Genomic DNA, 72,089 nt, shown 5'->3' on the forward strand with positions numbered 1-72,089 from the left:
TACACAGCCAGTGTTTCAGCTTTTATTTCATTCATTTTGAGCACAATAAAATAATTAGCTGGTGTACAACATAAATGAGCAATAATTATATCACAATGACTCAGGCATCAGTTCAACACATTAGTGTTTATTAATGAGACGGCACCACAGAAATTAATATGCCTTTTCTTTTATCAATGGACTGTACCACTGCTTTGGCGAGGGGTGCCTCCCACTACAGAAACACTAAGCTACACCGTAACAAATGCGTGATGCCAGTGGGTCATTGTTTTTTTTTTTTTCCTCCCAGAAGATGGGCGGAGCTCTGGGCTTGTTTCCGGCGGCCTGGTAAAGTTTTGTTTCCGGTTCATCAGGGTGAGCGAGTGCAGATGCAAATAGCGGATTGGGAACCGAGAGGTGAGCCTGCGGTACGATCAGTACGAATGATAATGATAACTGGTGATGGAGGCGCATTAGTGCGCAGGCGCGCGTGTATTTCCGGTTATGCATTTGTCTCCTTACAAAGCCGCTGATTGTGCGGTCAGTGCAGTGATTGCTGTCAGTAGCGCCTCTTATCTTATCATGGATGTTGCAGTAGATACTGGGAAGCGTTTCTATTGGTTCCTAATGCTCTGGCTTTTTGCCTTGAGCCTATGACTTGTAGGGTTTATAGCTCCTTCCCCTCCTCAGTGACCTGTATCCTGATCAAGATATCATTTTATTTCTCTCATGCTTCTGGGCATTTATTAACATAACAAAAAGGCCCTTATATTTTGGGGTTGTTCCCTCAGTAATACAGTAATAGGTAGGGCTGCCGCCTTTTCTGCAGAAAAATACCGGCCTTTTTATATATGTATCATATTTTTCCCTATTAATAACATTGGGATCAAACATTTTTTTTACCGCCCAGGTTGGTGAAATACCGGCCAGGTGGCACTGGCAACCCAAGTAGTAGGTGTAATTGGCTTCTAATTAAATTGACCCCAGGCTGGCAAACCTCAGTGGTAGAGAAATCATTTATTATTATTCTACAGCACCATTGTGTTAAATCGGATTGTACATTATGTTACATCAGACTGTAAGAAACTCTAATAAGTGATATATAGATATGCAATCATTTAAATGCGCACGCTAGTCCCTGTCCGTTAATGGTGTTTTGCAAGCCCCCTCCCCTCAAGCACAAACCCATTGTCATATACCCCAAGAAAGCCCAGAGAGTGCCCTCCAAATATACAATTCACATACTAATAGCAAAGCAAAGACATTGCTGTACCCAGAGCACTTTCACAGATAATCTCTGGTCGCAAGAGTGTATGAGCTTCAGCAGTGCTATTGCAGAATATATATTTATGCTTCTGTGCAGCCAAGGGAGCAGCTGTTCAAGCTGAAATTGGGTTATAGGGCAACATATTGACATGTTGCTCTTTACAAAACCTAAAGACGTTTACTATATAAAATGCTGCCTCAGACCTGCACACACAAACACCTCACCCCTGAAAAAGGGTGTAACTGAGAGTCCCAAAAACTTAGCAATTGGGCAGTATTCTTGTTCCATGCCTAGGGTACATGCACATGGGGAGATTTAGTCGCCTGGCAACTAATTGCCTCTTCTTCGAGCGACTTTGGAAATCGAAGCGCCGCGAGTGCCATTGCGCTGGCGATTTTTCATTATAACTGTCGGCAAGGTAGGGGAAGGCAGATCGGGGAGATTGTCTCACAGAAGAAGAGGCCATTAGTCGCCAGGCGTCTAAATCTCCCCGTGTGCCCTTACCCTTAAGGTGCAAATATATTGAGTGTACATGAATAAGCACTTACTTTAGAGATTAACTGCTCAGAAACTATTTATTTGCCACACATGTTTCGAGCCTATGAGGCCCTGTGTCAAGTGTGAAACATTTCAGCAAAATCCCAAATTTAAGGTGTGGTACAGGAAGTGACCTGTACAAAGAAACATAGGTACATCACCACCCATAGTGAAATTAGCATAAACCTTAATCCGAAATGTCCAATTCATTAGTGTCCAATTCAATACCTAATGGCAGGGATCCCCAACCTTTTGAACCCGTGAGCAACATTCAAACGTAAAAGGAGTTGGGGAGCAACACAAGCATGAAACATTTTCTTGGGGTGCAAAATAAGTGCTGTGATTGGCCATTTGGTAGCCCCTGTGTGAATTGTCAACCTACATTGAGGCTCTGTTTGGCAGTGCAGCTGGTTTCTATACAACCAAAACTTGCCTCCAAGCCTGGAATTCAAAAATAAGCACCTGCTTTGAGGCCATTGGGAGCAACATCCAAGGGGTTGGAGAGCAACATGTTACTCACGAGCTACTGGTTGGGGATCACTGCCTAATGGTATAGTTTAAATTGAATTCCCAATGGACTAACAAAGTGTCCATATATTTTTTGTAACACTGTGGAGAATAAAAAATGCAACAATGTTAAAATAATGCATGTCACGAATGTGCACTAACTTGTACTGCCTATTTGCCTAATATGAAGGCCTGCATGCAGCATTCTATATAGCATATGCCCCCAGCATTCTATATAGCATATGCCCCCAGCATTCTATATAGCATATGCCCCCAGCATTCTATAAAGCATATACCCACACCCCTGGCTCCATCTCTGGGCCCCCCACCTTGGCCGCAACACCCTCCCCCTTCACCTTATTTTATCTTACTGTGCCCGCTATCTGGAGGGCCAGAGCCACCGGGTTTTTTCCCAGTGTCTCATCGGCCCAGTTCGACCCCGTACAATTGGACTTCTTGTTGCTAAGAAATTGTTTATTTGTAGCTACTGAATGAGCAGATACAAACTGTAAATGTAAGAAAAAATAATTTCCCGTTATTGCATTGCCACCAGGTTGCGAGTACAGGTATGGGACCTGTTATCCAAAATGCTTGGTACTTGGGGTTTTTTCGGATAAGGGATCTTTCCATAATTTGGATCTCCTTGACTTAAGTCTGCTAAAAAATAAACATTAAGTAAACCTGATAGACTGGTTTGCCTCCAATAAGGATTAATTATATCTTAGTTTGGATCAAGTACAAACTCTTGTTTGATTATTACAGAGAAAAAGGAAACCATTTTTAAAAATCAGATTTATTACAATGGAGTCAATGGGAGATGGCATTTCCATAATTTGGAGCATTCTGAATAACGGATCCCAAACCTGTAGTATGAGGCTGCTGCGAGTTTTAGTTAGAATTTAGTTAAAGGTAGTTGCAGGTTTGGCATCCTTAAAAAGTACAGAATGGTTTATGTTCTGCTCTATAGGGAAAATGCACCTTGTGCTTACATCTGTGTAGTCACTCTTTGGATATCATACTGTTTATGTAGAAAACTACTGCGAAAAGCTTTATATTATGAACACTGGTTTAGGCTTTTGGGACCTGTGGCCATCAATATTGCCCACTGCAAATGTATTGGTCTCTGTGGAGCTGTATTTATTGCATTTATCTGTAGAGTTGACAGTCAAATGAAGGGTAAAAAGAAGCTGATTAAATTATCCAGCTGATTTTTAATATTAGTTAGTATTTGAAATAAAGATAATGCAGAAAGATCTGCAGGTTCATTTCAGTATGTCAGCACTGGGGGGAGTTTCAAGCCTTTCTTCTCTGCATTAGAACAGCATAATCTGCCAAACACCAGTTACTGTCTCCAGACCAATTTGCTGAACAAGGCTCTCTAGCCATGCACAAGAGTGCTTATAAATATGGTCTCTCCTTGTCCTGCTCTTTCCCAGATGTTTATTGTAAAATCCCAATCAATTCTGCAAGCTTCTCCTTGTACCATCTTAAAATTACAATGCAATGTGTGTGAGCCCTATATGTGTTTACTGCTATACTGTCCAACTTTGCTGTATTTTGGATCATTGAAGGGTGCTATAGCTAGATGTTTTATAAATCTGATGTGTGGAAAGCACCATGCAGGTGTCATTTGATTTTCTGTGAATCTGTTAATATTTTTCAGATTCTTTTTTGTTTGTGCATTCCTATGTGAATCACAGGGATTTATACAGAATGTGATTGTGTTCTTTCTGGTATTGCCCTGCACCACTACTCTGCCCTTTAGGATCCTTATAGGGCATTTGGGTTATATCTGTGAGTCTGGGTGGTGCCGCTGACACTCCTAACAAAATCCAAGATGGTGAGCTCCTGTGCACAACTTTGAAGGTGTGGGTCTTTATTTTTTTAAAGAGATGTGCAATCTTTAGGATGGGGCAGTAAGTTCAGTATTGCATTTCTAGTCATATTCATTAGGGTTTAGTTGTCATTAAAGGGGGTTGTTCACCTTTAAGATAACTTTTAGTATGATATAGGGAGTGATATTCTAAAACAATTTGCAATTGGTATTCATTTTTTATTATTGAAGGTTTTTGAGTTATTTAGCTTTTTATTCAGCAACTCTTCAATTTGCATCTTAAGCAGTCTTGTAACGAAGGTCCTAATTACCCTAGCAACCTTGTATTTGTTTGAATAAGAGACTGTAATTTGTATAGGAGAGGTCCTGAATAGAAGGATCAGTAATAAAAAGTAACAATAACAATACATTTGTAGATTTACAGAGCATTTGTTTTTTTAGAAGGGATTCAGCAATGCCCATTTGAAAGCTACAAAGAGTCAGAAGAAAAAGGCAAATAACTATAACGTTATAAAAAATAAATAATGAAAACCAATTGAAAAGTTGCTTAGAATTGGCCGTCCTATAACACAATAGAAGTTACCTAAAAGGTGAACCACCCCTTTAAGGCTGCTAAAAAGATTAACAAAACCTAATAGTTTTGTTTTTTCCACCCAGATGGATATTTTACTAAAGGGGTTGTTCACCTTTGAATTAACTTTTAGTATGATGTAGAGAGGGATATTCTGAGACAATTGTTTTTTTATTGTTTGTGGTTTTTGAGTTATTTAGCTTTTTTATTCAGCAGCTCTTCAGTTTGCAATTTCAGCAATAACTACATTTGTAACCTTACGGAGCGTTTGTTTTTTAGATGGGGTCAGTGATAGTGATGAGTGAAATTTTTCTCCCAAGTTTTGCCGCAAAATGATGCCTATAGATTCGAATCAGTGAAAACATTTATCGGCATAGACTTCAATGCATTTAGGGGAATTTTCGCCATTTCACTAATTTTTGGTGAAGCAAATGGGTCAGATTTGCCCACTACTAGTCAGTGACTCCCATTTGAAAGTTGGAAACAGTCAAACGAAGAAGGCAAATAATAAAAAAAACTATAAAAAATAAATAATGAAGACCAATTGAAATGTTTCTTAGAATTAGCCATTCTAAAGCATGCTAAAAGTTAACTTAAAGGTTAACCACCCCTTTAAAATTACACACGCAAAAAAATCCGAAAGTTAAATTAGTGCATTTTTCTTTAGTGTAGAATAAAAGACCTTTGACTATATCATGATAGTGCCTGTTGTGTTTTTTTCTGTCTCACTGACTTGAAAATGATTAACTTGGTAACTTGTTTGGTTCACTAGTCTCTGGGGTGTTATTCTCCAAGCAGCCAACTAATTTCATTACAGAGAACAGTCGAAGTAATTCTTATTTGCTTTCAGGCTTGTAGCAGGAATTAAGAGAAAAAAATGATGGGCATAATCTAATACATTTATTTTTATTCCAGGGATGCTGAGCAGAAATGGAACCCCAGGTTGGGTTCTGGATCTGTGGCTGGTACCTTAGTTTTCTTCTCTTGTCCCTCGTCCGGCAGACAACTTCAGGGGACTGTAAAGGTCAACGCATTGGGCTCCGCAGTGCCCCAGGATATGTGAGCGATGGTCCTGGGAACTATTCAGTCAATGGAAACTGCGAGTGGTTAATAGAAGGTACAGTATGTCGAAGGAGGCGACAGAAATCATTCATTTGATTGGTGGGATGGTACTTTTAGAAAGATTGTAAATGTAAGGTGTCTGGATCTGGTTGGCAGGGTGGGATTGAAGGGTTTGATCCTGTGGGAGAAAAGAACATGTAGTATACTAGGCAGGGGACATGTACTGTGGGAGAAAAGAACATGTAGTATACTAGGCAGGGGACATGTACTGTGGGAGAAAAGAACATGTAGTATACTAGGCAGGGGACATGTACTGTGGGAGAAAAGAACATGTAGTATACTAGGCAGGGGACATGTACTCTGCCACAGGCATTATTATATACAGAGGAACGATGGGGTTTTGTAGAAACTGTAGCATGCGTAGCTTCTGCACTTTTGCCTCAAACCTCAGCTCTCCTTTCCGTTTCGCTGTAAAGCAAAACTCTGCCCAACATCCACCATGGTTAGCACCTATACCCAGTGCCATGTAATTATTTGCTACCCATACTGGAATCCAGCAAATCCAATGTACTTTATGAGGGTGCCTTACTACTTACTAGTAAGGTTCACACTAGATCTGCCATGTTTGCAGATTTTTGCACTAATCTTAACATAGCCATAGACAGGGGAGCTCCACCAATGAGGCGAGTTGAGCCACTCGCCTCAGACGGCAGCGCTCCCCTGGTTACCAGGGGCGGCAAAAATGCTGCTCCTGGTAAATAATAGCCGAATTTCCGGTTTTCAACCCGGAAATTCGGCTCTTCTAGTTCAGAGAGCGAAATTTCGCTCTCTGCACTAGCGACATGCATCACCCCCGGCCCCCTCAGGCGGTGAAAAGGTGAGCGCCGTGAAGAGGGGTGTGGCGCGTAAAGGAAGGCCACCTCAGGCGGTGAAAAGGCAAGGATCACCGCTGGCCATAGACGTAGAGATCCGCTTGTTTGGCGATGTCGCTAAACCAGGCCCACATTGAGGTTGGCGATATTGGGCTTATGCGATCGTGGGCCCTAGGGATCATAATACATCCGATGCGGGCGGTCGGATCGCGGGACTGCATACACGCACAGATGTAGCCGTGATATGACGGAAAGCCTGTCGGATGGCCCCACACGGGCCAATAAGCTGCTGACTCTGACTGTCTGCAGCTTTTATCGGCCCGTGTATGAGGGCCTTTAGTTTTCACCCAGCAGTGACCATAAGTAATGCCAGTGGAGCATGCAGCATTTAACACATGCTTACTATTCCTACCATGCTGGGAAATATGATTGCAGATAGAACACTTAGCCTTTATTAAATAAGCCTTAATAGTTCATGGAAGAAAGAATATATAATAGTTATCCTCACAAATCAAATTTTTTCATACCTGCAGCCCCCAACGACAACTATCGCATTTTGCTAAATTTCCTCTTTATGGAGACAGAGTGCGCATATGATTACCTCTTTGTTTATGATGGTGACTCGTACAGTGATCGACTGCTGGCCAGTCTAAGTGGAAGTAGCCTGCCGAGCACTCTAGAGGCTACCTCTGGGAAGGTAAGTGGTTACTGTTTTTGTCCAGTTTTCAGGTTTTGTTTAATTTATTGTATACTGGTCAACAATACAAACCCTGAGACCAGATGGTCTGCAGATCACAAACTCTGATGGCTTCCTGTAAGTGGATTACTACCAGAGGACAAAGGGGTAATGCAGTAAAAATGGCGAAGTTTGTACCAGTATCGGAACCAGTTTTAAAATAAATAACTAATTGGTGTAAGATTTGTGACTTTTATTACACTGGTGGTAAGGACTGTTGTATCGGAGAGAGAGTCGGAGATTAGATAAAATTTCCTTTATTTATAATAGTAGTGAAGCAGGGGCGTAACTGCAGAGGAAGCAGACCCTTCAGCTGTAGGTGGGGCCAGAAGGTATAGGGGCCCCATGAGAAATATTGGTAAAACAGGTCAACCTCTCGACATTTTGGGGGCCTGAAAAATAATTAGCTGTTTGGCCCAGTAATATCTAGTTATGCCACTGTACTGAAGTGTCTATTGGCATTAGCCAGGCTTGGAATGATATGATCTGTTTGGTTAATTGTGTCCTTCATGCCTGCCTTATGCAAGAGCCCTTGAGTTCTGTGATTCCCTTCATTTGCATTGGGTTTGTAGAAATTCCCTTGTCAGCTCTAATTGGGAACACTGACCAACCCTGAGAAAGAAAAAGAGCATGATCGTAGTGTGATAAAAGTGTGAAATTATGTTGTTTATATGAACTGAAGCTGCCATATTCCAGGGAACTTGATGCTGTCCCACAGGCTTAGATTAAAGCTGGCCATAGACGCAAATATCTGATCGTACGATTTTTGGACCGTGTGTGAGAGTCCTGACATTTTTCCGTCCGGTGGAGATCGGCCGTTTGGTCGATCGGACAGGTTAAAAGATTTCTGTCGGCTGCGGGTAATATCTCTGCATGTATTGCCGATCGTACGATTTTCAGAGGGAGACTGTCACTAGCTTTGGTCGGACATAACTTTCGTACGATTGCTGTCAGGTGCAGAACATCGGCTGATCTGTTCTTTTGTACTTTATTTGATCGGAATGGTTAGTGGCAGGTCGGGAGATGGGGAAGTCCGATCGTACGTTGATTCATATGATCGGATCTTTGCGTCTGTGGCCAGCTTAAGGTTAGTAGATAGATATATATATAGTTAATCAGACTGACTGACTCTTTCCTTTTTCCCCAGATGCTCCTTCATCTCTTCAGTGATGCAAACTATAACCTACTGGGGTTTAATGCCACTTACAGCTTTTCCCTATGCCCACAAGGATGCTCTGGGCATGGATTATGCCAGGAAAACTCACAGTGCCTTTGTGACCTGGGCTGGAGCGGAGAAGGCTGTCAGGTGCCCAGCTGCAGATCATATGCCCAGCATGGAATTTGCAACCAGGTATCACTATAATACCCTTTCTGTTCATATCTTCATTAGTCACAAGTCTGTCCTTTGGCAGCAAAGCAGAACACGTGCCATTTATCCCCATATTCATGCATCCTTTAATTTCCCACACTATGTGGCTGACTATTTTGCAAATTAGTTGACAACTTTTGAACTTTTTTTTTTTGTGTTCTGTGATTTTTCATATGTTTTGTGGTTATACGTGAATCTTTTTCTGTACAAAAGAGAGAAAATATATTTTTTCCTGGGAGAGATGTCCCCATAGACGACCATTACTGGAAAATGTATTCTTTGCGTGAAAAATGTTCAACAACTTTTTTGCATACCTTATAATGGTTTACTTAAAAAAATTAATAAATAAACCTGACTTGACTCTTATAAATTAACAAAATGTTCACATTTCTGCATTAGTCCAACAAAAAGCTACAATTTTTTTTCTTCAGGAGAATCAGCGAGCTGTGTGTTCATCTGGTTACATGGGGGAAAGGTGTGACCTGTCACTGACAGATAATCAGGGTGCGGGGAACTGGTACAATGTGAGTAGCCTGGACCCCATTTTCACCCCACGAGCTGCAGCTGCTGGTGCCTTTCTGCCACCAACTAACTCTCTCTACATTTTTGGAGGTAAGTTTCTTGCAATTACAAGCCTGTAGGTGGCCATAACGTGGGCTTGTTTGCCAAGGGTGGATCTTTATATAATCTGTCACCAACACACTGGGTCAAATTGGGATGCTCTAATCATTTGTACTTTATACTAACTGGATCATACTAGTGTCGGGATAGGACTGCATCATTGCACTTTTGCATTCCTCACCTGATGGAGTTTCTGTATCTGCTTGATTAAAAGGGTTGTTCAGCTTTGAGTTAACTTTTAGAAAGATGTAGAGAGTGATATTCTGAGACAATTTGCAATTGGTTTTCAGTTTTTATTATTTATTTTTAAATTTAGCTTTTTATTCAGCAGCTCTCCAGTTTGCAGTTTCAGCAATATGGTGGCTAGGGTCCAAATTATCCTAGCAGCCATGCATTGATTTGAATAAGAAACTGGAATATGAATAGGAGAGGCCTGAATAGAAAGATGAGCAATAACAAATGTTGCTTAGAATTGGCTAGCCGCTATTCTATAACATACTAAAAGTTAATTTAAAGGTAAATCACCCCTTTAATATCTGGTTGACTTTTGGCCAGGTTTTGCGCGGATAGGCCATTAGGAAGACCCCATACTCAGTTTGGAGTCAGCAGTTTCTATTGGTCTGTGTATGGCACCTTTTATAAAACTGGCGAGTTCTTCTGTCTGAATAGTAACTAGTTGTGTTACAGTCCGTATTCAGTTTAATTCATTGATGTAATTGTGTAAAATTTGGTGTCAATAAAAATAATAAAATAGAAGAACATGGAAGAGAGTCATAATTCTATATCATATATATATTTTTTTAGGTTCAGATTTAAATTCTCCATTGGGAGATCTCCTTATTTATAATTTCACTTCTAATACCTGGGAGAGAAAAATGTATCCTGGTCGCCCGGTAAGTTCAGTGCTTTCACCTCTCCGATACTTTGCATGCAGTTTCCTCACAGTACAGTTCCTGCTTTAATATGTAGACGTATTGACCCATTTGTAATGTGATTGTTATTATGCACACTGTTTGCTATGTGAGAAGTGTATTTCCAAATCTACAGATGTCTTTTTTTTTAATTACGCGATAATATGAAAGGGCACAGGTATTGCTTCTTTGCTTTGGCAGCCTAATCACTTTTATTGGAAAACAGATTGATACAGAGCCTTTGAGTACAACAACAAAAAATATTATTGTGGTGTCTGATATGTAGATGGAACTTCTTAAAGTGTCACTGCTATCTATTTCAAGCTTATAGAATACTCTCATACTATGAGGATGACATTGCTATAGAATTCACACATCATCATGTATAAAGTTACCTTGATGGCTCTGGGCATATTTTTACATGTAGGGTGTCAAGCACAGGGCATGTGGACTTAGCACAAAAGGACAATTCAGTACTTCGGTATATGTATTTCATTTCATTTCATAATTGGTTTAGCCGGTTGCTGTTAAGATTGGAATAGTATTTATTTAAAGGTTTTTACTTTCTCAGTTCTTTTCCTAGATTAGGGCATTTGCTTTTCTGGACAAATGATTGTTCCTTTCCTTCACTTTAGTCAAAGGGCTGCTGTATGTGTGCTGTGATACATTCATTCTATAACAAACAAAAAAAACATCTTTTGCACTGGCCCAGCCCAAACTGATAAAAACCTTATAAGTTCACCCAGGTATGGGTCATGACTGAAGATGATATCTGGCCTTCTATCCTTTTGCACTATAGCTGCTCTATGGGTCAGACAGGAGTAAGTGCATGTTTCCCATGCACTGTTCTGTTTACCATCTAACACTGTCTTCCCCCATGCAGGCTGCACGCCATTCACATATCGTGGTGGAGTGGAATGGGACACTTATTTTATTTGGAGGGGAACTGGCAGGTGGAAACTTGACTGGTGATACGTGGGTGTTCTTACCACTGGAAGAGCGCTGGATGGAGCTAACACATTACAGCACGCTGCATCCACCTCCAGTGGCAAACCATGCTGCAGCCACTGTAGATAACTGGCTTTATGTGTTTGGAGGTAAGTATCGCAAATACTGGGAATGTAACGATCCAAGGTATTCCAACTGGAAAAGATATCCTTAATACAGTAAATGACAATAGCTGCTTAATTAAGCCTCTCATGACATGACTTACTGAAACTTATTTATTATAAATATATGTCCATAAATAAGTCCTTTTATCGGCACTCGCCACACCTTTCATCATAGGCCGGGTGCTCACCAGTTCATCTCATATCACCATTAGAGGAAGCACTCACGGCAAGTCAGTGTATTAGGACATGATAATAGAAAGAGCTTTATTCGTCCATATTATTGTCTACGTGTTTCGATCTGCAGAAACACCTTGGTGTTCTCTGGCCTATATAATTGCATTCAGTATGTGGCATTGTACCTTTGTATGGGCATGGTACTACTGGGCCATTTAATTTCCTTATATAATACAGCCCACAACCAAGTAGTATAAAAAACAACCAGGCTTGTATGTGGAGATGGTCAGACAGCACTGATGTAGGGATTTTCATGTATGTACAAAGGGCATCAATTTCCCATGCTGTACAAGGTGCCATTTTGCATGGATTAGGTAGCTAAAAAGACAAGGAAAGTCGAAATCACTGGGGGTTAGTCCCCCTTTCCCAGTGATTATAATGACTTATGCAATAGCAGAAAGAGGATTACTCCATAGTGCTCCCTGAAAAGTGCCCCGGACAATGTAGTTTTCTGCTAACAAGCACACCAGACTGTTGTATCACGTTAATGATTACCATTACAATTAAAAACCATAGACTATATTGAATTTTAAGCATTATGTATCCAGTGAAACTTTTTAAACTTTATTCTCTGAAGGAGTGTGCAACTGTTCTCAGTATATCTAACCAATTCTCAGTGTGTTCAACCAAGTCCTCTAGTAGTTATACTCAACACCTACAGTAGTCTGCGCTACTAAAATGACATGGGGTTAAACAGTATTTTAAAGCTGTAGTCAAAAGACCTACTGCTAGACCTGAACTTCTTCCCACTGACTCGAATGCGGTCACCTTGCATGGGTAACGTGGCCAAATGACCTGTGTAGTGCTTGAGAAATCTGCATTACATGTGCAACGAAAAACATGGAACTCTATGTTTAAACTGTTTCGTTTGCTTTTCTTGTCTGTAGGTCGAACCTCACAGGATGTATTTTCATCACAGATGTTCCGTTTAAACCTCATGTCTTGGGAATGGGAAGTGGTCCTTCCAGGAGGTGGGAAGCCTCCAGCTGCTGCTGGTCACTCCATGGTGTTTCATGCTGCTTCTCGCACTCTGCTTATTTTTGGGGGGCATCGGCCATCTACAGCAAGGTAACAACCCACAGAGGCTAATGTAACTTTTATTATATTTGCTGCTGGTTTCACTCGGATGTTTTAGCTGACTCATTTATGAACAGTGGGAAAAGCTGCACCTGGCTATAGTAACCAATGATTAGAGCTTAGTTTGATTCATACACTTTTTTTTTTATCTACTTGTCTTTTATTAGCCAAAACCTTGCGGAAGGTTTTCACACACACATAAACTGTGCACAGATAGGCCACTCACTGAGCCTTCAAACAGCCACTGGATCTGCTACTTCTATTGTTACACAACCTGGCTGTCCCATTAAATTAAAAAATAAAAAGTAAAAATAAAGAGCTTTGGTTGGATTCTGAAGAATTTGCTGTGTTTTTATCGCTTCAGGTTTAGTGTGCGTGTTAATACCACAGATCTTTTCCATGTGGATCTAAATTACTGGACCACACTCAGACCACGAGATGGGAATCGGGGGCCTCGAGAGAGAGCTTTTCACAGTGCTACAGTTATTGGAAACTATATGGTGATCTATGGTAAGTCAAACTCAGGGGAGCACTTGCTGATGTCTTAAGATTATAAATTTTATGAAACACAACAGATTTTTTTTACTTGTTGTGCTTTACATGTAGTTTTTTATTGTATTCCAGGTGGAAACCTACACATTCATCACCATGAAGAAAAGTGTTACGATGAGGAAATATTTTTTTACCATCTCGGCTGCCACCAGTGGGTTCCCAGCAAGATTATGAGTCAGATCGTATCCCACTATCAGGGTAAGTGTCCCATTTCCCCGAGAGACCAGGCACCTTGTGCTGAATAGATTTGAAATAAAATAATATTTGCACAGCTATTTGTTTGTTTCCTTATTTACAGGCAAACAAGCTATGGGTGGTGGGAGATATTCCCATGTTGCTGCTTTGATGAAAGGCAGGGTCTTGCTGATAGCTGGAGGGTACAGTGGCTTTCCCCGTGATGATCTTCTTGCCTTCAAGGTGCCAGTATCTGTATACCAGACTGCTGTTCAGGATGTGAGTACAGTGAGGTTGTAAAGCTGGTGTTTGTGTTATATTGTGTACATGGGAGTGATTGAGGCATGTAATAAATGTGTCTATCTGTTATTCTTCCTTAGTATCATCTGGACTACTGTCACATGTATACGGATGAGATCACATGTTTAAAGGATCCAGAATGCACTTGGTGCCAGACAAGTTGCCAGACTCCCCAGCCCTATAAAAATGTATATATCTCTTTAATGCTTCCTCTTTGTACATATTTGTCCTACATTATTTTCAAGTATAACTCTGGCTCTCCTGTTTTCACAGTGTTCTGATAAAAGCTGCTTGGGACTGGCTCGGCTCCTTTCAGACTGTCAATCATGCCTGGCGTTTAGCACCAACATGACTTCCTCTTCTCATATTAAACGCTCATTTGGGTGGTGTGTTCAAAATGAAACCTGCATGCCAATTTCAGGTGAGTCTGCAAGAAAAATCCATGTGTATAATTTGTGAGTAGGGTATAATGTTCCTCTGTTCATGGTCATTTGGGAGATTAGCTGTGCTAATCCTGAGAATAGCTGTATTTCCTTCAAACATATTACTAAAAGCTGAGAGATGAGGAAACAAGACATTTTTGAAAGCTGAATTGTATCTATATTAAAGCATGTTTTAGTGGCATGGCATAAATGTTGGCAGAAATTCTACAAAGCAATATTAAGTATAGAATTAATCGCAGAGTAAAGACCTGTTCTCTTTATCGGGAATCTTACTTGGTATAGTCCATTTAAAAGTGTGTCTCTCTTTGCCTGTAGAACGTTCATCCTGCAGTGTTGGACAAATATCTGGAATGCATGGCTGGTGGGGACCTGCCACTACATTTGTCACCACTCTGGATGGCTGCCGCACTCACAATTTTTTGCCAGGCCTTCACCTTATCACTTACCATCATCCTCGTAATGAATCTCAGCCTGATGGGGTAAGAAGCAGCAGATGTGTGTGTGTGTGTGTATAACATATCCTTTTTGTTTGTTTGTTTATTTTTATGCTTTTGGCCTTCTTTTTTTATTTTTCACAGTTTGTATTAATGCTAGAACCAAGAAGATGTCAAACAAAAACAGGAGTAATGAGAAATTTCAACCTTACTTTGGTCAAAATATACATAGATGTCCATGGGCCCCAGGACAATTTAATTTCAGTTTGGGAATGAGACGTTTTGCATAAACATATATTGAAACTGCTTAACCGTCAGTGTCATATTGTGTCCCCTATACTACTTGGACCCCTCCACAAGCAGTTGCAGGGTTGTCTTCCTGTGTAGTCTTCCTGTGTAGTTACACCCCAGATTAAACCATTTAGCCCAACATTGCTGGCAACTGCATACTTAAAAAACTTTGCATCAACAAGTAAAGCCATGTCTCCACAGTGAGGTTTTCCTCTTTGTATGTTCAGACATTGCCACACATTTATACTGGAGACCAAAAAAAAATCACAATTCATATCTAACTCAATGATATATATATATATATATCAGGGTTGTCCAACTTGGAGGTTCATGGGTGGGATGTGGTCCTCCTATGGATTTTTATTACCCCAGACAAAAAATATGTATAATAATGAATAACTGGCTAGATAGCACTGCAACATTTAAATCTATTGAAAAACAGGAAGAAAATCGTCAAGCCACAAATTTTGTATACTGTTTATCATCCTTTGTGGATCCCTATAATAGATTGTATATCTGTTTACTTTGCCCCTGTAGGTGTCTCTTGTACGTAATACGAAAATATCTATGACTCCCAGCACTGAGATGGATGTATCTCTGGTATATAAAGGCTTCCTCTACCCAATGCTGAGTCCAGGCTCTTCACCTGAACGTGTCTCTATCTGGGTTCGAATCCAGAGATTCTTTGTCATTGCCCGTTTGGGTCGTGCTCCTGGCAGCCTTTCTAGCCTGGTAAGCTTAGTTAGTGATCTCCCTGTTTCTTACAAATGTATTCTCGGGATATAGGATAATTGTTTTGATGTTTTTATTAAGCACATAGCACAGTGACATCTTGATTGCTGTCCTAATTTCTCTGAAAATGCTCCTGGATGTTACCACTTCCTATAGTGATCTACTCTACAGTAAAGTGGTGCCTGTATATAAACTTTCTTGCTGTGTTCTCTCTTCAGTAACCATAAATGTATTGCTTCTCATCAGGAGGAAGTTGGACGTTGGTCTGCGCACCAAGAAAAAGAGGAGCGTCGCCTTCAGAGAAACAGTGGGGAGCAACTGTTCCCAAATGCTGAGCGAGGAAGCCGTTATGCAGTGCAGATCGAGGGCTATCTGAACAATACTGGGAATGGTCATGCAAGTGAGCTGAGTATGATGTGGGACCGCACAGGTGTTCCTGGTGGCAGTGTAAGTCCTTGCTTATAGAGTATGGGAAAAGCTACAGAGATTTGTCATTGTTTTTGTTTCTATATGTTGTGTTTCAATTTCTGCTGTATTTTGTTTCTGACAAGTAAATGCTTCCTGGTTGGTTGGTATAGATGTTTTGACTCCGCAAACTTTTCACCATTTATTCAACTGCCTATAATATCACCCAACACTTTTTACATTGTTTTGTGTTTTACCATCTTTTCCTGCATTATTTTCCATTATGTTTATATTTTTTCACTTATGTACTGTTTCTGCTCCTTACCTAGGAGATCTCTTTTCTTTTCTTGGAGCCCCACCGATCTGACAATTGCTCTGGCTACCCTTCCTGTTTGGCTTGTCTGGCGGATCAAGGATGTGGCTGGTGTCCCCAGAGTTTTAAGTGTTACCAGCGCCTTGCAGGAGAAGGGGCAGAGACATGCAAGGACAACCCTTTAATCTTATCACCTAGCAGTTGTCAGCTGTGTGAAGAATACCGGGAATGTGAGCCCTGTGCTAAGGTACGTGCTGATTGTAGCAATGGATGGTGGGGCTAGCAATGCTGAAAGGGCTTAATTTATATTTGCTTTGAACTTGTAGGATCCATATTGTGAGTGGCAAACACACAGTAGCAAGAAAGGGGATTCCCTGTGCAGTCGGAGAGGGCGAGTGCGTAACTCTATCAGAACCACTGAAGCTTGCCCTAAGGCCTGCAACCAGTAAGTATGCATGCATGTTTGATTCCAGAAAACACAGGTCATACATGCTGCTCCATCATTCTATCTCCTTCCCTATACTATCCTGACCTTATGTGCTTATGCCTTTTATATCCTTGATCATTGTTTTTCTCTCTTCCACTCAGGACCTACATTTGCCCTTTCTTATACCCCCTTTTTGCTTGTGTTCTTTCAGTATCGTTCATTTTCCTTTCCACCCTAGAACTCTGTGTGCCTGCATCCAATCCTCCATCTGCCTGATTATGATATTCACTTGCATATCATAGAAATAAATTGTCCTTCTATGATGATATATATTCTGTTTGTGGCACATTTATTTCTTACCAATGTGTTGCTTGTGTTTATTCTAGGGATTTTCTTACTGCTTTGTGAGGGTATTCATTATATTTACTGTATGTGTTTTTGTTTTGCTTTTATTCAGACGTCGGAGCTGTTCCGAGTGTCTATCCAACTCCAGTCACTGTGCTTGGTGTCAGTCCACAGGAAAGTGCTTCTATTTTGCAGCCTATCTAGCAAAGTATGCTTATGGGGAATGCCGAGACTGGTATGACAGGTAGGTCTGTGGTCCATACTGAAGCTGGGATTGCATTGGAGCCGAAAGTTATTCTATCTTTATTAAGGATTTTCTCTCACTCTTCTGTTTCCAGCATAATCTTATTGGCTTCCATTGCCCATTCTTCCTCCCATCTTTAAGTTTTTGCTTATTTTACATCTCTCTTTGTTTTTTTCTTCTATCTTAAAGGGATATTGTGATGGGAAAATTAGTTTTTTTTCAAAAAGCATCAGTTAATAGTCCTGCTCCAGCAGAATTCTGCATTGTAATCATAGACATATTGTCAGTTTCTCAGCTGCCCCCAGTCATGTGACTTGTGCTCTGATAAACTTCAGTCACTCTTTACTGCTGTACTGCAAGTTGGAGTGATATCACCCTCCCTTTCCCCCCAGGAGTCTAACAATAGATCAAGGAGAAGATAACCAGATAACAGCTCCCCAACACAAGATAACAGCTGCCCGGTAGATCTAAGAACAACACTCAATAGTAAAATCCAGGCCCCACTGCAATATATTCAGTTACATTGAGCAGGAGAAACAAGCCTGTCAGGAAGCAGTTCCATCCTAAAGTGCTGGCTCTTTCTGAAAGCACATGACCAGGCAAAATGACCTGAGATGACTGCCTACACACCAATATTCCAACTAAAAAATACACTTGCTGGTTCAGGAATTAAATTTTAAATTGTAGAGTGAATTATTTGCAATGTAAACAATGTAATTTAGAAAACAAAACTACATCATAACAATCATGACAGAATCCCTTTAACTTCTCTACTCTGCTCCTCTTACACCCTATTCTGTGTCTTTCTCCCTAATTTAGTGTACACTCAGCTCCTCAATGCACCGATTGCTCTGGATTTACCACATGCCGTGAGTGTCTGAAGAGCTTTGAATGTGGTTGGTGTGGGAACTCGGATAACCCCACCGTGGGAAGGTGAGAAACATAATGCACAATTGCACATCTTTCATTCTGTTTCACACACAAGCACAGGCTCCTACCTTGTATATGATGCTGTCTTTTGTGCCTGTCTGATATTTTTCACCTTGAGTAGATGTAGCCAAGAACCGTTTTGGGTCATGCTTATGTGACAGGCTGGGTTTGCTAATCAATGGACAATTTAGGACTACTTCCCTTAAATCCTGCAGATTAACGGATGGGCTTTATTCAGGGACAGGGCTGGTATAAATCAGCTGACCTTGGACATCATGACACTTCAGAAACTAGTTTAAAGACATTAACTGCTTTCTATGACAGTATGGCCTTACACAACAAGACACATTAAAATGCCTGCATGTTGTACATACCTTGATCCAACCCTGAGAGGTTACATGTGTCTTTGACACTAGCTTGTGCTCTATTGGTGCAACATAGTGAAAAATTGACCATATATGGGGAATCTTCTTTTAATACTTGATTACTTTTATAAAGTCACCCTGTTTGTTGCTTGCCTAATTTAATCTAACCTTACTAGTCATAGCTCTGTAAAGCAGTCTATGTATACCAGCATGCAATACTGGCCAGTGTTGGATATATGTCCTCTCAATCTCACCCTAAGGTGCTACTCTGGAGATTTCTCTGGCCTGCGTGGATATTCCAATTGCTCTCAAGCCCTTTCACTGACCGGACTTACTGCACCAGCAGAGCCAGCGCAGTGGTCCTATTCCTCTTGCCCAGATGTTGATGAGTGTAGGCTGGAGATGGCCACCTGCCATCAGCATGCCACTTGCAGAAACACTCCTGAATCCTATGAATGTCACTGTAATCGCGGATACAGTGGTGATGGCGTAACACATTGTAACCAAACGTAAGTGCAGACAGCATCATTACTATGACTGCTTATTTAGCCTAAGTGTATATGGAATAGACCAGTGATCTGATAACTGGTGCATTTGTCTTAGTGGTGTTTTGAGCTGTAACAAAATGTCTTGTGCGTCTCCCTAGGTGTTATAATGAATGCTCTCATGGAACCTGCAGTGGGCCTCCTTCTTACACTTGTGTGTGTGACCTTGGCTGGACATCGGATTATGCAGCTGTGAATGATAGTGGAGTGGAATGCAGCGTAGACTGTGGATGCCACTTTCACAGCACCTGCAAATATGGCAGAGGCAAATGTGATTCCTGCCAGGGTAAGATGAACAGTGCTTATGGACAGTCTGTGAAGTAGGGGAAGGAAAGATAATACAGGATTCAGTTTTACATTCTTCTATGCTCTGTCTTATGTGGACCTTTGATTTGTGCTTTCTTCCATGCAACAGACTGGACTCAAGGTGAATATTGTCAGGAGTGCCAGCCTGGCAGTTTTGGAAGTGCCATCCAAAAGCCTGGGTGCCAAGAGTGTATGTGCAATAAGCATGGGACGGCTGACCTGGGCTTCTGTGACCGAGAAACAGGATTATGTTACTGTAGTGACAACACCCAAGGGGATCGCTGTGAGAAGTGTGCACCTGGATATTATGGGGACCCAAGGTATAGTTCAAAAGTCTTACAGTGAAGCATGATGTGACTGATGCATAATCTGGATACATGGGACAACTAATTGTAGTATAACTGTGCACAGCCATCGTTAAGGAGGGAATACTTTTTGGGGAATCATGGTTGTAGGAGGCCTAGACAGATGTACTAACCTGCACCGAAAGGAACTCTTGCACAGAATGGGTTTACTATAAGAAAGGTAGAATGTGATCACATTTGCTGTATAAACAAACATAGTTGGCAGGGGCTGCGGCCTTCGCAGGCATTTGTTTAATAACCTGGGTCTTCTGTGGGGGTGTGCCTTGTTAATTGCATGTAATGGGCCCCATGATTTATAATGGCAGCTCTGACCGTACATGAAATGTCTTAGTGCAGGGAGATGGCAGTTAGACATACAATAATTAAATTGTAATATGGTTCAGTACTACATTAAAATATTTATTAGCTGATGCTGCTTTGCAGAAAAAATTATTTTGTAAACTGCTATTGGTTTATAGTTTACGACAATGTCAAGCTTATTTGCAAGAAATTGTAGTTATACTTCATTGCTGTCCTGGTTTAAAAATTAATCTTCTGAGCATCCATCTTTCCTTAGGAGTGGCGGAATATGTTATCTAGAGTGCCAGGGCCGACAGTTCATACCTAGTGTTTCATCCTCTGCTTTGGGCTCTCCTTCTGGTTCATACTGTCTGTGGGTGCTGAGTGTATCTGAAAATGCCAAGCCTTGTCACCCAGATGTTAACTGTCCTAGACTGACCTTAACTCTGCAGCCTGATATAAGAGTTAACTGCACGGTGAGTGGAATATTTCAGCATCCCTCCCCCCGTTAAATCAATATTATATAAATTATTAAATATTGTTTCTCTTGCATTGTTGCTGGATCTCTGACCTGTTGCTTTGGATCACAGCACAGCTATGTGTACATGTTTGATGGCATTCCTGGATTCCTAGACACTGGCCTCTTGCAGTCAGACCGCAGTTTGCTTGGGGCTTTCTGTGGCCAGGGCCGTGGAGCAGCACCGATAACTGTAGAGGCCACTACAGGTAAATCGCTTTTAAGAATATATATGCCGCTTTTTTCTAGAATGAAGCATACATTATAATTTCAGTGTTTTTCAAACCTGTAGTCTAAGCTTTTCACAGCTGACTGACCCACGTCTTTTTTTTTTTTTTAGGTGTCCTAGTAGTGTATTATGAAGCCAACAACACTGAACCAGCAGGTTTTAATGCCACATATAAAGTACATCTGTGTTATCCACCTTGTGGCCCCAATCAGGTGTGCCAGGGGCATAGATGTGTGTGCCGGAACCCTCTGTCTGGCCCAAGTTGCCAACGTGTAGTGTGTCCCAAAAACTGCTCTGCAGAGGATGGACAGGGAGTCTGCAATCAGGTGAGAAAGGTTTCACGATTGACTATGGAGTTGATTATGTCAGTGCTTACATCTTGGCTATTCTACAACTGCAAAATGGTCAGCTTGTTCCATGAAGTGATGGTTTTTGGGAATTGAAGGCCCTCTGCTTTCCATGGTGGACAGTGCGCAGATTCTCTGGAAAGCAGAGGGATGTCAACTCCCAGAGTACATTGCTTCAACGTGGAACAAAATAGGGGTGTGTGAATTACTTTGTCAGCCTAAGGGAAGATGAGGATTTGCTCTCTGTAAGACTCAGACAGGTACCTTTTTGTTTTTGTTAATCTTTTTGACATTTTTTTTAGGGAAGTGTGAAGGAAGATTGGGGGTGGCAATAAAGGGTAGAATAGTAGCGGGTTAAACATAAACGAATTAACAAAACAACAACAGAGGGGTTTAAAGGGTTTATGCACTCTTTAATTATTGTGTTGACGAATCATTTATCCAAAGCAATGGTGCATGTCTCATTCCTTAGTGAATATAAAAGACTTTTTAATTGTTTATTAACAGGACTGACAAGAATTCAAAGAGCCGGTTATTAGAATTCAAAAACCACAGTGGTTTGAAAGTTTTGACACAGTATTTTCTACCTGGTGCTTCCCTTTTTCTTTACTGCATCCTGTTTGTAAACATGGTTTAGATTCTTGGTAAATACTCAAGGGCATAAGTACTGTTATATTTGGGATTCTTAATCTGTGGGTCCCCGTGATCATCCAGAGTACGCTGAAATTGCCTCCTTCAGTAGGAAACAGTTATTACGATAAGCTGCATTCCTGATCGTGCACCAATATTTGCTGATTTTTTGGTTCATTTTGGGTTTCCTGGGTAAAAGGTTAAGAAACACTGTATAACTTTATATAACATGTCATTTGAATAGATCAGTTTCACACCTTTATACTGAAATGAATCTTATTTCCCTGCAGACCCTGGGGTTTTGCCTTTGTTATCCTGGTTATGCTGGAGAGGACTGCTCATTGCCGCTGGCAGGGAAAATTGTATGGGAGAATCTAATAGACCCTCAGTTAACTGCGGTAAGAGAAGTTTTCTTTTGAATCTGGAGAGCTGTGACCATCAAGACATTCTGTAACCTCTGACCTTTCCTCCTCCCTCCAGGATACAGCAAGCCGCTTTCTTCACAGACTGGGCCACACCATGGTAGAGGGCCCAGACAACACAATGTGGATGTTTGGCGGCCTGTCACTAAGAGATGGAGTGCTGGGTAGTGTTTATAGGTGGGCGCAGCTTTAACACCACATTTCATTCCTCACTTTCCTCAAGGTTTTATATACCCCATTAAATTCAGCATTTTCCATCAACAATGTATCTCCTCAACTAGGGATGCACCGAATCCACTATTTTGGATTTGGCCGAACCCCAGAATCCTTTGCGAAAGATTCGGCCGAATACCGAATCTGAATCTTAATTTGCAAATGCAAATATCCTTCTGCCCGGCCAAACTGAATCCAAATCCTAATTTGCAGGGTGGGAAGGAGAGAACATTGTTTACTTCCTTGTTTTGGGACAAAAAGTCACGCAATTTCCCTCCCCACCCCTAATTTGAATATGCAAATTAGGATTCGGTTTGGACCGGCAGAAGGATTCGTCCGAATCCGAATCCTGCTGAAAAAGGCTGAATCCTGGCCGAACCCCGAACCAAATCCTGGATTCGGTACATCCTCTATCCTCAACACTATTGTACTATCTTTTTATTGATCATTCAAACTCTGTCATTAGATACGCTATCTCAGAACGGCGTTGGACACAGATGCTGGCCGGGACAGAGGGAGGGGGCCCGGGCCCAAGTTCACGGTACTTCCATGCAGCAGCATATAACTCCTTGCGCAATGCTATGTATGTAGTGGGTGGACTTACTGCCCGAGGAGCATCCAATGACTTCTGGGTGCTGAACCTCACTACTCTTCAGTGGAGATTAGAATCTGTGAGTATCATATTCTACATGTCTTTCTCTGCTAATTGTATTTTGTCTACTTCAGCATCTGCTTATTCCTCCTAAATATTTCTTGCCTATCTCAAGAGCTTTGTTTCAACATTCTTTTGTAAACCTTTATAATTAGCCCCATAATGAGAACTTTTGTGTAGATATGTTTTATTGCTTTTTCACTTTTTGTTGTTGTTGTGACTTAACTGTCTTCCCAACAGGCTCCCCTAGTGCCACCAGTGGCTGGTCATACTCTCACGTCTCGTCGTGGCTCTTCCCTTCTCCTTATTGGTGGATATTCCCCTGAGAATGGATTTAATAATCGTGTGCTGGAGTACAGCATTGAGTTAGAAACCTGGAAGGTGGGCCACCAGACTGGAACTCCTCCCACAGGTGAGAAAGACTTTATCCTGTACCTCACATGGGGGTATACAGGGGCGATCCTGGCCCCTCCCCCGCCCGAGGCAGCAGCAGTTGCTGCCGCCCCCCCTCCCCCATGCGCTTACCTTTTTGCGCCTGAGGGGGGCTGGGGGGTCCACCAGGGCAGCAGAGAGGGCCAGTGCACTAGCGCAGAGAGCCTAACTGCGCTAATGCTAGAAGAGCCGAATTTCCAGTTTGAGAAACGGAAATTCGGCTCTTTAAGTACCAGGAGCGGCATTTTTGCCGCCCCTGGTACCTAGTGTGGCGCTGCCGCCTGATGCGACAGTCTCAAGTCGCCTCATTGGAGAAGCGCCCCTGGGGGTATATTTATCAAAAAGTGAAGTTAGAGATCACCCAGTCCGCTAGAGTCAAATACTGCCTCTTTCCATCCATTTTTATGGCATTTTTAAAGGCGTATTTATCAAACGTCGAACTTTCAGATGCCACGACAAACTGTGTTTACAGACAGTGGTTTTTGGAAGGATTTCTGTGAGTGACAAACATTATTTTTGAGTTGTTGCAATATTTGCCCCTCCCCAGTCATCCATTCTGACAGATCCACACTTATTGGCATCACACAACAATTTCCGATCTTTTGTTGCCCCGTCCCAACTTTACTTTAAACATGTTGCCAGAATCAAATTCAGAATGAGCAGTTATTTTTCAGACAACAATAACATTTCTCACTTTCAACATTTGATAAATTGTAAAATTCTTTGCAATTAAATAGGGTTTAAATGATTTGCAAATGATCCCATTCTCTTTTTACTTACAGAGTGTCTCAACTGGGTTGTGATCATAAACATAATGTTTTGCCCAATAAATGAGAAGGACGTTCTAAACAACCTTCCAGTGTTCATTCATTAAAACTTTTCAGTGGTTATATTGATATTGAAGACATTATCTGCCTGTCCCTTTCTATTCTTTGCACTGGTGGTTTTGATATTAAAACAATTTAACAGAAACCAGCTGGTAACCAAAAATGTGGTGAAGCATACAAGGCATTCTTAAGGAAAGGAGTCTTAGCTGGAGCAAAGATCCTACATTGCTACTTTGGTTCAACAGTTAAAACCAGGAGTGAAAGGAACGGACAGACACATACTTCTTTTCAGTTGCAGTTACATTTACAAATACGCTATTAACATTTTGTTTGAAATACCCTAACATGTTTTCACCCCTCTGTTTGTGTCCTAGGTTTGTATGCCCATTCTACTGTGTACCACGAGGGAACCGATGCCTTCTATGTGTTTGGTGGGCAGAGATTTCATGTCGAGGCTGTGATGGCTTCTGCTGAACTATACAGCTTGTATTATCCCAATCTTACCTGGAGCCTTCTTGCACCCTCTCAAGGGAGAAAGGTAATACTACTTGTGATGTCAGGCACATACACAGGGGCCTTTTTATTATGTGGTAAAAAATAGCAGAATATTCACCAGACATCGACATATAAAAAATGTCTTAAAAATGGCATCATTTTTTTACATGCTTTTTCTTCCCCCAGAAGCAGTGTAACATAATGGCGGTACATCTGCTGTTCGCATGGTGTAACATAAGCACACCTTGATACATTTGCCATTTATTTTACACCACTTTTTCTGCATATTTAGTTTTTCACGTCATAGTCCTATTGTTGCATGGTTTGCAAAGTGCATGTACGTACGAGTATTCACCGTGTGGTTTCCCAGGGTCTCCTGTGAGTGAAGGCTGTCCATGTGGGCAGTCCCATCCATTGTAAATCCTAGAATTCATGTCTTTATAGCTGTATACTTGATGTTGTTAAATGCAGAAACCTGTTATACTGATGTTTATAGTAAAATCCTGTTTGCACACTTCCCTAATTGACTCTCTAGTGAAATTCCTGACCCGTTTTTACTTGCAGAATGCTGCTATAGGTCCTAATTAGTATAATAAAGGTTTTATAGGTTTTTAATTATCCCACATAAATACTAAACCAGTTATATTGAAATAGCTGAAGAAAGGAGGTTCCGCCTAAATATTCGGAAGGGTTTTTTTTACAGTGAGAGCTGTGAAAATGTGGAATTCTCTCCCTGAATCAGTTGTACAGGCTGATACATAAGATAGCTTTAAGAAGGGGTTGGATTGCTTTTTAGCAAGTGAGGGAATACAGGGTTATGGATGATAGCTCATAGTACAAGTTGATCCAGGGACTGGTCCAATTGCCATTTTGGAGTCAGGAAGGAATTCTCCCACTCTGAGACAAATTGGAGAGGCTTCAAATTGGGTTTTTTGCTTTCCACTGGATCAACTGGCAGTTAGACAGGTTAAAAGGTTGAACTTGATGGACGTGTGTATTTTTTTCAACCCAACTTACTATGTTACTATGTTCTTCTATACATGGTGAACCCCACAACCCTGCTAAACTCTGTCTAGTGGCCTTATGCTAAGGGCACATGGAGCGTAGGCTCCGCTGCTCTCAGCCTGCAAACTTTTTCCAGGCTGAGAGAAGCAGATCCATTCCGTGCTCATTTCCATTTACCTGAACTGCTTCCACTTGCTTGCAGTCACACTCGGTGGAGGCTAGCCCGAAAATGGCTGCTTTTGCGTTTTTGGGCTGACCTTCGCTCCACTGCATTAAATTGCACGCAAGTGGATCTTATTCATATAAATGGCACAGCTCTCAGCCTGCATATTTTTTTGCAGGCTTGCAGGCTGAGAGAAGTAAAGCCTATGCTCCATGTGCCCTTGGCCTTACTCCTACCCAGGATATCGTTTATCTAAATGGTACTGGTACAGTATGTTTGAAGCAAATACTCCACGTTTACAAGTGCAGGGCAACAATGAATTTTAATTAACTTTATAAACCCGTCATTCTTTTTGTCATGTGTCCCCTAGCATTTGGAGGCATGAAGGTTTAAGGGATACTGCCATGGGAAAAAACATTTTTATCAAAATGAATCAGTTAATAGTGCTGCTCCAGCAGAATTCTGCACTGAAATCCATTTCTCAAAAGAGCAAACAGATTTTTTTATATTCAATTTTGAAATCTGACATGGGGCTAGACATATTGTCAGTTTCCCAGCTGCCCCAAATCATGTGACTTGTGCTCTGATAAACTTCAATCACTCTTTACTGCTGTACTGCAAGTTGGAGTAATATCACCCCTCTCCCCAGCAGCCAAACAAAAGAACAATGGGAAGGTAACCAGATAACAGCTCCCTAACACAAGATAACAGCTGCCTGGTAGATCTAAGAACAACACTCAATAGTAAAAACCCATCTCCCACTGAGACTCCTTCAGTTACATTGAGAAGGAAAAACAGCAGCCTGCCAGAAAGCATTTCTCTCCTAAAGTGCAGGCACAGAGGGTTCAGAGGGCAGTTTTTTATCATACTTAGTATGTGCATCCCTAGCCTAACTTTTTTTTTTGTGTTCACTTTGGTAGCCCTTATCTCACTTTTTCCACGTTGCTGCCATACTAAGGGATACAATGATCGTGGTTGGTGGACGCACTGAGCAACAAGAATACAGCAATCATATTCTCTTCTACCAGATCCACTGCAATTCTTGGATACGCCCCAACCGAAGCGGTGAGTGGAACGAGATTTAAATGCAGTGTTGGGATGTAGGACATTGAGCATCCTTGTGGGAGCCAGATAAAGAACAAAAAATATTTTATTTCTGCTTTCTCTTCTTAGATATGGTGTTGGGAGTCCCCATGAACAAATCTATAGGCCATACTGTAGCAGTTGTTGGTAGCCGGCTATATATCTCTGGAGGATTTAATGGTGTGGCACTAGGACGCATGGTGACCCTCACTGTACCCTCAGACCCCTGCCTGTTGTTCAGCACTAATGTCACCTGCAGCCAGAGCTTGGGCAGTTGTGTTTGGTGCCAACACAGTTGTGTATCTGCAGATACTGCTAATAGGTAATGTATACTATCCCTACAGACTAATTTAATTGAGGGTTCTCTTCTTGTTTGTATTGTTCCTATCAGGAACATTATTTAACTAGTCCATATTTTAATTTTGATTCTTTGTTCCAAGGAGTGGATGCCCCCTACCCATCACATCTTGTTACCCTTTACCACGGTCAGCAGATGATTGCAGGAGGTTGAAGACTTGTAGTGAATGTCTGGCCCAGCACCCTCGCTCAATGAGTGCCCAGCTTTCAATGGTAAGGGAGCTGTAGATAATTGTTGTTTGCAATTGATCCTTAGCATGCAGCTCAGATTCAAAAGCAAACCGTTATGACCCATGTAGTCCCCCTGAAGTCACTGATTGGTTACTGCCTGGTAACCAATCAGTGGAAACCAAGAGAGCTGAAAAGCAGGAAGTAGTGGTCTGGCTATTATGTCCAGCCTTTATAGATTACATTTTTGGCTAACTAGTTATATTAGAAGCATTTTTTATTTTGCACAGCCTATCCATTTACCCAGTTTTATAAAATACGTTAATAATATGTTAACTGGCTGCGAAGCTATCTGGAAATAGAATCCCAGGAACAGCAATGTAACTCCTTTATATCTTCCCCCCCCCCCCTTAGGGCTCCCCGCGCTGTAAGTGGTGCACAAACTGCCCAGAGGGGGCCTGCATTGGCAACGATGGAAGCTGCACCTCTGAAAATGACTGTCGAATAAACCAGCGTGAGATATTCTTGGCCAGTAACTGCTCTGAGATTTCATGTGAAGCATCTGACTGCCACAAATGTACCGCCTCAGGGAAGTGCATGTGGACCCGGCAATTTAAGCGCACAGGTGAGACTGGCGGGAACATTACACTCCAAGTGTGTTTTATGCAGGGTTGGAATGGTGAGTGCAGGGCTCACCAGGGCTGCTGCCCCAGGGTTCCCTGAAACCCCCAAGGGGCACCCCCACACCCCCCTACCGGGGCCATTTCCACTCACTTTCCCCCTCCCCATAGCGCACGTTGATTAAACATACCGTCAGCGAGTTGGGAAGGTATATCAGCATTTTGAGGGAGCGCTGGCGAGGTCCGGGTCCGACCTACACACACACAAACTTGTAATTAATAACGCTCTCCTTGTCTCATCTTCCAGGGGAGACACGCCGGATTCTCAGTGTACAGCCTACTTATGACTGGACCTGTTTCAGCCACTCGTTGCTGAATGTATCTCCAATGCCGGTGGAATCATCTCCTCCTCTTCCCTGTCCAACTCCCTGTCACAATCACAGCATGTGTCATGATTGCCTGAGCTCAAAGGGTGCTGATGGGGGTTGGCAGCAGTGCGTTTGGAGTGTAGCTCTTAGTCAGGTATTGCCATGTAAAACACAGACGATGTTTGAAAGCAGACATCTGATTGGTTGCTATGAATAACTGGACAAGATTTTACAACTTTTTACATAGTGTAACTCTGAAGCAGTACAGCCACATGAAGTGCATTCTTATCTCATTTACGTCTTTGTTGTTTGTTATATGCCTCTCACTATCTTCTCTCTCTCCATACAGTGCATGAGCCCCACTTTCCTGCCTATGCGATGTGCTGCAGGTGCCTGTGGCCGAGTCCTCAGCGGTACAGAGAGCTGTTCCCCTTCCTGCTCCCGTCACACTCACTGCGCAGCCTGTATCCAGCACCCCCGCTGTGGATGGTGTGCCCGACGAGAGGGCAATGGGGAAGGGGAATGCATGCAAGGGGGCCTCAGTGGCCCTACAAAAGGTTAGAACTTGTGTATATTTTTGCAAGGGTGTGAAATTCTGGGTATAATTACCAGATTTGCTTTCAACATGAACAGGAAATGAGTTTGAGTTTGTGGCAGCTTGGTTTTATGCGTAATAGATCTTGCCAGACTAACTTAATTTCTTTTTATGAGAAGGTAAGCAGGGACCTCGATTCTGGGATGGCAGTGGATGTGATTTACTTTGCTAAAGCATTTGATACAGTGCCTCACAGAAGGTTACTGGTTAAATGAAGGATAGTTGGCTTGGAACATAGTATTTGTACCTGGATAGAGAACTGGCTAAAAGATAGACTACAAAGAGTGGTGGTAAATGGAACATTTTCTAATTGGGCCAGTGTTGTTAGTGGAGTACCGCAGGGCTCTGTACTAGGTCCCTTGCTTTTCAACTTGTTTATTAATGACCTGGAGGTGGGCATTGAAAGTACTGTTTGTATTTTTGCAGATGATACTAAATTGTGCAGAACTATAGGTTCCATGCAGGATGCTGCCACTTTGCAGAGTGATTTGTCTAAGTTGGGAAACTGGGCAGCAAACTGGAAAATGAGGTTCAATGTTGATAAATACAAGGTTATGCACTTTGGCAAAAATAATATAAATGCAAGTTATACATTAATGGCTTGCGAGTTTCCTTTAATGAGAAGGATCTAGGGGTTTTGTAGATAAGTTGCCTAATTCTGGGCAGTGTCATTCTGTGGCTACTAAAGCAAATAAAGTTCTGTCTTGCATAAAAAAGGGCATTAACTCAAGGGATGAAAACATAATTATGCCTCTTTATAGGTCCCTGGTAAGGCCTCATCTGGAGTATGCAGTGCAGTTTTGGACTCCAGTTCTTAAGATGGATATAAATGAGCTGGAGAGAGTGCAACTAAATTGGTTAGAGGGACGGAAGACTTAAATTATGAGGGTAGACTGTCAAGGTTGACAGAATGGCTTGGATGATTTCTTGGACAGACATAATATCTAAGGCTATTGTGATACTAAACTCTATAGTTAGTATAGGTATGGGTATATAGAATTTATGTGAAAATAGGGAGGGGTGTGTGTATGGATACTGCGTTTTCATTTGAAGGGGTTGAACTTAATGGACTTTGTCTTTTTTCAACCCGATTTAACTATGTAACTATGTATGTTGCCTGCTGATTTATTGCTAGAATTGGAGCACATCTTCTCCGGCATGTCTATCCGGCTTGCTGTCTTCCATCAGTTGTTAAAATGCAACTCCCTCCAAGGTTACAGCCCTGGTCATCAACAGTACACACATAGGAGTATATTTATCAAAGAGTGAAGTTGAAGGTCGCCACAGTCCTCTAGAGTGAAATTTTGCCACTCTCAATTCATTTCTATGGGTTTTTTAAAAAAATTATTCATCAATGGGTGAAAGTGAAAGTTCATCCTTTGATAAATACGCCTTTCAAAATCCCATAGAAATGAATGAAGAGTGGCGGAATTTCACTCTAGCAGACTGTGGCGATCTTTAACTTCACTTTTTGATAAATATACCCCACACTCACTGATCACTTCTATTCAGCAAAATAGCGATTGTATCAGGAAATCCCAAAAGGGCATTAAACTACAACTCCCAGGCTTCCATAACAGCTGAAGAGTTTACCTTCACTGCCAATCTTCAGCTCACTGTTTGTATTGTTCTGGTACGGTAGTCTATGATTACAAAAGGGACCCAATTAACCATCGTATTTATTGGCCGTCTCTGCAGGGGAACAGTGTTTCTCTGATGATTCTGACTGGGCTTTCATGTCTTGCCCCCCTGAAAACGAGTGTCTGAATCAACATCATGACTGCAATGAGACCCAGAACTGCAGTGACCTGCCCAATGGGTTCAAGTGCACGTGCAAGAAAGGATACACTTTACACAAGTGAGTATAAAGATAATATGGGTGTTGATTTTCTGTTCTATCTCTGTTGTCTCTGTTTCTTACTGTTTCACATTGTTCTGTTCTTATGTTATTAATACACTAAGAAATGCACATTTGCTTTGCAACATCATCTTTCCCATGCAGTGTGACAGGACTGTGCCGCCCTGTTTGTGATCATGGCTGTGTCAACGGGACTTGCGTGGAGCCTAACAGATGCCGATGTGACTTTGGCTATGTGGGAGAGAACTGCTCTGTGGCCTGTCCTTGCAATAAACACAGCAACTGCTTGGGACTGGGGGCTGAGGACAAGTGCGAGGAATGCCGCAACAATACCATGGTGAGAGAACAATATAAGATGCAACAAAACACTTAGCTTGAGTAGATCATGTGCCCTCACATTGACATTGCCCTTCTCACTCCGCACATTCCTATCCTTTCAGGGTACACACTGTGAGAAATGCAAACCTCTGTTTGTGGGTTCAGCAATAAATGGTGGAACATGTAGATCGTGCTTTGATTTTTGCCGTGGGAACAGTGAGGTGTGCCTGAGACGGGAGGAACACGAGATGGCCTTGAGGGAACCTGAGACATATCTATTGGATCCCAGATCGGTGAGTATGAATCAGGGGGGCTTAATTGGTACAAATGCAGTGAACACTGATGTTCTGTAATGAATGATTTTACCTCCACATCAGCACTGATCTGCAATAAAGAGAATTTGTACCTAGCTTATGGCCCAGTTTCCTATGCATTCTAGTACCATCTTCCTGGGGACATCCTGGCACATTATTTCATATCATCAATGCTGATCTAGCAGCAGTCTGTAGAGTTGCTATAACTGAAATAGAAAACATACTTTTTAACAAGGGGGGCAATCACTTTTTCACACAGGCCCATGTAGATTTGGAGTTTTTTTTCTCCCTTAATAACGTAAACCTTCATTTAAAAACTGCATTTTGTGTTCAGGGTGGGTGGTGGACACATTGTGAACAGACCCAAATTTTAAGAAGCTACCCAAGTTCTCTGACATGGTGGGCATAACAGGGAAAATAACTTAACTGTGGTTTATCACACCTGAGTTCAATTTCAAAAGTTATAAAGCCATTTCTAAAGCTTTGTGACTCCAGCGAACCACAGTGAGAGCCATTATCCACAAATGGCAAAAACATGGAACAGTGGTGAACCTTCCCAGGAGTGGCCAGCCGACCAAAATTACCCCAAGAGCGCAGAGACAACTCATCCGAGAGGCCACAAAAGACCCCAGGACAACATCTAAAGAACTGCAGGTCTCACTTGCCTCAATTAAGGTCAGTGTTCACGACTCCACCATAAGAAAGAGACTGGGCAAAAACGGCCTGCATGGCAGATTTCCAAGGCGCAAACCACTTTTAAGCAAAAAGAACATTAAGGCTCGTCTCAATTTTGCTAAAAAACATCTCAATGATTGCCAAGACTTTTGGGAAAATACCTTGTGGACCGACGAGACAAAAGTTTAACTTTTTGGAAGGTGCGCGTCCCGTTACATCTGGCGTAAAAGTAACACAGCATTTCAGAAAAAGAACATCATACCAACAGTAAAATATGGTGGTGGTAGTGTGTTGGCCTGGGGTTGTTTTGCTGCTTCAGGACCTGGAAGACTTGCTGTGATAGATGGAACCATGAATTCTACTGTCTACCAAAAAATCCTGAAGGAGAATGTCCGGCCATCTGTTCGTCAACTCAAGCTGAAGCGATCTTGGGTGCTGCAGCAGGACAATGACCCAAAACACACCAGCAAATCCACCTCTGAATGGCTGAAGAAAAACAAAATAAAGACTTTGGAGTGGCCTAGTCAAAGTCCTGACCTGAATCCTATTGAGATGTTGTGGCATGACCTTAAAAAGGCGGTTCATGCTAGAAAACCCTCAAATAAAGCTGAATTACAACAATTCTGCAAAGATGAGTGGGCCAAAATTCCTCCAGAGCGCTGTAAAAGACTCATTGCAAGTTATCGCAAACGCTTGATTGCAGTTATTGCTGCTAAGGGTGGCCCAACCAGTTATTAGGTTCAGGGGGCAATTACTTTTTCACACAGGTTTGGATTTCTTTTCTCCCTAAATAATAAATAATAAAAACCCTAATTTTTTTAAAAACTGCATTTTGTGTTTACTTGTGTTATCTTTGACTAATAGTTAAATGTGTTTGATGATCAGAAACATTTTGTGTGACAAACATGCAAAAGAATAAGAAATCAGGAAGGGGGCAAATAGTTTTTCACACCACTGTATATCTCCCTGTGCTTCAGGCTATGGTCATAATAGAGGTATGGGATCTGTTATTTGGAAACTCGTTATCCAGAAAGATCCAAATTACAGAGAGGCCTTCTCCCATAGACTCTGTTTTAGTGAAACTTTTAAAAATGATTTTGTTTTTCTCTGTAGTAGTCAAACAGTACCTGGCAATTGATCCCAACTAAGATATAATTTAACCTTAATGGAGGCAAACCAATCCTTTTAGTTTTAATATAAATTCGGAGATCCGAAATTATGGCAAGCTCAGCATCTTGATAACAGGTCCCATACCTGTAGCAGTGATGAACAGGGATACATTGTTAACAAGCCCCGTTTACAGCCTATATGTATTAGTTACATTTAATATTTAATAATAATATAAATATTGGTAAAAGTGTTTTAATGCATTTGATTTATAGTATTCTTATATAATAATGGCACAGTGCATAAGATAAAATTGTCCATACACAGGCCAATATTAAGGTTACCTGACTCACTCAGTCCACATATATTGTGCTCTAAAGTAAATCTATGCCCTCTTAACTCTCCCTGTCTTTCCAGGTCTCAGCGTGGGTTTCCCAGGGCCCCACAGAAGATACAGCTGTCTGTGTCAACTGCCAGAATAACAGCTGTGGCGAAAAGTGTGATCAGTGCCTGCCAGGTTACTTCCTTTTGGATAAACGTTGCACAAAGTAAGTTGGTCTATCAACATGATGTTCTGTAGTAATATCATAACAGTATTAATTTACTTCAGCTCATCCCAGTAATCATTTAATGCAGCTCATCCGAGTAATAATTTAATGCAGCTCATCCCAGTAATAATTGAATTCAGCTCGTCCAAGTAATAATTTAATTCAGCTCGTCCCAGTAATAATTTAATGCATCTCACCCCAGAAATAATTTAATGTAGCTCATCCCATTAATAATTTAATGTAGCTCATCCCTGTAAAAATTTAATGCAGCTCATCCCAGTAATAATTTAATGCATCTCATCCCTGTAAAAATTTAATGCAGCTCATCCCAGTAATAATTTAATGCAGCTCATCCCAGTAGTAATTTAATGCATCTCATCCCTGTAATAATTAAATGCATCTCATCCCTGTAATAATTAAATGCAGCTCATCCCAGTAATAATTTAATGCAGCTCACCCCAGTAATAATTTAATGCAGCTCATCCCAGTAATAATTTAATGCAGCTCATCCCAGTAATAATTTAATGCATCTCATCCCAGTAATAATTTACTGCATCTCATCCTAGTAATAATTGAATTCAGCTCATCCCAGTAATAATTTAATGCAGCTCAACCCAGTAATAATTTAATGCAGGTCATCCCAGTAATAATTTAATGCATCTCATCCCTGTAATAATTTAATGCAGCTCATCCTAGTAATAATTTAATTCTGCTTACCCCAGTAATAATTTAATGCAGCTCATCCCAGTAATCATTTAATTCAGCTCATCCCTTTCTCCACTTCACATGAGTAAACTGAACTTGGAAGATAGTCATTCAGTCCTTATTATACAGTTTAAGACCTTAATCTGCTCATCTTCAATTTTATGCCCATAATGGGAGATTAGGATGATAAGAATGAATGATGGGTATGATTTGGACTGTCTGATAATAATAGAGTAAGTTTGGAACATTAAGCATATGAGTATATTTATAGTTTTTTATAGTTGTTTTTTTACTCCTCTTTCTATTCAGGCCCTCTCATATTCATATTCCAGTCTTTAATTTAAAACAGGCATGGCTGCTAGGGTCATTTGCAACCCGGAGAGCTGCTGAGTAAAAAGCTAAATAACTTAAAAACCACAAATAAAAATGAAAAACCAATTGCAAATTGTCTCAGAATATCGCTCTCTACATCATACTTAAAGTTGATTTAAAGGCGAACAACCCCTTTAAATAACCTCTGTATGTCTAAAACGATGTTGCCTGTTCTTCTCAATTGTCTTCTGACTGCCAAGCTCTGGTGTGTATCACCTGCAGCCCTTCCATCTATTTTGGTATGTTTTGTCCTGACTGTTTGTCTGTTTGTTCCCTCAGTGACTTACTCTCTTGTGTGTTTCTGTTTTTCCCAGATGCCAGTGCAACGGACACGCAGATACATGTAGTGAGATTGACGGCACTAACTGTCCCTGCAGCAATAACACGGAAACTGGGAATTGCCAGAACAGCCCACAGAGTGAAAAGAAAGACTGCTACAAATACCAGGTTGGTAGAGCTCATTCAGCAACACTTATACGAGAGATGAAATCACTAAGCATTGTTTATTACACACTGTGTATACAGTTATACAATTGTAATCAGTGCTTAATGTCAGGTTTCATCAATGGAGATGATCCATGCTTATTTAGTGCATATTCTGTGTTCATAATTTCATCTTTTTCTTCAAGTGATCTTGTGTTATTTGAATCTGTCTTACAGTGTGCTAAATGCAAGGATTCTTTTCACGGTAACCCAGTGAATGGGCGCCAGTGTTATCGCCTGATGACTGTGGAGCAAGAGTATTGCTTTGATCCTACATCCCAGAGCAACTGCTTTCATGAGCCCAACATCCAGAATCTTCCACTTGGACGCACAGTGTTCTTTGGGGTGCAGCCCAAATTCACTAATGTCGACATCAGGGTCACGGTTGATGTGACCTTCGGTTGCGTTGACGTCTTTGTTTCCACCTCCTATGAGACTTTTTCTGTTGAAGTGGATCCACTGACAGGGGTTCATGGAGTCCGTGTGCATCACAGCCAGTCTGACCTGGAAGGACATATTGGCCCGGAGCCCCTGACTGCTGCAGCCAATGGAAGCTTAGGACGTGCAGTGGGTAAGGTCAACTGGCTGCGTGAGGAGAGACCTCATGGACTGATTACTTATATCACAGTGGGCAACCAGCAGACTGTACTCATTGTACGAGGAGTCAAGGACCGCGTGGTTATTACTTATCCCCATGAGCTGCACACTCTAAAATCCAGCCGCTTCTATCTGCTGCTGCTGGGGAACTCAAGCAATGGATCCGGGGAGTCTCAAGGACTACTGTTCTTCCGACAGGACCAGGCACACATCGATCTCTTTGTTTTCTTTTCCGTCTTCTTCAGCTGCTTCTTCCTCTTCCTCTCAGCCTGTGTTTTACTTTGGAAGGTCAAGCAGTGGCTGGACGTTCGCAGGGAGCAGAGGCGGCACCTCCAGGAAATGAGCAAGATGGCCAGCAGGCCGTTTGCCAAATTAACAGTGTACTTTCAACCAGACGTGGAACCGTTAAGTGGTTGCCATTCAGGAGGGCCGATTCTACCATCGCTTCCTCATCACCACCACCACCATCATCACCATCACCATCGCTCCAAGCCAAGAGTAAAATCATATGATCCATCTGCTCCACAACCTCCATCTCTTCGCCACTCAGACCCTTTCCTTTCTCAGTTATTGGGTTACACTTATTGCAATTTTAGAGTGGGACCAATCACGCTGGAGCCCACAGACGATGGTATGGCTGGGGTGGTCACACTTCTCTTGCAACTGCCTGGGGGCACCCAAGCACCCAACAGGGCCTGCTTAGGCTCGGCGCTAGTCACCTTGCGTCACAACCTGCAGGAATACTGTGGTCCCAGCCATGTAGTCAGCAGCTCCAGAAAGGGGCTCCTCAGTCACGAGAACCTGACTAGCATGTCTCTTTAAGTGCTGAAGGAGAAGCAGCAAGAGAGGACTGATATAAATTATAATAGATGATGGTTTTGGATTGATGTGCAAGAGGGGACTCATGTTTCATAAGATGAACTGTTTTCTTTTTTTTTTGTTTTAAGATGTACAGAACAAAGAACTGCGCCAGATTCCATGCAACAAAGTGTTTGCAATGAAATGTAAATGTCAGTTTTATGTGGGAGGGTCCTTGATTTGTTAGGGTTATTTATGATGGCTTAGTGCAATGATACTTTTTTTTTTTTTATTGGGGGGGTGGGATGGGGAGAATTCATGGAACTCTAAGTTCTGGTGCAAAGGGAGAAAAAATTTGTTTGTAGACGGCTGAACACTAAGGTATTCATTTTCAACAGAAATGACTGTTACAGAGCAGTGTTCCTGCTTAATAAACATGCTCCACACCTTCTCCGAAATATTCTAATCAATGCATGATTGCTAAGGTAGTTTGGACCCTAGCAACCGCATTGCTGAAACTGAAGAGCTGCTGAATAAAAAGCTAAATTACTCAAAAACCACAAATAATAAAAAATGAAAACCAATTGCAAATTGTCTCAGAATATCCCTCTCTACATCATACTAAAAGTTAATGTAAAGGAACAGTTCAGTGTAAAAATAAAAACTGGGTAAATAGATAGGCTGCACAAAATAAAAAAATGTTTCTAATTATAGTTAGTTAGCCAAAAATGTAATTTATAAAGGCTGGAGTGACTGGATGTCTAACATAATAGCCAGAACACTACTTCCTGCTTTTCAGCTCTCTAACTCTGAGTTAGTCAGTGACTTTAAGGGGGGCCACATGGTACATAACTGTTCAGTGAGTTTGTAATTGATCCTCAGCATTCAGCTCAGATTCAATAGGCAACAGTTATGATCCATGTGGCCACTGCTCAAGTCACTGATTGGTTACTGCCTGGTAATCAATCAGTGTAAGAGAGTGCTGAAAAGCAGGAAGTAGTGTTCTGGTTGTTATGTTAGACATCACTTTATACATTACGTTTTAGGCTAACTAACTATATTAGAACTGTTCCTTTAAGATGATCAACCCCTTTAAAATCTTTGACTGGCTTCACATTTAGGCATTTGAGGATCTCGATGCTTTTACTGAATACGGGTTGTTTGCCTTATTCAAGGTTTTCACAAACAAATACACGGTCATTACAGCTGAAAGCTTCACTGAGAATTAAGAACAACATATGATGGAATTCATTGACCAGTAAACTCTAATTGAATAGCCATTTAATATCAGTATTGAAATAAACCTGTATGTGCTACATTATTGTGTGTAGTGTGTTATACACACATTCCAGTTGTCTAATAACGGTAGCAATGGTTATTGTATGGCCGTTATTGTATATCACTATTGTTTTAATGCAGATCTTTAAAGGGGTACTGCCGGCACGTTTTCATGTTATTTTATGCAAACTTTAATTTTCTGTTCTGTTTTAGGTTCATTTATAATGTATTTGAAGGTCTTAAAGAGACCGTATACCCCAGTGTTTTAATCTGGAAAAAAAATGGATTTCTAGAGTTAAACAGAGAAACTGAAGCTGCTCCATGTTTGTCTTGCAAGATAGATAATTCCATTACCAGTGGACAGATAATCTCCTCCCTGCGAAAGGGGCACCTGTTGACAAAACAGTCGCATCAAAGATTGAAGGGAGGTGGTTGTATACTGGTAATCTAGTATGCAGGTACAGCTTTTGCGCAGGAGCCCTTATACTGTAATTTTACCTCCCTAAAATGTTCCACACCTATTATCTGTTAAATGATTGTATTTGTATAGTGCCAAAATATTCAGCAGCACTTTACAGAGATTATATAATGGAGTCAAATGTAAAGTGTCCCCTGATTCTATAGGTAAGCATTTGTCAATTGCACAAGTGCTTAGAATGTTTCCTTTATTTCGTTTAAGGTTTACATGTCTTGTAAGGGATGGTGATCCAATTTACAGAAAGATCCCTTATTTGGAAAACGCAAAGTCTCAAGCAGTCTGGATAATAATTCCTGTACCTGTACTGGAATTGTATAAGCATTAGGTTAAGGAATTTGCTAAAAGTGAACATTTTTGAGTACCCACCTAATAGCCCACGGTGTAAAACAAAGTTGATATCATTTCCCAGTGGAAAGAACAATTGCTGCATGTGTTAAAGTGTAACCACCTATGATTCCATATCTTGCTTCTGCTTATTCTGGAGTTTTGACAATGTGACATTTACTCTGTTGTAGCCAGTCATATTGTAAGAAGAATTGCCATTGGTCGTTTCTTAGTTCTGCAGTCCTCCAGTTTATCATCAAGCTGTGATTGGATTGCTAGTGCCACTGACCTAGGAACCTAGCATCATTTTGAATGGTATGGGACCTGTTATCTAGATTGTTCAGGACCTGGGGTTTTCCAGATAACAGATCTTTCCGTAATTTGGATCTTCATACCTTAAGTCTACTAGAAAATCATGTAAACATTAAATAAACCCAATAAGCTGGTTTTGTTTCCAATAAGGATCAATGATATCTTGGTTAAGATCAAGTACAAGGTAATGTTTTATTATCACAGAGAAAAAGGAAATCATTTTTAAAAATTTGGATACAATGGAGTCTATGGGAGACGGCCTTTCCGTAATTCTGAGCTTTCCGTATAACAGGATTCCGGGTTAAAGGACCAGTAACATCAAAAAATGTTTTTAAATAAATCGTTAGTATACATCGGAAAAAAACCCACCAAGACAAATTAAACTTTAAAATCGCAAAGTCTTTATTAAGAAATAACTTACCGAAACTCTGCTTGCGCTCCTCTTCAGAAAAGGCGACATCCTGCGACATCCTGCGACTCGATTTCTCCTCCCTGGCTATCTCCTAATAGGAAGGCAGGGAGGAGAAATCGAGTGCCGCACGATGGATCGCAAACGCCTTTTTTGAAGAAGAGCTCAGGCGGAGTTTCGGTAAGATAAAACGTAAAAATTTAAGATAAAACTTAAAAAATTTAAAACGTTGTCTTTTTTTTTTTTTATCAATGTATAATAGCGAATTATTAAAAAAAAAAAAAAAAAAAAAAAATTGATGTTACTGGCCCTTTAATGGATCCCATACCTGTACTAGAAACTAAAAACCTCACAGTCCCTTTCCTGATGAAGAGGAAAGCGATTGTTGCAATCAGTATTTCAAAGTCCCAAATCAATTTTCTTAAAACACAAGTTGGCTATAAAAACTAAGGGATTCTGATTTGTACAGTGGTCCCCTATGATAAGGTTGCTATCCTATTGGGTAGTGAGCCCCCTCTATAAAAAAAATGTGCCCACACATTTACTCTTGTTTGAGCCTTACAATATTGCCGGCACTCCCAGTGTTCTCCATGCTGCCATCAGCTTTATGAATGTGCAGAACATCTCCCTAACAACAGCTTGGGGCTCTTTAAATTCTTGGTTAAAGGAACAGTAACACCAAAATAATAAAATAAGTGTTTTACAGTAATTAACATATAACATATGGTTAACATGCACTGGTAAAGGCTGTGTGATTGCCTCAGAAAGACTACTAGAGTTTATATAAACAAGCTGCTGTGTAGCCGTGGGGGCAGCCATTCAAGCTGGAAAAAAAAGGAGAAAAGGCACAGGTTACACACCAGATAAGCTCTGTCCAATACAATGGGGTTTTATCTGTGTCAACAGCATTTGTACTAACACCTTTAAAAAAAGACATCTATATGACCTATATGTACCCGCCCTATTGAAATTGACCTAAGTCTAAGAGTACTAACGAAGTTTTGGTAGGCAGAATTAAATGATGACGAAAGATCGCTAAGAAATGCTCGCTCTAATTAACGCTAGAGAAACTTCGCCATCGTTCAATTGCTGAGACGCAACTTCGCATTTTAGTGAATTTGCGTAGTGGTAGCGAATTTATGCCTGGCCAAGTTTTGCGGAACGTTCGCTGGCAAAATTCACCCTTTAGTGAAGTTGCCCCATTGACTTCATGGGGGTCAGTGATATAAAAAAAATAACGAAGACCAATTGAAAGGTTGCTTAGAATTGGTGATTCTATAACATAGTATTACCCCCTCCGCCCCTGATTATTCAGGATTTTTTACAGCACTCTTCACAGAGATTTTAAATTATTTCATGATGAGCTGTAGCCGTATGTACTCAACAAGGAAAAGCTGGGGATGGTATAACATTGTCCCTTTGGACACAGGAGTCTTTTTCACCATATGCATAAATGATCCCATAGTATCCACAGACATACAGTGTATACAGCTGTTAGTCAGCATTAAAGTCCACCCACCCAAAACACAGAGGCTCGGGGGAGATTAGCTGCCAGGCGAATAATTTCCTCTTCTTCGCGGCATCTAATGTTCCTGATCTGCCTTCCACCGGCTAAAATGTAAATCGCCTGGGGGCAGGCACTCCGATCGCTTCGTTTTACGAAGTCGCCCGAAGTTTCCTCTTAAGGCAGTTACGGGCGACTTCGGAAAACTAAGCGTTCTGTGTGCCTGCCCCCAGGCGATTTACATTTTTAGCCGGTGGAAGGCAGATCGGGAGATTAGTCGCCGCAAAGAAGAAGAGATTTTTCGCAAACTAAAAGAAGTTAATGAACTAAGGGCACCATGCTTAAATCTGGTGATCCATTGTTTTTAAATGATTTTAAAGGTCAGCCCTTGGTCTTTGACAACTTAATAATCAGTCATCTTTTAAGTTGGCAAAACTGTCTGGTTTCAGATTTACAAATAGAGATGTCGCGAACTGTTCGCCGGCGAACTTGTTCGCGCGAACATCGGGTGTTCGCGCTCGCCGGAAGTTCGCGAACGTCGCGCGACGTTCGCCATTTTGGGTTCGCCATTGTTGGCGCTTTTTTTTGCCCTCTCACCCCAGACCAGCAGGTACATGGCAGCCAATCAGGAAGCTCTCCCCTGGACCACTCCCCTTCCCTATAAAAACCGAAGCCCTGCAGCGTTTTTTCACTCTGCCTGTGTGTGCTGAAGAGATAGTGTAGGGAGAGAGCTGCTGCCTGTTAGTGATTTCAGGGACAGTTGAAAGTTTGCTGGCTAGTAATCGTTTTGATACTGCTCTGTTATTGGAGGGACAGAAGTCTGCAGGGGTTTGAGGGACATTTAAGCTTAGGTAGCTTTGCTGGCTAGTAATCTACCTTCTACTGCAGTGCTCTGTATGTAGCTGCAGTGGGCAGCTGTCCTGCTTCTGATCTCATCTGCTGACTGCTGCAATAACAGTAGTCCTTGTAAGGACTGCTTTTATTTATTTTTTTGTTGTTTTACTACTACTACTACTACTACTACTATAAGAGCCCAGTGCTATTAGTCTAGCAGTGTTGGGGAGTGGGACTGGTGTGCTAATCTGCTGCTCCTAGTAGTTCAGCAGCACCAACTTTAATTTTTTTTTTTTAATATTCATTTTTTTTTAATTTTACTTTTTTTTATTTTACTACCGCTGTAGTAGTGTATAAGTTGACCTTTTAGGCATTATTTGCCCTGTAGGCATTATTTGCACACTGTTTTCTTCAACCCGCCATCTAGCTGTGTGACCTTGTTCACATTCTGTCTAAATATCCATAATATTACCGTCTCCAGAAAAAACACCGGAGTGACTTTTTTCAAGCAGCCATAATATATTTTACGTAATCCGTATCCACCGCTGTAGTAGTGTATACGTTGACCTTGTAGGCATTGTTTGCCCAGTTTTTTTGGCCGCAGCCACTGAAGCACAGAGGCCAGAAAAAATATGCCATATAAATGCTGAAAATAGTCATTTTTTGCCATACGTTGACTCAACGTATATGGCAAAAAATGACTATTTTCAGCATTTATATAGCATATTTTTTCTGGCAACTGTGCTTTAGTGGCTGCAACCAAAAAAACTGGGCAAACAATGTCTACAAGGTCAACGTATGGCGAAAAATGACTATTTTCAGCATTTATATGGCATATTTTTTCTGGCAACTGTGCTTCAGTGGCTGCGTCCAAAAAAACTGGGCAAACAATGCCTACAAGGTCAACGTATGGCAGTTGTTTAAAGAGAACAGTAGATTACTAGCCAGCAAAGCTACCTAAGCTAAAATGTCCCTCAAATCCCTGCAGACTTCTGTCCCTCCAATACAGAGCAGTATCAAGCAGATTACTAGCCAGCAAACTTACTATCATCTGTCCCTGAAATCACTAACAGCTCTCCCCCTACACTATCTCTTCCAAGCACACACAGGCAGATTTTTCAGATACATTTTTGCCCTTGATCCCCCTCTGGCATGCCACTGTCCAGGTCGTTGCACCCTTTAAACAACTTTAAAATCATTTTTCTGGCCAGAAATGTCTTTTCTAGATGTTAAAGTTCGCCTTCCCATTGAAGTCTATGGGGTTCGCGAACCGTTCGCGAACCGCTCGCGTTTTTGCGCAAGTTCGCGAATATGTTCGCGAACTTTTTTTCCGACGTTCGCTACATCCCTATTTACAAACACAGTACAATCTGTCCTTATGGTTCATTTATAGTGTTTTTTCCTTGTTTTACTGTTATAAATCTGTGCTGTAAGGGTCGTACGTAATGCATGCCAAGTGCAGCTTTCTTTCTCTGTGTGAGTTGCAGAGGAATTCCCATGTAATCATGAAGAAGTCAATGGCAGAGGTACCTTGAAGCATTTGTAGAAGTCTGTAGAATATATTAGTAAAAATGACAACTTCTGGATATGGTAGGGGCCCTAGAATTAATTTGCTGTGAGGCCTTGTAATATCTAGTTAAACCACTGCTAATAACATATAAAATCCCAGTCCCCAGGCTCAATCATATCTACTAATCTTACCAGCACAAGTATCCGGGGAGCAGAGGACATGAGCAGGTGGAAGGAGGTGCAGGTAGGTGCACGCCGAGCCCCTCCAAAAACTTTTCTGAAGAGCGCCTGGTGTCACTGATATCAATGATTCCAAACAAAAATTTTACATTGGCTTTTTATTGCTTGAATTATAAAAACAAAACATTTGTAACAACCATTTTTTTCTTCTTGCATGTTATAGAGACATATTCACAGTTACACAGTTTATTCCTCAGGCATCGCAGGCATCGTCTAAAAAAGGGGTACTGCATATGGGAAAGACATTTATTGTAGGGGTTTTCGGAAGAGTTTACACATTTGGTCCATACATTTTCCAGTTCCTTTGCATTGTATATATTATACACTGTTGAGTTGTTACCAGGAGTGCCCTGATTTCTTCTGTTAAAAGGAACAGGACTTACCAGTGGCTGGGCCGGGCTAGACTGTGACCTGAGCCAGTCAAGAGCATGTTCTGATTTTCATATTAAAATATTGGTAAGTATAACACCAGAAAATTGTGTTGTGTGTCGGCACCTGCACTGGTACATGAGGGGATGCCACAAAGAAGATGTTAAATTCTATCAGACTGTTCCTTCTCCTGCCGATTGTCTTCTGCTTTCATTTTCTGATATTTAGTTCTCGAGCCATTTGGCAAAGAGTGCATGGACCACAGAATGTGAGGCACACACAGTCCTCACAGATAGAACCCTGCAATACAAGAGCGACGCAATGAATAGACCGAGTGAGAGCTTGTTCTGTTGCAGATGAGAGAGATGTGCAAAAAGAAAGTTTAAATAGGTTTAACAATTAATTTGTATGTTCTTGGTGGGAATATTTAATAAATGACAGTTAAATTATGCCTTTTTGGTCCAATACTTGGCCAACTAGTCCACCCTCCTCTCAATTCTTGAACAATGATACTGTTATATGAAACTAGGCAAAAGTCACCCCGCTATAGCTCTAGGACTCTGCAGGATATGTTCATCCAAACTAACTTTCAGCCTGGGTCATTGATATACTGTTTTAGATCTTCTATCTGGTCCCTCCCCCCCATAAGGGGGACAGCTGTATTGGGCCCCTTTCGATACTGCTTTGGCAACTCAACGGGGCTCGGCTAATCCAGGAAGTGCAGCACAGCCGAGCCCCCTTGAGTTGCCAAAGCAGTACCGTATGGAGCCGAAAGCCAATGGAGCTGAAGGCCAGCGCAAGGAGCCGAAGAAGAGGAGAATGAAGAAGATATTTAAAGGTAAGTTCCACTGAACACCAGTGGTCTTTTTTTTTAACCCCCTGGCCACCAATTTTTTTAAAAAAAAATGTTTATTGAGGACCCTCCCCACCAATGTTTTGTAATTTTTAACATTGGGGGAGGCAGTTTATTTTTCAACTTATGGGGGGCCCTGGCCACCAATGTTTCTTTTTTACTTGAAGGGGGGGCCCTGATCGCTGATTCTTCCTTTTTACTGTGGGGTGGGGCCAAGAAAAGTTTGTCGTACAGGCCCCTTGATTTCTGAAGGCAGCCCTGCTAACCACAGTTCACTAACCTGGACACATCTGTACTGTATAGAAGGACATAGAAGCATATTAGGCATTTTGTGAACTCTGATGTCTTCTACTAAGCTTATATTTGCAAGCAGGGGTCACAATGTTTTACAGGTTAGTTGAGCATTGCAACATGTATTATTCTGCAATAGCCACAATATATCTTCCCTTATTAATGTCCCTTTGCAATTGTCAACTGGTTATGAAGCAACAAATGTATAACTCTTTTTGCATTTCCCCCTACCTTCTGTAAAGGTGTAAGAGATTCAGTCTTGCCTAAGCAACCATGCTGGTAGACCTTCTGCCCTCAACCTTATTACTTTCCATAGCCCTCCTAATGTGTTATATTTTCTCTACTAGAAACAAGCAAACGATAATAATAATTCAATACTCCTGACATAAAACGATTACTACTACTAACTAATTATGTCCATCTCTTGGTGTTAATTTTGCCAGTACCAATAGAAATGAAATTAAGGCAGAAAGGGAGCAAGTGGCAATTTGTATTTGCAACTCACTCCTCACGATGCAGACAGCTGTGTATTTTACCTGATACAGGGGCCACAAAATTCGAAATGTCCCACAAAAAAATTGTACAGCTAATATGTTAAATGAGTGACCTGATTTCATGTGGAAATCAGATGGGAATCTTAGTTGGGTATAAAGTCACGTGTTCCAGCTACCCCTCCAGGAATATTCTAGAACCTAAATATATAATAAGAAATGGACAGAGTCGACAGTAAATTGATTGGGTTCCAAATTTCTCATTAGATAAACCCCTTCCTCCTTCGGGGCTGAATTACTAATGGTTTGGATGAATCTATATCCTATGGCTAAGTGTCCTTGTGACACGAAACGCGTCAGGCGAGAGATGTTTGTATAATAAAGATTTTAAATTTCTAGCTACTTTTTGGTCTGATCTATACATGGCATACCAGAGTTCCTTGCACCAACATTTGTTTGTTTACATACGGATCATCCGCTCCCTTGAGCTGAGGGCCTGGGGCAGGAGCACATGGGCCAATGATCTACTTTGGTGAGTCATTCTACAAAGGCTGGTCATGTTTTGTGCTTAAATGTTTTTTGATTGGATGGATCTATAGCTCTAGGTCCTTCTGAAAAAGTCGGACATGACGTTCCAGGCAGAACCACATTATCCAAAAGAAAATCTAGTTAGTCATGTTTGGTCAAGCTAAATAGGCCCAGCATAATGCTCAACCACTGGCAAATTAGACCCTTAAACTGTATGTATCACACTGGAACAGTTTAGCAAACTGGCTTAAGATGGTCATATAGTGGTTGACCATTTGTCTATATCCCGTATAAACCAATCCCGATCTGCCTATAAACCCATCTCCATATGTAAGCTAAAATTTTCAAATAAGTTACATGTGAAAAATACACCTCTTATGGATAAAGAATGGATGGCTAAACTGTGCCATGAGGATGCTGGGACTTGCAGTTTAAAGACAGATGTAGAACCTAAACGATTGTCCATCCTCTCCAGTGGAAGTTCTCTTATCTAGTTCGTACCTTGCAAAAAGGCATGAGGATGAGGCAAAGGATATGTGGGGATTAGGGAGAACAAGAAAGACTATTCGGATATGGTAACAACGTAATATATTCCATAAAGAAAAAATACTAATTACCGGAATATGGTATCGCTCTCTTATTCCTGTCCTCATGGCAATAACGGTGCCACTGAGGAACGGCAGACAGCAGCACTCTCCGTAATCCTGAGCCACTTTACAAGCCAAACACATGGGTAAGAATGTACCGCAAAGACCTGGGGGAACAACACACAGTTTGAGATGCATATTAGGAATTTAAAGGTTTGCTATGGGTTACTGCTCCTGAACAAACTTAGTTGGGTTATTTCTAAAGTTCACATCGCATATTTATTTGCAAATGGTTGTATTGCCCATGCTTTTTCCTGAATGCTAAAATATTGCACTGCTGTGCCTGTCTTTCCTATTTTTGCAAATTTGATTGGACAAAAATATTCGCAAATGAGATGGGTGTTTGCGAGGTCGCTGTGCGCGAAAATAGTGTTGACAGTAATTTAAGTTCACAATTTGAGAAAAACGTTATGCAAATATTTTCTCCACCACCAAATGCAGAGTGAGTGCATAAATATTCGCAATGTGCGATTATACATTAAAAGCCCTTATGGACATTCACAATTCTGTTTGCACACTAAATACACCACTTTTATCCAGGTTTATAAATATAACCATGTGCAGAGCAAATATTTAGGGGTATGTGTGCTCTTGCAGCACTATTACCCTATCACCTGGCATCAAGGCCAGCACGGAAGAAAATACTTAATTCTACTAAGAACAACAGTTGAATCTATATAAGGACAAAGACGCTATGAGAGACTTTAGCCACTTCCAAGTGACTTGGTGACCCATGTTCATTGGGCTGCAAGTCACGTGTTATTAGTGATACAAAGGATAAATCATTCATGGCCACAAGTGCAGTGTACAAAGTGCAATTTCGGATGCTATTTGCCATGTTTTTAAGCCACAATACAGCAACCCCCCTCCAAAATTCCAGTCTTACGGCTAGTTCAACAGAAGGTGGGATTTATAACGGATGCCATTTTCCCCAATGCATCAAAATGCATGTGCATGTTTTCATGAATTGGATGCAATTGTGCTGGAAATTTTCAGAGTCAGAATTGATTAACCGTGAGTCTGTTGCCCCTGATGGTGTAGCCAATAGTAGGAACCCTGGAATTACCTCCAGCTTGCAGGTGGTGGTGGATCTAGGGTTCCCCTGTACACTAGCACGAGATTCGGAACAGGAGGATGAATGGACGCACAGAACACAACACACAACAAGGTGCAAGGAGCTTAACTAGATGCAACCGTAGTTGTGATGAGCCCTAAAATGTTCTATTTATCTTTTCAGGTCTCTCTGCAACCATTTCACCGTTTGGTAGAACCAGTGTCGGACTGGAACACCAGAGGCCCACCAAAAAACCTTAGACCAGGGGCCCACTCTGAGTACTATTTTTCTTCCTTTCCTCACTCACCTCTTTTCTCCTAGACTCTTTTCTTTATATACTATAATACTATAATCTATTATTCCATCTAGTTAGCCTCTTTGTTCTCATAGAAATAGGGAATGACCATGAAATAGGCCAAATGTTTAGAAGCATGAGGGCCCACTGACACCTGGGTCCACCGGGAGTTTTCCTGGTATCCTGGTGGGCCAGTCCGACACTGGGTAGAACCCATCCCATTACTCACAGATGCCCATGTCCTGACAACAGTCAAAGACCTCAGAATCCCACTGGTTGATGTTACTGTTGGCGTTACTGTTGGCGCAACCCTGGACAGCTTGGGGCTGAAAGCTGATAGTTTGAGACATTTCCACCTGGAAACACAAAAGAAGAGAATTAAACTGGTTTCATCCAAAGTGAAAGCTGCAAGAGAGAAGTGGTTTCATCCAAAGCATCATTATACGCTATATAGAATGTAGTGCTCTATTACTGCCAACCAATATCTTTCTGCTATTAATACCGGTAGGTTAATTGATTTAACATCTTGATAAGTTTCACTGTGTTGGTGGTCAGTGTATGAAGCATCATCAGATAAGGAGATAAAAAGGAGACATGGCTCCTCCTCACTTCCTGCAGTTCTGGTTGTTTGGGCTTTCAGCCTGTATGAATTTAAACAACAAAAAAATGACCACACATTATATGGTTGTAGGGCAGGGGTACCCAACTTTTTTTTTACCCATGAGCCGTATTCAAATGTAAAAAGAGTTGGGGAACAACACAAGCATAAAAAATATTTCTGGGAGTGCCAAATAAGCTCTGTGATTGGCTATTTGGTAGCCCCTATGTGGACAGACAGCCTACAGGAGGTTCTGTTTGACAGTACACCTGGTTTTATCCAACCAAAACTTGCCTCCAAGCCTGGAATTCAAAAATAAGCACCTGATTTGAGGCGACTGGGAGCAACATCCAGGGGGTTGGGGAGCAACATGTTGCTCACGAGCCACTGGTTGGGATCACAGTTGTAGGGTATTTGTCTTTTTGGCCTTCAGTCAAATACCAACCAGTGTATGACCGGCTTTAACTGCTTATTCGGATGTAAATATCTTATTGGCAGACCCAGTCTTATGCCATCTTTTTGAATGGTTGAAGTTAGTGAACAAATTAGTTTTTTAAGCTCATGAATCCACTTAGAACCATAGAGAAATCTACTACTTTATTAACCAGTTATGTAGGGATTTTCCATTATCACATTATAGAGCATTAAAACTTTTTTCAAAACATACCTGGCTGATAAATTACAATTTTTAATGGGGTTGGGTGTTAAACAATACATATAATAAGCAACAAGAAACAATTTTTTACCCGTGTAAACTTTTAAAAAAAGACCAGGGGATATACACATTGATGATGCATGTGAAGCCCCCTGCTTTGAAAAATAAAGATCCCTTATGCACTAACTTAATATAATGTTGTAAGATTGCAGTTTCCTTTGATTTTATTAGAAAACGTGCATTTAGGACAAAGGGTCATGGTAATCATTCTGGGCATTCTGTCATTAAACTGTTTAATAGCAGGCGGCAAAATGCCTGAAATAAATCTCTGATGATTTCAATAGCAAGCATGTTACAATAGCAAGCTCAATAACAAGCAAGTTACATAGTATATAGGGCTATTATTCAGCAGACAGGAAAAAAACTGTATTTTTTATTTTATTTACTTCTAATCAGGCACAGTGGCTACAAATCAGGGTCAGGCAGAACACCAGGATAAAACCCGATGGGGACCCAGACCCGCTCCCCATGCCGCTCCCTGATCTCCTCTACTGGCCCAGATCGCCTTGCCTCTAGAAGGAAAAAAGATATGCGCAGGGAAGGGGGCCATTCGTAGGGGGGGGGTTGTTTCTGGGGTGGTTGTTGGAGGTGGGTTGCACCGGGGATGTGTGTGGGGGGTTTTGACATGGCAATTCTGGCAGTCACTGTGGTAGCTTAGGGAGTCCATGGGGAGACACATTTAAGGCATGGAATATGCAACTGAAAGGGAATAAATCACTACGAGAAGTTGTTTTAGGCAGTTCACAAAGGAGATACTCCTCAGGGGGAATAGTTAAGTGCTTCCAGAAGAAAGACACCACACTCCATAGGGCAGATAGTAATTAGAAGAAAGTCCATATCAATGACACCACTGAGGTCTGGAAGGTTAGGGGGTGCGATGTACCATTAAAAAGAAATTGCTCCAAGAAGGTGTTTAGGCAGTTTACAGTAGAAACATCCCTCTTGATGCACCCATAAGGGAGACAACACTCTGGGGCATCCATAGGGGAGATACTAATTAGAAGAGAGCCCATTTCAATGACACCACTGAGGGTTGGAAGGTTAGGGGTAGGATATGCCTATTAAAGTGGAGAAATCACTCAAAAAGCATCTTGAATAGTTTACTAGGAAAAGATTCCTCAGAGGGAACAGTTAGAGGAGTGTATAAGGAAAGCACCAATCTAGGAGCATCCAGAGAGGAAAGGCTTATTCCAAAAAGAGTCCTTATCAATGAAGCCAATGACAGTTGTTGAGTTAGGGGCTCCCAGGAAGCAGTTCTCAAAGGGGGTCATTTATGAAGACTGCACTGAGAAAAATTAGGTGGTCTATAGGGGAAAAGGACTTCTGCTGAGGTGATAATTTCTTGATACTTGAAATCCATCCGAGTCCAGGGATTAAAGCTGATCAGAATGAATAAATTGCATTGAAAACCATAGCTATCCAGAATGAGCAACAGAGTCCAAGAGGCGCATGAGCACCCTCTGAGTAGTGAACTGGCTAGTAGGTACCAGAGTAAACCCTCTCAGACTCGACCAATTCATATTTACTGGATCAAAGTAAAAAGGAGGAAAATCAGAAAAAGAAAAAAGCAAAGATGGAGAAAGAGAAAGCTAAAATCCATACCTTTTGTCCTTAGAGCAATGAAACAAGCTGCTGCTCTTTATGTAAAGAGATTGAAATGGCACAGGGAACTGACAATCGTGCTTGCGGAAATGGTAGGTGCTGCTATGGGTGCGTGTATACAGCTTCCTGAAACGTGGCAGATACTGTGTGTATGAAATCTGTGGCTGTATCATGTACTCAGCTCTCTTCCTATCGCACAAGGGGATTTTATTTTAAGACCCTGAACCTCAATAACCACAGAATAAAGTGCTGCATGTAATTCTCTGTAAGTGGCCTTCTCTGTACTGGTGGCTCAGACAATGTAAGACAAGGAAGCTGATTAACAGACTTGTCTTTGCTCGGGAACCAAGACTTTTGCAACATTGTTTAAAAAGTAACAACCAGGAGTTAAGAAAATGCTGCTTTCATTAGCAATTATTTTTACAAATAGCTTTAAAAGCATTGAACATTTTTTAAAAAACATATATTGGAAAGTTGCTTGGAATTATGTTTCATTTTATTAGGCAAATTTTTATTTTAGGGTTGACTTTTAAGCGGCAAATTCAGTAAATCATGAGCCTTTGGGCTCAACCAATCATTTACTGAATCCATGAGTGAGTTTCTGATCTTACACATGGTTTCTGCACTGATTACCTTGGGATTGCCACAATTCGCTTGTTGTCAAGTGTTTTTTTTTATCCGAGCAGCATAAAAAAAAGCACCTAAAACCTGTCAAACTTACATTTTGCTCTGGATACAAAATCCTTGCTCAGCAACCAACTGAGTTAATCAGAACAGAAACCATGCGAACGTTCAGAAACTCATTAGTGGTTTCAGTAAATGATTGAGCCCGAAGGCTTGAGCAATCATCAGTCTGCCCCTAAGTCTGAACAGGGAAAGTAAGATGCATATTTTTCCCTAAAAGAAGCACAATTTCCCCAATCAATTATCGTTCATGCCGGCAAAATCCACCTCAACCAGTCTCAGACGGGTGTACTCACATTTACAAACTCAGCATGAAAACACAGGTTCCAGTATAATGGTCTCCTTAGATGCAACAAAAGCATTTGATTCAGTAGAATGGCCATACCTATGGGCAACTCTGCGCTGCTTTGGTTTTGGTCCCCAGTTCACCAGCTGAATCCAACTATTATACCAACAACCTACAGCTCAGATTAAGATCAACGGGTCACTTTCTCCCCCTTTCCTACTGATGCGGGGAACCAGGCAAGGCTGCCCCCTGTCACCGCTATTATTCGCTATCGGACCACTGGATTATACATCAGACAAACTCCCATGATACGGGGAGGACAAATTTGCACTCTATAACGATGATCTCCTATTATTCTTGGCAGACCACCAGGATTCCCAACCAGCAGCCCTTGAAGCACTTCAGCAATTTGGGACATACTCGGGACTCACCATAAATAAAGGGAAATCAGTTATACTGTCATTAGACCCTGCCCCCAACCAGCCAGCATCTGCACAAGGGCTAAAATGGGTCACCAAATTTAAATACCTCAGAATCTCAGCCGACCTAACTACCTATATTGAACACAATATTTAACTCATCATAGGCCAACTCCGCTCTACAACAGCAGTCTGGTCCAATTTACAACTTATACTCTGGGGGAGAGTAAATATGTAAATAAAATTATCTACCTGCCAAAATTTTTATACAAACTTTACAACTCTCCACTGTGGGTCCCAAGGTCAGTGTTCCGAAGGGTAAACTCAATCCTCATTCCCTTCCCGTGGGCCAACAAAGCACCTTGTCTATCGTGGAACCTGCTCACAGCCCCCATAACAGAGGGAGGCCTTGTTCTCCCACATCTCTACCACTATTTCTTGGCCAGCCAAATCCATCACATTCATGGCTGGTTCCACATGGACGAAGCAGACACCGGACTAACTCCTAGCCCTTAGATTGGAATCCCGAGAAGCTCTTAAAAACTTACAGTATAGTAAGCTACCAGACTATACCTCCTGCCCGGCAACAATCACAACCCCATACAGAGCTTGGACATCTGCCTGTAAAACCCTGGGCCATCATCATCCAATTCTATCCCCTTTCCTACCACTCTGGAAAAACGACAGCACCTCATAGGACTCCAAGGCTTCCACAACTGGCTGATAATGAGAATCAAGCTACAGCAAGACCTTCTGGAAGATAACATCTTTCCCACTCACACACAACTGCGGACCAAAGTCCACACCATACAACTATTCAGATATTTACAATTACGACATGCCTTCCAGGCCCAATTTCGCTCTCTCAGTGTGGAATACAACACCCCCTTAGTAGAACTTATTCTTCGAGACCCCCAAACCAAAAAGCTAACATCCCGCCTCTATGGGGCCCTCACTGGCTCAACTGCGCCGCCCTTTGCCAGAGCAAAATCCAAATGGCTACAAATACTTCCAACACTTAAGGGGCACATTAACTTAGCTCGAGTGAAGGATTAGAAGGAAAAAAACTTCGAATTTCGAATGTTTTCTTTGGCTACTTCGACCATCGAATTGGCTACCTCGACCTTTGACTTCGGAAGGAACGATTCGAACTAAAAATCGTTTGTCTATTTGACCATTCTGTCTCTTTAAAAAAAACTTCGACCACCTACTTCGCCAACTAAAACCTACCAAGGTACAATGTTAGTCTATGGGGAAGGTCCCCATAGGCTTTCCTAGCTTTTTTGATCGAAGGAAAATCGTTCGATCGACAGATTGAAATCCTTCGAATCCTTCGAACGAATTACGGTAAATCCTTCGACTTCGATATTCGAAGTTGATTAACCCTCGATATTCGACCCATAGTAAATGTGCCCCTTTATGAAAAATAATTTTGAAGTTTTGAAAAATAATTCAAAAACTATAAAAAATGAAAATTGAAGGCCAAGTGAGTTGTTTAGAATGAGCCATTTTATAACACACTAAAAGTAAAGCTGAAGGTGAACCACCCCTTTAAGAAATTGTCCGCAGAATTAGAATTCCTTCAGATCCTAAAAGCTGAAGAATTTTGCTAAATAATTCGTATCATCTTCTTTTTGTCAGTCACTTTGCAGATTTGCTGAAATGAATTTGTCAGATCTGGATAACTTTCTGCTTTTGGATAACAGGTTTCAGGATAACAGATCCCATATCTGTATCACATTTTTACAGCAAAAAATGGTAAGAACATCATCATTAAATTTACCTGCAAAAGAAAATACCAAATCAGGCTAAAGATGTGGATGTTGTATTGTTCAGCCATAAATACATTTCTACTTTTTATTACTCAACTTTCAGCTCGGGCCTCTCTTTTTTTGATATTCCAGTCTCTTATTCAAATCAATGTATGGTTACTAGGGTAATTTGGACCATAGCAACCATATTGCAGAAGCTGCAAACACACACACACACACACACACACACAAACATACAAATTAACATTAAAAAACGAATAGCTTCCTTTTTACCTTTCTGCTTGTTGAGTAAATGCATCATTTTGCTTATTACTCCTTCCAAACCACTGCAGGTGTCATTACTGAGAAAGAGAATCAATTTGCCATTTTGTGTTGTGCCCACAAACCATGTACCCTCCCCATTCCCCGAATTTAGTGGGAGGTAGACACAAGCTGCACGTATTTAGTTAGAGGAAATGGAAACTTGTGTGGGTCCTGATCTCACGCTACAATCAGTGTTGGACACCAGCCAGGAGCTTGTGGCACCCCCACGCTGCCCACCCCCCCCCTACGTTATAGGAAAGTGACACGCTACAGTTGTGTGATTCTTCTGCTTTCCCACATGCATACTTGCACCTCATATTTCAATACACAACCACTAAAACATCAGGGTGCAGTTTTTTCTGCTTAGAAGCTGCCATACTGCATTGTCCATAGAAGAGTGGACAATCTTAAAGTGATACAGACACTAAAAAACTACTTTTTAAAATATGGCTGTACATTAGTGATGGGCGAATTTGCGCGAAAACGTCGCGCCCGTTTTTTCGGCACCCGTTTTTGACGCCGGCGCCCGTTTTGACCGAATTTTCGCGGGCGTTTCGCGAATTTATTCGCTGGCGGCAAATTGCGCAAATTTGCGGCAAATTCGCGCCTGGCGAATAAATTCGCCCATCACTACTGTACATTAAAAGTTACCTATAGGTCATGTTGATCGTTTTTTGCTGAGAGGTTTGTTTTTGTAAGTTATTGTTAGTTGACGTTTCTATACCTGACTGTTTTGCCAACCTGACTGTCCCATCTCAGCCTGTCAGTTAGAGTTTCTAATACTAACGGACTCCTGCTGCACAAATATGGCAGCCCCCTCATACAGGAACATGGGGCATCAGACAGGTAATGTAAAAGCATTGTGCAAATACTTTATGGCAAAGTTATAAGTAGCTTTCAAAGGCAACATTATGATACTTATAAAAAAGAGTTTAATTTCTGGTGTTAGTATCTCTTTAAGTCACTCTTACAGAATACACATTAGGGGTAATTATATTTGGAGGCAATTAACCGGCTATCCATTATCCTCTGAGTACAGCTCTGTCCAAGCCCTTCCATGCAGACGGTACATAAGTTATTGTGCTCACATGCTCATGGGCTGGATCAATACAAATAGCAATGTCACACACTGGAGGCTTCCATATATTCTTCTATCAATTGTAGGACAGCCCCTTTGCAAGAGTACAGTTCTCATTTCCCTGGCTATATTTCTGCTTTATCTCTACATATTAATCATCACTTAAAACTAGGAATGCACCGAATCCAGGATTCGGCCTTTTTTCAGCAGGATTCGGCGGAATCCTTCTGCCCGGCCGAACCGAATTCTAATTTGCATATGCAAATTAGGGGCGGGGAGGGAAAATCGCGTGACTTTTTGTCACAAAACAAGGAAGTAAAAAATGTTTTCCCCTTCCAACCACTAATTTGCTTATGCAAATTAGGGGTTGGATTCAGTTCGGTATTCGGATGAATCTTTCGCAAAGGATTCGGGGGTTTGGCCAAATCCAAAATAGTGGATTCGGTGCATCCCTACTTAAAACCCAGCACAGGTATGAGATCCATTATCCAGAAATCCGTTCTCCAGAAAGCTCCAAATTGAAGGTCATCTCCTATAGACCCCAGTTCTCATCACATTTTAAAAACTGCTTTATGCTTTCTCTGTACAGTTATTGGATCCATTATTCGGAAACCTGATATCCAGAAAGCTCTGAATTATGGAAAGGCTTTCTCCCATAGGGGTTTATTTATCAAAGAATGAAGTTAGAAATAACCACAGTCCGCTAGAGTGAAATAACGCCTCTCTCCATTCGTTTCTATGGGATTTTGAAAGGCGTATTTATCAAAGGATGAACTTTCACTTTCACCCTTTGATAAATTCACCTTAAAAAATCCCATTGAAATTAATGGAGAGAGGCGGAATTTCACTCTAGAGGACTGTGGTGATCTCTAACTTCACTCTTTGATAAATATACCCTATGATTTCCTTTTTCTCTATAATAATAAAACAGTACATTGTGTTTTATTCAAACTATGATATAATTCATCTTTATTGGAAGCAAAACCATCTTATTGAGTTTAATTAATGTCTCCATTATTTTCTAGTAGACTGAGGGGGTAATTTATTATTATTAATTTTTTTAAACACAAATTTTTAAGATTTATTAAAGCCTTATGCTGCAAAAAGCCGAAATCTGAAAAGCCTCCATCTGATAACTGCCGAGGTTATGTGTAAGTCAGTGGCAGAGATCCCTATCCTTTATGGAAGTTTCTGTGGTCAGCGCTGGAATTAGCCCGAAAATCCAACAATTTCTGACTTTTCGGGCAAAAATAAAAAAAAATTGGGCTTTTCTAGAAGAAGCCTGAAAAAAATTAAGTGATTAGGGAAAAACCTTGAAAAAATTGTACGATTCTGGTTTTTGCTTGATTTTATCGGGTTTTTACCCGAACCAATTAAACCTTTTTTTAATAATAAATAAGGTAATATAGGGTATGTGAGTTTGGTCATGCTTTTTTAATTAAATAAAGAGATACATTCGGATTTTAGTAAATAACCCCCCTGAATGTATTAAAATCCAAAAATCCGTTATCTGGAAAAAAAACAAGGTCCCGAGCATTCTGTATAACTAGTCCCATACCTGTAATAATTAAACAGTATCCTGATCCCAACTAAGATATAAGGAATCCTCATTTAAGGCAATGTAGACAATGTTTATATATTGTTTAAGAAATTTTATAGCAGACAAGGAATGGGGATCCAAATTACAGAAAACCCCCAGGTCTCAAGCATTCTAGATAACAGGTCCCATACCCATATGAAGGAAGAAATCATAGTAGAAGATGGGAGGGCCTTTTGGATTGAACTCAGATGGTGAAGCAAATTAATTATAGGGGTATGATATAGACCCTCTCAGCTTTCAAACATAAAAGGCTTCTAGTTTGGGACAAGTTTTGATAATGGGGTTTAATAACCTAGACTAGATATAGACTGGAGCAACAGTACTACCAGGACAGATAATAGACAATTACCCACAACACATAACAGATGTGCAAGTACTAGAATTAATAGTTAACTATTTAATTTAATGTTTTCATAAAAAGTAATGTATATGGAGTCAATGAAGACTCGGAAAGCAAATAATAGCACCTCAAGTTCAGTTTATTTAGTGCATTATAATTGTCACAGATCTTTTAGACGAGATATCTTTAACCTCACACAGTTTCTGTGATTTTATATACCATGCAACAAGTAAAGAACTCCGTGTGGCCATTGTGGCTTATGCATGTCTGACATTCTATCTCTGGCTGTGGGTGTTGCTTATTAGGACCTCAGTAATGACGAAAACCAACTAAATTTGTACAGGTATGGGACCTGTTATCCAGAATGTTCGGGTCCTGGACCTAACGGATCTTTCCGTATTTTGGATCTTCATACCTTAAGTCTACTAAAAAAAATAATGTAAACATTAAATAAACCCAATAGGCTGGTTTTGCTTCCAATAAGGATTAATTATATCTTAGTTTGGACAAAGAACAAGGTACTGTTTTATTATTGCAGAGAAAAAGCAAATCATGGAGTCTATGGGAGACGACCTTTCCGTAATTACGAGCTTTCTGGATAACAGATATATATATATATATATATATATATATATATATATATATATATATATATATATATATATATATATAACCCTTTCAACACACCTTTGTCAGTGTTACACTCCACGTGTGGCGCTTACCTGATGGCACGGGACAAACCTGAGCCACTCTGCAGTGGTATGGGGAGAGACTGGGTACCTGGTACTTACCAGCGAAGTGCCTCCACTTAGTGGGAATGCACCTACGGGTGGCCCCACTAGGAATAAAAAAATAATGCCCACACAGTATTGGTTAAACTGAATAACTCTTTATCTAATATAACTGGCCAACTAGTACACGCAGCACTCCTAACCAGTGGCAATAGGGCCTCACTAACTAACTTGCTAGCACAAAGCTGTCTACCTAACTAAGAAAGGCAAAGTCCTTTCAATAAAAAGTCTCTTTATCTTCAAGCGCTTCTTTAGGGTACTGTTCAAACAGGATACTCACTCCAAAACCTCTTCAGATACTTTAGCGTTCTCTTCAAGGTGAGTCCAGCACATACAGTCATACAGTGCGACTACCAGCTCTTTTGGATGCTCAGATGCTCTGTATTCCTTTCACACTCTCTGTCTCTCCAGGCACAGTATCTGGCTTTCCTATGCCAACCTGATCCAAATTAATGCTTTTGGTGGAGCCTCTCAGCTCTCTGGGCCCACTGCCAGCTCTCTAGCTTCCCTCTCTGTTCACCATGCGGTTCTCTTTGCCAGGCTTTCTTCTTTTGCCAGTCTCTGTGACTTCCTCTTCCTGCCAGCCACTCTCTAGCTGCTGTGTCACTTCCTACTGCACTGAACAGCTGGTTGCTAGGGAACAGCTTACAGCACACAGACACGTGCTCTGTGCTTCTGCCCTTACAGGGATAAGAGCAAGGGGTTTGCACTAATTCCATATATATATATATATATATATATATATATATATATATATATATATATATATATATATATATATATATATATATATATATATATATATATATTATAACAAACAAGGGAAAGTTGTGCTCACCACAAATTTTTAAAAACATTAAGCAGGAGTGCAATGAGGTTGTGACCACAAAATTCAATATATAGGGATTTAAACAGGAAAAAAATCTTTATTTCATGATCGACGTTTCGCTGACACTGGGGCCTTTATCAAGTTACCGTTTCTTTTGCACTGCTTTCAGATTGTTCATAGATGCAAACCATATAAACAGGGGAATGTAATAAAAGTCGCAAAGAGCAAAACAATTCGCACCAATAAGACTAAAAATCCACATCTCGCAATGTAATATTGTTCCTTAAACTGTTATTGCATTGCGAATTTTAATTGCGCACTGCGAATTTTAATTGTGCATTGCGAATTTTAATTGCGCACTCATAAGAAGTGCTTGAAGGTGTCGTAATCTTATGGAGCAAACATAACGACTTTTTCAGTAAGAAGTTTTATTACATTGACTGCGCATTGGCGCAACTATAAAATTCGCAAACGGTCTTTCACTGTCGGAAGTGGTCGCTAAACAGTTTCCGGGCTCGCAAAAGCTATATTAAATTCGCACAAAGCAAAATTTATTCGCGCAAAGGCATAACTTTTCGCATTGCGAATAGTTTTTCCGTTAGCGATTTTTATTACATTACCCCGTAAATATCTTATTAGACATCTTCAGACCACTTAACATAGGTACATAATAAGTGAGATGAGAGTAGCTATAGGAGACTTTCTCCATATAATACAACAGGGAAAGGCTATTAAATCATACATAGGTCCTGCAGTTCAGGAATCCATATTTTATAGCCTATGTTCTGTGGGAGAAATGTCTGCCAATACACCCAGGAGTAGTGATGGGCGAATTTATTCGCCAGGCGCGAATTCGCGGCGAATTTGCGCGATTCGCGCAGAGCGAATAAATTCGCGAAACGCCCGCGAAAATTTGCGGTAAAAATTCGCCGGCGTCAAAAACGGGCGCCTGCGTCGGAAAAACGGGCGCCGGCGTCAAAAACGGGCGCCGGCGTCAAAAACGAGACGCCGGCGCCGTTTCGCGAATTTTTCGCCGTTTCGCGAATTTCGCACGAAATTCGCGAATTCGCCCATCGCTACCCAGGAGTAGGGCCACCAGTTCTAATCCTTAGTTTATATAAGGCTTGGTCTTAATGGCCTCTGTCTAGTATCAAGGGTGGTTGTTCTTGTGATCGTATCTTGGGATGATCATAAAGCTCCCTATAGTCACCAACAACCTTTGTAAAGTTGGGGGGCTTGGTCCCTGTGAATCAAGTAAAAACAGTAGTAGTCATCTCTTTCATAGCACACTCATAGGAATGGTGAGAAACATGGGCCACTTTATCAAGTGCAGTATTTTGCTCTTTTAAGGAGTAGTTTGGAGGAGGTTATTTACTAAAACTCAAATCATATTATTTTATTAAAACAAAGTAGACCTAACTCCCGTCCATGAATTTAACTCATTTATCAATAATTCTTCTCGAAAAAGTCGGAGCGGAAAAAAGGTTGCGAGCCAATTCATATTCATATTCAAATTCACGCTTTCAAAACTCAACTTTATCGAATTGTCACTGCGACAACTCGAATTTATTGGATTGTTGGATGAAAACCAGCGTGGATCACGATGTCAAGAAACATCTTCAGGGACATCTGCCATCAGGGTCGGACTGGAGCACTGGGGGCCCACACTTTTGGGGGCCCCCACGCGCATTCTCGAACGGCAGTCCGCAGATAGGGATGTAGCGAACGTCGGAAAAAAAGTTCGCGAACATATTCGCGAACTTGCGCAAAAACGCGAGCGGTTCGCGAACGGTTCGCGAACCCCATAGACTTCAATGGGAAGGCGAACTTTAACATCTAGAAAAGACATTTCTGGCCAGAAAAATGATTTTAAAGTTGTTTAAAGGGTGCAACGACCTGGACAGTGGCATGCCAGAGGGGGATCAAGGGCAAAAATGTATCTGAAAAATCTGCCTGTGTGTGCTTGGAAGAGATAGTGTAGGGGGAGAGCTGTTAGTGATTTCAGGGACAGATGATAGTAAGTTTGCTGGCTAGTAATCTGCTTGATACTGCTCTGTATTGGAGGGACAGAAGTCTGCAGGGATTTGAGGGACATTTTAGCTTAGGTAGCTTTGCTGGCTAGTAATCTACTGTTCTCTTTAAACAACTGCCATACGTTGACCTTGTAGGCATTGTTTGGTGTTTTTTCTGGAGACGGTAATATTATGGATATTTAGACAGAATGTGAACAAGGTCACACAGCTCGATGGCGGGTTGAAGAAAACAGTGTGCAAATAATGCCTACAGGGCAAATAATGCCTAAAAGGTCAACTTATACACTACTACAGCGGTAGTAAAATAAAAAAAAGTAAAATAAAAAAAAAATGAATATTAAAAAAAAAAATTAAAGTTGGTGCTGCTGAACTACTAGGAGCAGCAGATTAGCACACCAGTCCCACTCCCCAACACTGCTAGACTAATAGCACTGGGCTCTTATAGTAGTAGTAGTAGTAGTAGTAGTAAAACAACAAAAAAATAAATAAAAGCAGTCCTTACAAGGACTACTGTTATTGCAGCAGTCAGCAGATGAGATCAGAAGCAGGACAGCTGCCCACTGCAGCTACATACAGAGCACTGCAGTAGAAGGTAGATTACTAGCCAGCAAAGCTACCTAAGCTTAAATGTCCCTCAAACCCCTGCAGACTTCTGTCCCTCCAATAACAGAGCAGTATCAAAACGATTACTAGCCAGCAAACTTTCAACTGTCCCTGAAATCACTAACAGGCAGCAGCTCTCTCCCTACACTATCTCTTCAGCACACACAGGCAGAGTGAAAAAACGCTGCAGGGCTTCGGTTTTTATAGGGAAGGGGAGTGGTCCAGGGGAGAGCTTCCTGATTGGCTGCCATGTACCTGCTGGTCTGGGGTGAGAGGGCAAAAAAAAGCGCCAACAATGGCGAACCCAAAATGGCGAACGTCGCGCGACGTTCGCGAACTTCCGGCGAGCGCGAACACCCGATGTTCGCGCGAACAAGTTCGCCGGCGAACAGTTCGCGACATCTCTATCCGCAGAGTGTCGCACATTTTTTTCTTTGGGCTCGAAAAGAGGCGAGAGGGCCCGGGCCGGCGTGGGCCCATGAGAGCCAGAGCCCACCAGGTTTTTTCCTGATGTCCCGCCGACAGAGTCCAACCCTGTCTGCTACTGAATTTGGATTTTTAGCAGTTTTGGGATATAATAAATCTCTAAAAAAAAATCCCTCTAAAAATTCAAGTTTCCCTCTTAAAAAACTCAACCAGAACAATTCAAGTTTTCATAAATAGGTCCCTAAATGTAGGGAGCACAGTTGGAAAGGGAATTATTTTGATCCCTGAGAAGCTTCCAATGCAGGGGAACCACTTCTTACATCCAGAGATTCTGGACAAATGCTTTCCAGGTGCCAATCTATATCTAATGTGCAAAGTCCAGTCCTGAGCTTGGGGACATCTTGTGGTATAACTAGAATTAGCAATGCGCTGATTTTAGTTTGAAATTTGAGTTTTATTTAAAAAAAACCCCCACAAATGTTTGGTATTTAAGCAGAAAAAAAATCGAATATAAAACTTCGGCATTGACAAGCCTGTGAGATCAATGGGAGTTGTCCTAGGCCAAATTCAAGATTTTTTTTTTTAAAAAATTCAGGTTATGAACTCGCAAATTCAAGATATTTCTTCCACGGATGTCTTTCTATTAGGATTTTTAAATAAATGAGCAAACCTTTGAGGTTTTTTTTTATAAATCATGAGTTACTTCAAAGTAGAAAACCTCTAAAATCTCACAAATTCAAAGTTTAATAAACAAGACCACAAATGTTTACTGGCATGTCTTGGTATTAATATGAGTATATTTGGAGGCAAACTTGATTTATATTATTGAATGAACTCTAGTTTGCTTCATTTCTTTTTGTAATAAAACTTTGTTTCTCCCTTCCACTAGAAACAACCAGATGAACAAACAGAGAAAATCATTGTGGTAAGCAGAGAAGAATTTGACTACACATTTGTTATTTATTGTACATAACTAATACTTCTACTGTAAAAGACAGATTCTGATTTGATAGAAATCTCGAGACGGCACTCAGGCACGGAGGCGGAGCCAAAAAGGCCTGGGCCTAGCGCGGCATTATTGTAGGGGCGGCATGTTGTCCGGCTGCAGCCTAAGGAGCACTGGGCAAACCCACCGTTTCTGCGCATGTGGGTGTTTGAGCTCCTGCTCATGCCCAGGGTGGGTGGTGCGCTCGCTGGCCTCCTGGTGCTAGGACCCAGCTGCCCAGTGGTGCTAAAGCCCGAAATCCGGGCCTGCCACACTAACATTTTGGGAATAGTTCATTTGGTTTATAAAATATTCATGAATTAAAATTAAAATGTAAATGTTACCTGGCTTGTCTTGCTATATTATACAGGTACTGCATTTCATGAACTTTACAGCATACATTTCATAATGTTACGGATGATGTGTCAGAGGGAAAATGGCCACCGGGTGAAAGCTGCTGTTTGTTTTAGGAAATGTGATGGTGCTGTCAAATGGAGGGGTTATATGCAGTACAAATGATGTGGCTTGGGTGGGGAAGATATGCCCAACTTATATACATGGTAGGAAATTGAGGCTTTACATAGCCTTTAAGGGGGAAGGTAATTAAAGTCACAAGTGTTATTTAAAAGGGTGTCTTTGCAAATGTTTAGCACTGCTCACAATGTAAAATCATTTGCTGCTGAATACAGGCCACCAAGGCTCGGGCCTAGGGCAGCATGCTGCCCAACCACACCCACATTGTTTTGGAAGCTCTAGTGCTGCTCATGAGATACAATCGTTTTTTAAATTTTGTGTGCGCCAATTCCCAATGCTCCTGACCTAATAATGAAATTTGCATTCTTGCACATGCAAAAATGAAGGGATGGGGACAGGGATGACAAACTCCAGCGGGCCTAGTGGTGTCGCTATGTAAATCAGGGCCTGGCCGAAAATCACATTGCGCCTGCCGTGGAGTTTTGAGTCACTTCTGCCCATTCTCGTCTACAAGACTTCTCTCAGGCTTCTGCTTTTCTCTGGAACTCTCTGCCACAAGCTGTCAGACTTTCTCCTTCCTTCCAAACTTTCAAGCGCTCCTTACAGACCCATCTGTTTAAAGAGGCCTATTCGATGTACCTTAATTAATCATTGCTGTATCAAAAATGACAAATTGTTTATACAATCCTAATGTCTCAATTGTACCCTAACCTTTCTAGTTTGTAAACCCTATTGTACTCTGTAATCCTTGTCTGTTATCCACCATTTATTCCCTGTTTGCTATAACTGCAGTAAAGCACTGCGTATCTTGACAGCGCTATATAAATAAATGATGATGATGATGATGATTTATTATATCCCAATGCTGCAAAAAGCCCAAATCCGAAAATCCTCCACCTCAGACCTGTTGAGGTCATGTTTAAGTCAATGGGCAGTGGCGGAACTACCGGGGGAGCAGGGGGTGCGATTGGGCCAGGGCCCGCACCCCCTCAGGGCCCCCCGGCAGCATGTGCGCCGCTGCTATCCATTGCGTGCCTCTGTTTTCTTTGCGGAGAATCGCGTACGGAGGGGGGTGGGGGGGCCCTGGGGGGCCCGGCGACATGTCTCGCGTCATGGCCCGTCCCCCTCCAGTTACGGTAATGTCAATGGGAGATGTCCCTTTCCAAATTGCAAGTTATCATGGTCTTCGCTGGGTTTAACCCGAAAACCCAATATCGGCTAATCGGGGTTTCGCTCTATTTTTTCATTTTTTTCCCCGGATCTGATTTGAGTTTTTTTTTATTAATAAATAAGGCAAAATCAGGGATGGGACTTTAGTCAAGCTTTTTCTATTGAAATTATGAAATAATTAGAATTTTAGTAAATAACCCCCTTATTGTAATAAAACCTTTGTTTCTGTCTTTCCTAGAGTCAACCAGTTAAAACTGAGGAAATCATTCCGGTAAGCAAAGAAGAACTCGGTAACAGACATAAATCACACAATATTATTATTTGTATAATTCTCCTCTCCAGATTCTAGATATCCCCTGTACCTTTGCATTAGAATAAATCCCTATACTACCCGGCATTTATTTATACACATGAATTATATCTCCTCAAAAGCACTTCCATTACCACAGATAAAAATACCTTTAGCCTTTTCAATAACATCAGCTTTATATTTTGTAACCAGGCTCAACCAGAGAAGACCGCCGATGCAATCTGTCCGGTAAGCTCCAAAAAGATTCTGACACCAAACTTGCAAATAAATATTTAGAGAAGACATTAATTAAGGTTTAATCTTAAGAGACCTAATAAAACCTTTTTTTTCACAATAATAACACAGTTTAAAGAGAACTAAACCTTTTAAACATATACCCCCGAGCCTTAGTGTTATCCCGAGCAAATGCCCATAAGTCTTTATTTACCCCTCCGTGCAGATTCTGTCCAGATCACGGGCGCCATCTACTTCTCTTCAGTAATCTTCGGGAAGTAAGTGCTGTATCGGCGCATGCGCAGTTGGAGCAATTTTCTGTCTCGCTACAACTGCGCATGCGCCGAAACTCACGAAAATTGCCAAAGTACCGGTCTTATTCTGAAGATTACCGAAGCGCCCGTGAGCTACACTGGACTATATCTACACGGAGGTGTAAGTAAAGAGTTAGGGGCATTTGCCTGGGGTAACACTTAGGCTGGGGTAGAGGAAGGAGAGGGGTCAGGGGTATTTTAACTTTAGTATTTCTCCTTTAAAGCCTAATAAAAGGCTATAGCTTAATAATTTATCTTAAATAACCTCAGCGGTTCGCTCACAAACTCATTTCATCTAATAAAAGCTTTTTCTCTTCCCCAGGAAGATGATTCTTATAACTTTGAAAACAATTACCCGGTAAGAAAACGTTGTAAAACTGTATTTTGGAGCAGATGCAAGAGCTCCGTTTTTTTACTTCCTTATAGCAGTCCTTTAGCGTTTCCCAGTTTCCCATCACCTGTGCTTCTGTCTCTCTCGTTTATATAGTAGCTTATTTGTCCAACAACAGGATATTCGTTTAATAATGTATTTATCACATGCAATGTTATGTTATAGAAGCCCGGAAGATCTTTAAAACTAGGAAAGTCTATTGGCGAGGGCAACTTTGGCGTCGTTCATGAGGTGAGATATTTTTGATGATAATATTTTGGTTCATGCTTTTGGGTGATGCCATCATTTTGTCAAATGGACATTCTCTCTATAGCAAAGACCTTTCTGTGGTTTTCTTGTGTTTCTGGAGCTGCCAATAACCTCACCCTTTCTTTTTTTCTATTTTTGTTATAGGGATGGCTTCCTCTCAAATGCAAACAAGTGGCCATAAAAGTAGTGAAGAACACAAAGGTAATATGGTTTCATACTATTGCTATAACTAGATAATAATTCACATTCATGAAGAAGCCTTTATGAACCAACTTTATGATCATCAATAGAAGGAGAACATGTTAACCCAATATTAGTATTCCACTTACATATTAATGGACAATCACAATAGTGAATGGAGATAGGCTTCTAGTACAGTTCTCACAAAAGAGTATTAATATTTTGCCATTGTTCATCATTAGGCCACTGTATTTGAAATAGTTATTTCATCCATGTTATTTAACTTAGCTTGTTTTGTTTGAAACTAGCATGAAGAAATCCGAAATGAATTAGATATCCTAGAGAAGGTTTCTGGACACAAAAATATTATCGACTTTTATGGGGCATTCTACCAAAAGCCCACTAAGAACAATTTGCAAGATGAAGGACTATGGGTAAGGAAGGGTTTATTCAGATTGGTTGAACATTTGTGCACTATATCAGGGGAGAATTGGTGGAGGGATACAGGAAGACCCATAGTTTCTACTGTCATGTGTGTGTTTGTTTATTTGAATACATGCTGAAGAAAAACATTAAGGGGATTAAAGGTCGAGGTTTGCAAGGTTTTTTTTTTATACTTTGAATGAACTCATAACTTGTGTTTTCTAATTTTAGAAAAAAATTAGAAAAAAAATGTTTTCTAATTTAAGAAAAAAATTAGAAATAGGGTGAACAACTCAAAAACTCGAATCAAGTTTTTTCACGGGAAAAAACTGAAAACGCTTGAATTAAGGGAGTTTTCGAGTGAAACCCACTGAAAAAAAACCTGAACATCATGAACATCTTCAAATGGTTCATGACGTCTGCCATTGACTTCTACATGTCCTTGACAGGTTTCAACTGGAATAATTTTAGATTCAAGCTATTTCCAGCTTTGGGGTATACTAAAAAAAATGTAATTTTTTTTTATAAAACCCTGAAAAATTCGAGTTTTTTTTAAAGTTTTTTATAACCTGGCAATTCGAGTTTTTGACTGAAAGCTACCTTTGAAAAAAAACATTCAGGAAAACACAACTCAACCTTTGATAAATAACCCCCTAATTGTAGGCAACACGTGCATTTAAATTCTTGGGAGGGAAGTGAGCAAGAATGTCTTCTTCCAATGTGTCAGTAAGGCTTCACTATAGAATTGTAGCCAACACAAATGTATGTGACTAGTGATGTGCGGGCTGGCCCGATACCCGCCGGACCCGTGGGTCTGGCGGGTTTGGGCCGACCTAGCACTCCTCTTCCAAATGCCGGCTTTCGACTTCTGGGTTGAACTTTTATAGCCGCGCGCCTCTCGCCCCGCCCCTTTTGTGACGTCATTGGCGGGCCAGCATAGAAAGCAGGCTCCGTGGGTGGAGGGAGGGAGGGTGGGTGGCGGGCAGGTGCAGGTCAGGAAAAGCTATATGTGATGTTCTATATTTTCTTTCAGATTGCAATGGAATATTGTGCAGATGGATCAGTATACGATCTAATAGGCACCAAAGAGAACCATTCATTGGAGGAAGAATGGATCGCCTATATATGCAAGGAGGTATTACAGGTATGTCACCTCCCAGGTACTCCTTTGGATATTTGTTTAATGAGTCTATATCTTATTAGCTCAGGATATTTATATTTTTGTATTATGAATTTCCCCAGGGCCTGTGTCACCTACAAGATCGGAAAATCATCCATTATGATCTTAAACCTGAGAACCTTCTGCTCACCAAATCCGCAGATGTAAAGATAAGTAAGTGATGCTTAGAATCTGAGCACCGGATGGATGGTGTGAGGCTTTAGTGAAATGGGACATGAGAGGGATTTATTGTTCAGAGTTCTCTGTCCATTTATTCTCACTCTCTGCGTCACAAATGTTTCAGTAAACTCTTTAACATTTTAAAAAAGTATTCCTGCACTACTGTTTTCTAACATCAAGGGGCCGATTCATCAAGGGTCGAATATCGAGGGTTAATTAACCCTCGATATTCGACTAGGAATTGAAATCCTTCGACTTCGAATATCGAAGTCGAAGGATTTAGCGCAAATTCTGCGATCGTACGATCGAAGGATTATTCCTTCGCCCGAACGATTAAATCCTTCGAATCGAACGATTCGAAGGATTTTAATCCAACGATCGAAGGAATATCCTTCGATCAAAAAAGTTAGGCAAGCCTATGGGGACCTTCCCCATAGGCTAACATTGACTTCGGTAGCTTTTATCTGCCGAACTAGGGGGTCGAAGTTTTTTTTAAAGAGACAGTACTTCGACTATCGAATGGTCGAATAGTCGAACGATTTTTACTTCGATTCGAAGTCTTGGTCGAAGGTCGAACTAGCCCATTCGATGGTCGAAGTAGCCCAAAAAAAACTTCGAAATTCGAAGTTTTTTTACTTCGAATCCTTCACTCGAGCTTGATGAATCGGCCCCCAAGTAATATTCTCCTTTAATGAGTGATCAGAGGAGGAACCCATAAATAAAAATCATTTCCTTAATCATTAACTTCCTATCTTCAAAGTGTTGCACTTATAAATTATAATTCATGCTTATGTCGATTTCAGTTGATTTGGGCCTTGCCACTATTGGAGAAACAAGTAATAGCGGCACTGGAACACTACCATATATGGCACCAGATGTATTTGGCCTCTTTTTTAACGACTATGTTGAATATGATAATAAGGTACAGTAATGTCTTGTCTCTTTCTTTTCATTTTCGAGCTCATGTCACTTTTATATAAAACATGTGGGCCCTACCATTAGTAGTTATATATCAGTGGCATACTTCTAAAGTATTTCTTATTCCATGTCAGAGTATGGATGGATATATAACAGGATAATCTAAATAATCTGTAATTGGAATTCTGTGTATGTTCTCTAATAGTTGTCTTTCCCCCCCCCATATTTTAATTTCTAGGTCGACGTGTGGTCAATGGGCATCACAGCCATTGAAAAGGCAGAAGGATATACCCGTAAGTAAACACCAATTATTCTTGGAATTTGTATGTACCATAATACATAATAAGTGTTACTAGAAACATTCATGTGCTATGCTATAATATAGACTGATGCTGTTCCAATGTAAATTTAACAAATTCTGAATATTAAAAACTAAGCCCAGTCAGCAGCTTCTCATGTTGCATTTTCTTCCAACCTAGCTCACCATGAACTAAAAGAAATTGAATTCCTTGTAAAAACAATTGAAGGCCCGGCTCCAGTATTGACATGGAACAAATGGTGAGTTATCTCCATTTCAAGCGGAAAAGAGAGTGAGATGGAGATGCGAAAATACGTGAAGGTACGAGAGGTGAACAATTATAATTTTGCCTCATTTTCTTCTTCCAGGAGCAAAACATTCAACGACTTTGTTCACCAGTGTTTGCAGAAAGATCCAGCAAAGAGACCAACTGCACAGCAGCTCTTATCACACCAGTTTATTAAAGACATGAGCAATGTAGAAGGTGTAAAGAACCAAATTACAGAAAACCTACAGAAAGGTACGGTAAACTGTAAATCTCTGGAGATGAAACATCAAAAACTGTAAATAGAAAAAGAAAATATTAACAAATTGCAAGATTACTATCAATAGGGAATCCATGGCTAACACTGTCCAATCTTTCCTTAGCTGCAAAGGGTTGAAGGCATAAAAGAAGATCTGAAAAATACTGACAAATATCGACAACATCCACCATCAGTTCCTTATAACATCTGCAACTGAGGAGTTGGTGGAGATGGATCCCAGCAGCTTCTGTACCTGGAGGAACAGAAACAAAAAAATGGAACCAGGGCAGCCATCGGGGGAGGGACGGGGGCAGAACTCTAGGGTCCAACCGTTATACTTGTACTGGGTCCCAGAAGAAAAAGTTGGTTCCCGATGGCAGCCCTCCATGGAACTCCCTTACTCTCAGATAGAGCCAAATGTACTCTTCTGAGAACTGGGGGATTTAGAAGACGGACAAAAAAAATGAAATATTTTGCAATTATATTATTTATTCTTTACTTTTTTAAAATAAATTATACATTTATTCTGTATATATATATATTTGCTTTGTTATTGTATGCTGATAATTTTTTAGTCGAATTGAAACTTCGAATTCAAATTAGAATTTTTGATTTTTTTTATTTTCAATGTGGTTTAAAAAAAAAAAAATCGAATTTGCTTTTTGAGGTTTATCTTATTTTGGCCCTTAAGAATTAGAATTCGACTATTCGCCACCGAAAACCTGCCGAATTACGGTAGAAGTCAATGGGAGAGGTCCAGGGATCAATTTGGTTATGTTTGTAGCCTACCTGACATTTCAGTTGTCTTCAGAAAAAAACTCAAATCGAGTTTGATCGAATTTGAATCAAATACGATTCAAGTTTTCGGGTCATTTAAATTCGTGAGTTTTTAAAATTAGATTTTTATGGATAAATTTCCCCAAGGCGAATTTCAAATTCAATCGAATTTAAGGGAGTTTTAAAAAAAACTCACATAAATTTGAAATACGACTGTTGTTAAATGTGCCTCCCCATGTTACACTTTTGAATGACATTGGCCTGCTGTAAATTCTAATTAGCAAGATAGGCTAAAGGAGGGTGGAAAAGGGAGGTTTAAGGGAGGCCAAAGGGAAGGAGCTCATCCATTTCCAGGCCCCGTGGTACCTCTACATATAGGAAAGTAACTAATAAACCATATTCTAATCCAAAGTACCCTAATTAACTCCTGATCTTCAGCCCAGCTCAAGACAGAGTCCTGTGTGGGTCTGTCTTGAGCCAGTGGCCACCCAGCATGTCCCCCTACCAAGATCCTCTATCTGACCCGGCCTGCAAATAAATAACTTATCTTCTGACCCGGGACCAAGAAACCAGAAGTAACATCATCACATACCAGAAGTGACATCACACTGGAGCCTGCCCAAGGGAGGGATCAGTTCAGCACCGTAGCCAGGTACCCAGGACTTAGCCCGTCTGGTCAGGGAATCAGGATTTTATGCCCGAAACCCTGGCCCAATGCAGGACTCTAGCTCAGGGGAAAATAATTCCAGTGAGATGTTCAATAAATCAATTAATTGCGGGGAAAGATTAAATACAAAATATTGCATTGTTCTGTTTATTTTCAATGTGGCTGTAAAATTGTAAAATTCTCTTTAAAAACTTGCATACAAATATCACTTGTTAGCCTGCAATACTAAATTCCAATACTAAAGATACACTTTCATCCAGTTTTTTAATTTTCATAAAATTCTGCGTACAACATGGAGCTGGCCACTGCTGTTGTATAAACTATA

At 41.0% G+C, this 72,089-nt stretch overlaps 2 protein-coding genes across 4 annotated transcripts; one reads left to right on the forward strand and one right to left on the reverse strand.

Moving 5' to 3' along the window:
* Positions 1–242: 242 nt before the first annotated feature.
* megf8.L (multiple EGF-like-domains 8 L homeolog) lies at positions 243–37,488 on the forward strand. Of its 2 annotated transcripts, none has more exons than XM_018226307.2 (43): positions 243–396; positions 5,611–5,812; positions 7,163–7,326; positions 8,513–8,716; positions 9,166–9,346; positions 10,160–10,248; positions 11,150–11,363; positions 12,500–12,680; positions 13,054–13,199; positions 13,314–13,439; positions 13,540–13,694; positions 13,796–13,903; positions 13,989–14,136; positions 14,474–14,637; positions 15,421–15,615; positions 15,862–16,062; positions 16,350–16,580; positions 16,660–16,778; positions 17,218–17,349; positions 18,169–18,282; positions 18,905–19,153; positions 19,291–19,475; positions 19,605–19,815; positions 20,417–20,615; positions 20,730–20,865; positions 20,997–21,211; positions 22,153–22,260; positions 22,343–22,461; positions 22,964–23,168; positions 23,390–23,561; positions 24,783–24,946; positions 26,992–27,136; positions 27,245–27,476; positions 27,595–27,724; positions 28,094–28,304; positions 28,607–28,821; positions 29,017–29,224; positions 30,961–31,120; positions 31,265–31,457; positions 31,561–31,731; positions 33,952–34,082; positions 35,474–35,606; positions 35,820–37,488. In XM_018226307.2, the coding sequence occupies exons 2-43, from the start codon at positions 5,626–5,628 to the stop codon at positions 37,059–37,061; spliced, it is 8,193 nt and encodes a 2,730-aa protein (XP_018081796.1). In that variant the 5' UTR covers positions 243–396; positions 5,611–5,625; the 3' UTR covers positions 37,062–37,488. The 2 variants fall into 2 exon arrangements, with proteins under 2 accessions (XP_018081796.1, XP_018081797.1); XM_018226308.2 differs by having other exon boundaries at positions 277–407.
* A 6,518-nt stretch (positions 37,489–44,006) lies between these two features.
* Positions 44,007–54,890, reverse strand: LOC108696707 (cornifelin homolog A-like). 2 transcript variants are annotated; one of them, XM_041569538.1, is made up of 4 exons: positions 54,803–54,890; positions 48,683–48,809; positions 47,075–47,211; positions 44,007–44,594 (listed from the first exon to the last, which is right to left on the reverse strand). In XM_041569538.1, exons 2-4 carry the CDS (start codon positions 48,801–48,803, stop codon positions 44,505–44,507), a joined length of 348 nt encoding a protein of 115 aa, XP_041425472.1. In that variant the 5' UTR covers positions 48,804–48,809; positions 54,803–54,890; the 3' UTR covers positions 44,007–44,504. The 2 variants fall into 2 exon arrangements, with proteins under 2 accessions (XP_041425472.1, XP_018081798.1); XM_018226309.2 differs by lacking the exon at positions 54,803–54,890 and adding an exon at positions 51,369–51,519.
* Positions 54,891–72,089: the final 17,199 nt, after the last annotated feature.

This window comes from Xenopus laevis, chromosome 7L (genome assembly GCF_017654675.1).
Source record: "Xenopus laevis strain J_2021 chromosome 7L, Xenopus_laevis_v10.1, whole genome shotgun sequence".
Classification (NCBI taxonomy): domain Eukaryota; kingdom Metazoa; phylum Chordata; class Amphibia; order Anura; family Pipidae; genus Xenopus; species Xenopus laevis.

Bases quoted from the DNA above. Each gene is read 5' to 3' on its own strand.
- megf8.L (XM_018226307.2), top strand. From the start codon at position 5,626: ATGGAACCCCAGGTTGGGTTCTGGATCTGTGGCTGGTACCTTAGTTTT. The intron at 16,581-16,659 runs GTACGTGCTGAT...TTGAACTTGTAG, and splicing joins AATGTGAGCCCTGTGCTAAG to GATCCATATTGTGAGTGGCA. The intron at 16,779-17,217 runs GTAAGTATGCAT...GCTTTTATTCAG, and splicing joins TGCCCTAAGGCCTGCAACCA to ACGTCGGAGCTGTTCCGAGT.
- LOC108696707 (XM_041569538.1), bottom strand. From the start codon at position 48,803: ATGTCTCAAACTATCAGCTTTCAGCCCCAAGCTGTCCAGGGTTGCGCC. The intron at 47,212-48,682 runs GTGAGTAATGGG...TTGTTCCCCCAG, and splicing joins TTGTCAGGACATGGGCATCT to GTCTTTGCGGTACATTCTTA. The intron at 44,595-47,074 runs GTAATTAGTATT...CTTGTATTGCAG, and splicing joins GAGAGCGATACCATATTCCG to GGTTCTATCTGTGAGGACTG.